The 72,089-nt window shown below is 39.5% G+C and overlaps 3 protein-coding genes and 1 long non-coding RNA gene across 8 annotated transcripts in view; 3 read left to right on the top strand and 1 right to left on the bottom strand.

Moving 5' to 3' along the window:
- LOC119481297 (protein S100-P-like) overlaps nt 1-437 on the top strand; it is a 1,324-nt gene extending 887 nt beyond the window's left edge. The window contains exon 2 of the mRNA XM_037758079.1: nt 209-437. Within this exon, the coding sequence (XP_037614007.1) occupies nt 209-346 (138 nt within the window). The 3' untranslated portion in view covers nt 347-437. The remainder of the gene's footprint in view (nt 1-208) is intronic.
- Nucleotides 1-14,455, bottom strand: part of LOC119481298 — a 27,069-nt gene extending 12,614 nt beyond the window's left edge. Inside the window, exon 1 of one of the 2 annotated variants that reach the window (XR_005205164.1) lies at nt 14,275-14,455. This is a non-coding gene — a long non-coding RNA (uncharacterized LOC119481298). The remainder of the gene's footprint in view (nt 1-14,274) is intronic. The other variant, XR_005205163.1, reaches the window with a different exon arrangement.
- On the top strand, nt 13,938-30,531 carry kiaa0232 (KIAA0232 ortholog). Of its 2 annotated transcripts, XM_037758070.1 has the most exons (8): nt 13,938-14,224; nt 18,797-19,369; nt 20,635-20,775; nt 23,701-23,770; nt 23,897-23,981; nt 24,641-28,022; nt 28,199-28,310; nt 28,970-30,531. In XM_037758070.1, the coding sequence occupies exons 2-8, from the start codon at nt 19,133-19,135 to the stop codon at nt 28,984-28,986; spliced, it is 4,044 nt and encodes a 1,347-aa protein (XP_037613998.1). In that variant the 5' UTR covers nt 13,938-14,224; nt 18,797-19,132; the 3' UTR covers nt 28,987-30,531. The 2 variants fall into 2 exon arrangements, with proteins under 2 accessions (XP_037613998.1, XP_037613999.1); XM_037758071.1 differs by lacking the exons at nt 13,938-14,224; nt 18,797-19,369; nt 20,635-20,775 and adding an exon at nt 22,583-22,789.
- Nucleotides 30,532-33,713: 3,182 nt separating this feature from the next.
- On the top strand, nt 33,714-71,856 carry tbc1d14 (TBC1 domain family, member 14). 3 transcript variants are annotated; one of them, XM_037758729.1, is made up of 15 exons: nt 33,714-33,830; nt 34,084-34,305; nt 38,595-39,321; nt 47,774-47,897; nt 58,468-58,592; nt 60,294-60,376; nt 60,471-60,588; nt 61,565-61,671; nt 63,720-63,800; nt 64,007-64,092; nt 65,707-65,778; nt 67,654-67,782; nt 68,963-69,072; nt 69,179-69,437; nt 70,075-71,856. In XM_037758729.1, the coding sequence occupies exons 2-15, from the start codon at nt 34,239-34,241 to the stop codon at nt 70,129-70,131; spliced, it is 2,145 nt and encodes a 714-aa protein (XP_037614657.1). In that variant the 5' UTR covers nt 33,714-33,830; nt 34,084-34,238; the 3' UTR covers nt 70,132-71,856. The 3 variants fall into 3 exon arrangements, with proteins under 3 accessions (XP_037614657.1, XP_037614658.1, XP_037614659.1); XM_037758730.1 differs by lacking the exons at nt 33,714-33,830; nt 34,084-34,305; nt 38,595-39,321 and adding an exon at nt 42,783-43,008; XM_037758731.1 differs by lacking the exons at nt 33,714-33,830; nt 34,084-34,305; nt 38,595-39,321; nt 47,774-47,897 and adding an exon at nt 52,282-52,543.
- Nucleotides 71,857-72,089: the final 233 nt, after the last annotated feature.

The raw sequence follows: 72,089 nt of genomic DNA, 5'->3' as shown, positions 1-72,089 counted from the left end.
AGTTTTAGTTGTTTTGTTGAGGTGGATTTTACCAATTTAAAGATTCCCTCAATGTTAACTTATTGCCATTTCTGCACCCAAAGACCAACCTTTGAGCTTGAATAACACTCTCTTGGCTGGAAAAAGGAGACTGACATTTTTCCCTCTTGCATAGTATAACGTAGTATTTTAACTACATTCAACGATGTTGTTTTGTTGGTCCGTGCAGGGAGCAAAGAACCAAGGCGAGGTGGACAAGCTGCTGAAAGGTCTGGACTTTAACGGAGACTCTGAGGTCGACTTCAGTGAATTCGTGGTGCTGGTAGCGGCTCTCACCTGCGCTTGTCACAACCGTTGTTCCAAGTGAGCAGGGCGACCGCACCCTCGGGTGGGGCTACATGCAATCCCTGTAATGACTTTATCCTGTAACAACTGAATAAAATGATTATTTACCTGTGCATGGCGTGTTTGCATGTATTGTGTGACCAAAATGAAAATACAAGCAATAAGAAGATACTAGATAGACCAGTATTGTTATTGGAAATGGCAAGAGTAAGAAAACTATGATAACAAAGCAAATTGTGAAATTGAATAAGTAAAGGATAATGTACAGCGAGTACAATTAATTAATTATTTAAAATAATTGTAAAAATGTATAAAGGTTTAGAACATTATGATAGAAGTATATGATGGTCATCCCCATGCTTTATTATGTCTTATAAGTTGTTGCAGCAATTTTTTGGGGTTGATACCATTTGTTACTCAGATTTGATGCTAAATTTAACAATTTTTTATCACTCGAGAATGAATAAAAATGATCAATAATCCCTCCAAAATACCACATTAAGACACCAAGACCTTGAGGAACACCAAAGAAAAAGCCATGCTGTGATTTAGGATCAAAAACTTTTGACATTTTTTAAGATTTCTGCAAGAATTTTTCGGCGATTGGATGGCGAGCACTTCTGTTGTGTAAACTGCTCAGAAACCCCCTTATTGTCAATCTAGCTAGGAAAACCATCCATCCTCTGAATGCTCTAGGTCTCTAGTTTGTGGCTGTAAAGTTTCATGAGGCTGTGATTATCCTAGAGGTCACCACAGGTCATTTTATACAGTGAGGTCAAGTTTTAAAAAAAAATTGGTCTCACTACAATGAAATGTCTACTATTGGGACTAACATCATCACACATGAATACAGTTGGGCTCATTGGATCCAAAAGAGTCTCAGCTTTACAGTGATACCCAATTATGTGATTCAAAGACTGTTTAGGGACCCAAGGATGCAGAAATATTCAGATACACCATTTTAGAATAGGAGAAAATAACACATTTATACTGCATGTGATTATCATAAAGTGGGCATGTCTGTAAAGGGGAGACTCGTGGGTACCCATAGAACCCATTTACATTCACATATCTGGAGGTCAGAGGTCAAGGGACCCCTTTGAAAATGGCCATGTCAGTTTTTCCTCGCCAAAATTTAGCCTAACTTTGGAGCGTTTCGTTTTCTAGTTTCATATGATATCTGTAGCTTCACTCTAGCCCCTAAAACTAGACTGTAATTTACTTTTGCACTCACAGTGGTTATAGAGAAAATGTATATTTGTATGGTGGAAGAAGAACATAATGGTTGGTGACCTTTCATGTGGGAGATGGTGTGCAACAGGAAATGTTTTTTTCAAAGCGTTGCAGCAGGTGGTCAAATAGCCTCAATCATGTTAGAACGATCACCAGACTTCCTGTTTAACTAGAATACACGTACCCAGTGTGAAACAGCCTAGAGGTGAAAATCTCACTTTACCTAAAGGATTAGACAACGCGTGTGTTATTGGTTGTTAAAATACTACCAGCCTCGTTATGATGAAACCATTTCCAGCTTAAAACAGATGAAATAGTGTCAACAGAAGGGTTTCCACACACAGCTAGCTCACTGTAATCATCATCCAGCGATCTCAAGCGAGTGGTCAGATCAGTGGCTTTGTATCTGATGTAAAGTACGCCGTTGCTTCACAAGCAGCGTCTTGTAGACATCATAGCGGTCGCACGCACATGTATTTCTGACTCATAGGGACTAAAAGTTGACACAAAAACAACAACAGGATCTCTATAAAGGCCACAAGTCTAGAGGAGACATTTGGGGATTATGCAACTGTTGCTTTGTGTTTACACATGACTGTAGCCTGAGGCAGTGGTGGGATGTAACTGAGTACATTTACTCAAGTACTGCACCTAAAGGTTCTATATATAGGATTCAGAGCATTAACCCTCTGAGACCCACAATAGACCAGTTTTTGTCTTCTTTAAGGGGGTACAGGGGGTCTTCAGGGGGAGATAGCAGGTCAAAAGTATATGTCACATAGAAGTGATGTACATCATCTGAAAGCTGGGAACCGGGAGATTAATTTGAGATGCAGCTCAACACTGTGTGTCAAACTGTTCTAGTCATAAATCATAAATGAATTTGATTAATTAAAATAAATTATAAAAGTGTATAAGGGTTTAGAACATTATGATAGAAGTATATGATGTCCATCCCCATGCTCTTTTATGTTTCATGAGTTGTTGCAGCAATGTTTGGGTTGATACCATTTGTTACACAGATTTGGTGCTAAATTTAACAATTTTTTCACACAAGTATTGATAAAAAATGATCAATAATCCCTCCAATATACCACATTAAGACACCAAGACCTTGAGGAACACCATGGAAAAAGCCATGCTGTGATTTGGGATCAAAAACCTTTAAGATTTCTGCAAGAACTGCATTTTTTGGCGATTAGATGGCGAGCACTTCTGTTGTGTAAACTGCTCAGAAACCCCATTATTGTCAATCTAGCTAGGAAAGCCATCCATCCTCTGAATGCTCTAGGTCTCTAGTTTGTGGCTGTAAAGTTTCATGAGGCTGTGATTATCTTATTATCCCATTTTCATTCACATATCTTGAGGTCAGAGGTCAAGGGACCCCTTTGAAAATGGTCATGAAAGTTTTTTCTTGCCAAAATTTAGCCTAAATTCAGAGCGTTATTTAACCTCCTTTCAGACAAGCTAGCATGACATGGTTGGTACCAATGGATTCATTAGGTTTTTTCTAGTTTCATATGATATCTGTAGCTTCACTAGCTCTAAAACTGAATCTGCTGCACCCTCTGAAAGACAGTAAAGTTGCATCTCAGAGGGTTAAATGCTTCCTGCAGTAATATATTGGAGACGCAAAATGAGGGGCTTTTTTTTTCCAAATGATCCATTATCCCTCCAAAATACCACATTAAGACACCAAGATCTTTTTGTCCTTTTTAATTATTATAATTATTTTGAGGTTTGTACTATTGGTTTGGACAAAACAAGCATTTCTTAATATTATCTGAATTTTTACAAATTAAGTAATCAATCATTTAAAGGTCCCATATCATGCTCATTTTCAGGTTCATACTTGTATTTTGTGTTTCTACTAGAACATGTTTGCATGCTGTAATGTTAAAAAAAAACTTTATTTTCCTCATACTGTCGGCCTGAATATACCTGTATTTAAACCTCTGTCTGAAACGCTCCGTTTTAGCTCATTTCGACGGAATTGCGACGAAATTGCAACAGAATTGCGTTGCTAGGCAACAGCTTGGGTCCATGTGTACTTCCTGTCAGATGATGACATCACATACACTGCAACCAGGAATAAACTGGGACCCATTTAGAATGTTTACATTTGAATCTGTGTAAAGGGTCTAAATATTGTATATTTGTGACATCACAAATGGACAGAAATCTTGACAGCTTGTTTCTAATGCAGAGTTTCTGAATACGGGCTGTGTGTATTTCCCTGTGGATTGAGTGGTTCGATACTTCACAGTATTTATATTGGACTTAAGCCTGCTTTATAATAAAAAAAAACATGAAAATCTCACTTTTTTATAATATGGGACCTTTAATGGAGAAACTAATCAGCAGATTATCCATAATGAAAATAATCATTATTAGCAGCAACCAACTACAACAATCATGCTTTTACATGAATGCACGAGTAAGAATAATCTAATTACATAACATGTAATAGTATAATACCCTAGTAAAGGATCTGAGTGCTTCCTCCACCCCTGGTCTGATGTAATCCCCTCTCTGTTGTGTCTCTAGGTCAGGTCAACCCTCTATTAGCCCACCAGGGAGCACTGGCCAAGTGACACACTTTCTCTCCAGCTTTGTGTAATTACACAACCTGCCTGTGCTGCCCTCTGGTGGCACAATAATACTCCCCTTCAAGGGCACTTGTACAAGAACAAGTGCAAGAGGTATCTATAGTACCAATCACTATACTGCCATCCTGAAGTCTATATCTGGATTCGCCTGTTCTATAGTTGACTGTGCAGGTCTGTGTGAGCGAGGCCTCCTCACCGGGCTGTTTGTGGAACGTGGCTGATCTGTAATCGGCTTGCAAGGTCATTAAGCTCAGACTCTCCTCTCTCCATTTCCTCTCTCCCTCTCTCTCTTTCTCTCTCTCTCTCTCTGTCCGGGCGCATTATAAAGGCTTATGGGGATTAGGTATCCAGAGTGGAGGAGGATGTAGCTCTGGAGTCAGGAGGTTCAGGTGGGAAGAAGAAGTGTTGGTGGGATATTATATTTGGTGACACTTCGTTTTTACAAATTTCCTGGTAATTAGGTGATAATTTGCAAGTATTTTAAATTTCTTTGGAATTACTGCCAAATTATCCTAATATATTTACCTAAAATAATCATCAAAAATAACTTTATTATAAACATTATTAAATAATTATATTCCGTTATTTCCCAATAGTTGGTAATATATTTAAAGGGGACATATCGTGCTCATCCTCAGGTTCATGTTTGGTTTAGGCAACAAAACTACAACTTCTTTAGGTTTAGGCAACAAAACTACAATTTATTTAGGTTTATTAAAAAAAACTACAACTTCTTTAGGTTTAGGCAACAAAACTACAAATTCTTTAGGTTTAGGAAACAAAACTACAACTTCTTTAGGTTTAGACAACAAAACTACAACTTCTTTAGGTTTAGGCAACAAAACTACGACTTCTTTAGGTTTAGGAACCAAAACTACAACTTCTTTAGGTTTAGGTAATAAAACTACAACTTCTTTAGGTTTAGGCAACAAAAACTACAACTTCTTTATGTTTTGGCAACAAAACTACAAATTCTTTAGGTTTAGGCAACAAAACTACGACTTCTTTAGGTTTATGCAAAAAAACCCAGTTACGTATAGGGGGAAACATTATGTTTTGGGTTAAAATAACTATGAGAGGTCGCTGTCGTATTCTTTTATACCTTCTTTCGGTGATCTACTATGTGAATAGATGATCAAACCTTCTAGTGGGTGTAGTAGGCCCCTATTGACCCACATCTATGAGGCTTATGGCGACTGATAACGCCTATTTAATAGCCTGACAAAAGTTTAATCGGCTGGGAGGACACAGAGGCACATGATTTCTTTTTCAGATTACCGCTCTCATGCACTACTGTCAGGATATAGTGACTGTTTTATAAAAATAACTTTTTGCTCCAATTCTACCCACTAAATCACTAAATAAAAGAGTCTTCCCATTAGCCTTCAATCTCAAACCGTGTGTCAGTGCGTGACATTAGTGGTTAGAGGTTTACACCGCACAAACACTTAGCCACGTGAGGAGGTATGAAGCAGTTATGAATATCTCATTCTGTGTTAAAACCACACATCTCTGGTCATATGAGCTGCCGCGGTGTCTAGCTCATCTCGTGGGTTGACTTTCAGAAACACCATTTAAACACACTGCGGCTCTTTGTCTCTAAACTTTGACTGAGTCCGCGGTTCGTCTTCAACAGGCTACTTGACACATGACTGTCTGACTCATGGGTTGTTTGAATATTGATGATGTCAACTTGTAGTGTTGTGTCATCAATGGACAGGTAGGTGGTGACCAAAACCAGAGCTAAAGTGAAAGTGAATAGTGGACTTACATTCATTTTGTAAGGCTTGTTTCTGCTGCTCCCAAGTGGCTAAAAAAAGCCATTAATACAGGTTTAACTGTACATTCACATATATGTGAAGCCAACCATTAATCTTTGTTGATTTCCTTTGATAAATCAGTTTAATTAAATGTGGATTGTGCAAAAAGAGCTCAATAATACCAAAGGTGGTTGACTTTTTGTAGAATAAAACCACAGACTGTAAATAAGAAGTGGATGTAGTCACCGTGACGTCTCACAGTGGTTTGTGGATTGCTGATTTGAAGCCTCTAGTTTGGCATTTAGGATCATCATCATCTTGGTTTTTGGCCGATTGTGCAGAGATAAATAAGTAAATACATAAATAAATACATACATTTAAAAATAAATATAAAATAAATAAAATATAAATGCAAAAATAAATAAATGCATTAAAAAGTTAATAGAAATAAATACACAAATAAAAAAGAGAAAGAGAATTAGTACAAAGATAAATAAAAGCAAATTAAAACAGAAATATCAATTTATGTCACATTTTATCAATTAATTGCTACATTTATTTTTAATACTATTTTTGCTACATTTAATGACATATTTATTTTTTATTGAGTAATTTATTTATTTTTTATTTTGGCAGGTTCTGTCCTCCATACCAAACTCCATCATCAGTTGGACATTGGTGTAGTTTTATAAAGATGAATAAGCCTGAAATTAAATATAAAAATACATTTAAAAATTTATAAAAAAAATAAATACATAAATAAATAAAAGGGAAAACAGAAGAGTAAATCAATAGAGAATTAATACAAAGATAAGTAAATAAAGAAGCAAATTAAAACCAAAATATCAATTTATGTCACATTTTATCAATTAATTAATGGCTACATTTATTTTGAATATTATTTTTGCATTTAATGAAACATTTATTTTTTTATTTATCGAGTCATTTATTTTTTATTTTGGTAGATTACATCTTCCATACCAAACTCCATCATCGATTGGATGTTGGTGTAGTTTTATAACAGACAAATAGGCCTGTAAATAAATATAAAAATAAATACATAAATAAATAAAAGGGAAAATTAAACAGAAAAGTAAATGAATAGAGAATTATTACAAAAATAAATAAATAAAGAAGCAAATTAAAACAGAAATATCAATTTATGTCAAATTTCCTCCATCCCAAACTACCAAACTCATCAGGTGGGCGTTGGCGTACCTTTAAAACAGACGGGTTGGCCTGAAACTCTGTTGAATGGCCCTTTAAATTACAGCAGTTGAAACCATGTGAGACGTCTCTTAACATCAGAAATAGTTGCTGAGTGAGTCTTTCTATTTATGCGTGACTGGAATGACTTATGTGTTGATTTTGCATTGCAAAGGAGGAGACTATGCGAGGTTCATTTGCCAAACAAAGGCTATGTTAATGAGCACTTCATTTACCATTTTCCTTTAAAACCTGTCTCCCAAGAACGGCCTGTTGTGTGTCTGTGTTGGGTGGAGGTTTGTGTACCAGCTGATAAACAATTGCCAGGGCTTATACAACGCCGCCTCCCATACCACACATTCCTTTCAAATTAGTGTCACAGAGGCCATTTCTGTCTGTCTCTGTCAAACAGGATGCTAGTATCTGTCTGCTTTCAAGTCCCATCTCCCGCTGATGAATTCAGACTTCTGAACACAGCACCACGCAGATAAATGACTTCTAACAACAATATGTGTGACTTCCTGATAAGATTCCTTGTGTTGTCTTTATCAACATGACAAAGAAACAGCCCTCATTCATACCAGACGGTGTCGGCACTGTCACCTTTGACCTACACACATGATAAGCAGGCTTACGGTGCTCCTTGTGCAGCAACTTCTTTGTTGGAATAATAATAATGCATCTTTTTTACTATGTAGCCCAACGTGTGACTGCCTTATTTGTTCCCTAGAGATGTCGAGGAGCCGTTAAAAAAATGAGCAAATTATTGCAGCGTCACAGAAGAGCATGTGACACTGCTGGAGCTGATCCGTTGATTTTCACAGCTGAGCGTTGACTTGAAACCAGAATAGACCCGCAGATTTAATGGTAAATAATTAAGTTTAATGATAAAGTTTAGCTCTTCAGTTTAGTAGTCATAAAGACAGACGGAAGCGTGCATCTCATGTATGAGAGGCTCTGTGGATTATCTTGAGTAATATATATATATATTCAAATCTATTTTTTGGCGCTTTGAGCATCATAAGCCGAGCGCTATCTAGTTCCATTATATTGGAGAGAAGGCAGACAACTCTACGGCCGATATCTCTCCAACACTCGGCACACTCACACCAAAACTATCCAGATTGATAAATAACACTAAGAGGTAAGAGGAAAATATCTAGTGTTGATTTTGGAGTGAACTGTTCCTTTAACTGAGTCCGTGGCTCTCAGCTCCAACCCCATTGGTTCCTGCTGAAGATGTAGCCTTTAAATCTTTAAAAACTGGTCACAAATATGAGGTTTCATTATTAAAAGAGGCTCAGCAATCTCTTAAAACGGCTGGGCATTGTAGTTTATAGCAAACGTTACTCAAATGCATTTACTGGGGACTATTTTCAGCTGTGGATCAATACACATTTGTAGCTCATTGATGTGTTTTTTAATACTTTAGTAGTAGGATACAGCCATTGTTGATTTTGCTGTTGCTGTTTAGCTTTCCTTTAAAGGTCCCATATTGTAAAAAAGGGAGATTTTCATGTCTGTTTTTATTATAAATTATATATTATGTGTTATATAAATACTGTGAAAGTATCGAAACGCTCAACGCACGGAGAAATTCATAAACTGTGCCTTTGAAACAAGGATTTCTGTCATTTTGTGATGTCACAAATCTACAATAAATATATATATATATATATATAGACCACTTCACAGTTTTAAATGTAAAAATTCTAAATGTTTCCCAGTTTATTTCCTGTTCAGCCGACAGGAAGTAAACATGGACCCATGCTGTTGCCTAGCAACGCAATTCTGTTGAGATTCCGTTCAAATGAGCTAAAACGGAGCGTTTCAGACAGGCAAAGGTATAAATATAGGATTATTCAGGCAGACAGTATGTTTTTTTTAACATTACAGCATGTAAACATGTTCTAATAGGAACACAAAATACAAGTATGAACCTGAAAATGAGCACGATATGGGACCTTTAACTTTAGATTAGTTTCAGCTCCTTTAAATCTCCTTTAAACGCTTTGTTTGTATGTTAAGCAGGCTCTGATCAAAAGACATGCAGAGAAAAAGAAACAATCAGTAATCATTCATTGCTGCAGACGTGCCGACAGCAGACAGGTTCACAGTGGGCTGTGAGGCCATGCTATTTGCATTGAGAGCACATTCATGCCTGTGCTGTGCTGATAACAGGCTCTCTGTGGATAGACTGTGACCGCATGACGTAATCCACGTTTTTCCTGCTTTTACAGCCACTCGCCTGTGACGTAAGTAAAACTAGCAATGTTTGTGTACTGTCCTGATGCAAACAGGCTCGCTCTCTGTCTTATCCTCTCTTATTCAATCACTCACACTCACACAGTGAAACACATGACAAGGAGACTTTGTCCTTCTGGTATCGTTAGCAGCCCTAGAAAAGTCCTTCAGCACAGACACATTTACACATTGTCAGACCTATCTCGACCTTACAAAACCCATTTTCATTCACATATCTTGAGATCAGAGGTCAAGGGGGCCCTTTGAAAATGGACATGACAGTTTTTTCCTCGCCAAATGTACCGTAAGTTTGCAGCGTTATGTACAGTAGCCTGTTTCGTGACAAGCTATATGGTTGGTACCAATGGATTCCTTAGTTTCATATACGCTACAACCCCCGAAAGACCAATTGCGTTAAAGAAATCAGTGGCGTTAAAACAAATTAGCGTTAACGCGTTGTTATCGCGTTAACTTTGACAGCCCTAGTGATTACAGGAAGAAACCAACGACCCTATAGCCATCAGACTGATTGATCAGTATCGACTGACCTACTGATCGATCTCTCTGCTGCTGGAGCAATAATTGAGTCACGGGGCAAATCAGCCTCTTTAGATAATGTGCTAATAGAGTTCCTCTGAGCAAAGATATAGAAGATCCACACATGTTTACCAGTGAAGATGACCTTTTACACGAGTGCAGCCGGCGGACAAAGAATGTGTCAAGCTGCAAACAGTCACCTACAGCAGAATGAACTCAGTGACCTACTGTAGAAGTATGTGCTACTGCTGCTGCTGCTTCTGCTGCTGGAACAAACTGTTCTGCTGGTTATTCATGTCACAGAAATATGGGAAATATCTAATTAGCATTGCCAAGAGCACAAAGGGGTGAAAGAGATCCTGCTGATCAGAATTGCAAAGGAATGCATCAAAATCAACTGGATCAACTCTTATATTTAACATTACATAAAATTCACCCCCTACTAAACACATGTTTTAAAGGTCCCATAGTGAGATTTTCATGTCTTTTATATTATAAAGCAGGTTTAAATGCGATATATAAATACTGTTAAACTATCAAAACGCTCAATATACGGAGAAATACACTCAACCCGTATTCAGAAATTGCCACTTGTTGACTAAGTGTGGAGATTAGCAGGTTGCTAATATGTAATATGGTCTAACTGTTGTCTGCTCTGAGGTTGTCAAAATTAGATTTGCACGTGTATAACTAAAACACAAGTTTTAGTTTTTTGTCTCTTGATAAAAGTTTGCAGTCTGGTTTTCTCTACAAGACGCAGCATGACTGCAGTAACAAGTAATTAAAGAGGAGGGGAAGTAGATTGTCAGCATTGCAGATAAAATACATATTTATTATGTTCAGAAGATGTTGATGTACAAGTTTGCTTTCAGTATCTTTGTGAATTGCCTGAGGTGATGGTATACTGGCTGACAGAGTGGCTGGGTGCTAGTGGAAGGGTTGCGCAACGGCAAAGCACAGGAAACAAAACATCACTCAGTCACTGCTACATGCATGTTTGCAATCAGGCTTGCAGACAGAGTCCAGACAGACAGCCGACTGCGGTAAACAGCTTTGGAGACAAGAAAGAGGAACCAGTCATATGGTTTTATTCGGGGCGGAATTTATTTCTCCCTCAAAGATCCCGATTGGTCAATTTAAATAATGCCTTGAGCTGCGATTGGTCTCTTCGTAGGCACGTATTTAAACTCAGTAAAAGGATTAGTGTCGCAAGAAGTGTGTCAACTTAATAGGAATTGCTTAGCTGTCATAATCATAATGAATCCTGACTGTCTAATGATGATGAATAACTTTCATGAGCTCACTCAAAAGATCATCTGTACAACGTGATTAACTTTTATTGTCTGAAACAAACTTAAATGGAGGTGATGAAAAATGCATTTGAATTGAATAAATTATCAACATAGATGCAATTATTTCCAAAATTCACAGCCTATTTTTATAACAAAATATTCTGCTTCAATCCATATTTGTTGGCGTTTAGCCTTTCAAAAACAAAATTTTCTCAGCCTTTCTTAGATACAAGTAAGGGGGCTTCAACATTTTCCAATAACTCCAGTGTTGTAGACTCCAAAAGTCAACATTTATTGAAGAAAGATAGATGTAATCATTTCCAAAATTCACAACATATTTTTTTATAACAAAATATTCTGCTTCAATCGATATTTGTTAGCGTTTAGTCTTTCAAAAACAACATTTTCTCAGCTTTTCTTTGATACAAGTAAGGGGGAGCTTCAAGCAAAATAGGTTGGGAACCACTGCACTATCTGACCTGAGACCCATGTATGCAAACAAAGTAATATCTACACCTACAAAGGATCAGCAGTTAAATTTAATATATATTTGGAAGTTGTGCTACAGCTGACGTTACGTTACCAGCTACATTTTAATGGTGCAACCAGCTTTAGAAAATCATGAAACAAGCTAATAGTTTGAATGAATGAATTTTGCAAGGAATTTAGCCACAGTAGGAACAAATTTACGAATAGCTGGTAAGACACAATCCTGGAACTTTGGATTAAATTGCATTATGTTTTTCTTAGTATTATCTCACGCATTCAGGCTGACGTTAATTGGCCCTTGAGGGCAAAAACAAGGTTATGTCAGGACATGGTGACAATGTAAACAAGTCGGTGTGTGCAGAATACCACATGTCTATTTATCTAGATTGTGAGCTGTGAGTAATAAAAGATTTACCTCAGTTACCCACACTGCGCATGATAACCAGCTTCACCTCACACAGCACTGTGAACTCGTTAAGGTGAAAGCAAAGCTTTGTGGCACGCATTTCTTTCTCAACCTTGCAGGGAAATCACGCAGAGACCTCTCACCCCACCCCCAACCCTTCCCCCGCATCTCGCTAACCCCCTTCCTGGGAGAGGATTACGGGGCATCTTTTAACTGCGCCATCTGCTCCAAATTGACTTTCAGTTAAACGCTGGCAAATGAGAAAGCTGTCAGCGCAAAGAGCGGTGCAGATTTAGATGTCAGTGTGTGTGAATGTTAAGTTGTCGCTGATGTGCTCGTGGTTCATTTGAGATTTTATCAGTGGCGGCGGTGATGATGGTGGAAACCGGCACAACTTCCTCATCGATCAGGCCTCGGTGTTGCAGAGGGTCAATTTGTGTTTGGCCTTTGGCTGCAGAGCTCGGGCTTCCGATAAAGATCAAAAGCCGAACTCAATAATAGTCTGTTGAACGGCCCTGGGGGACCCTGTGAGCTGTAGTAAAATTACAGATACACCGCCACACTTCTACATTCCCTTTGTTTTGTTTTTGCTCTCATGTGCACAGACTCCTGTCATCACCTCTTTTGATCTCTCTCACCCAACATGCACTTAAAGATAAGGTGTGGTAATACAGCAAGGAGGCAATGAAGCATGGAGGTGCATGTGTATATGATGCCAGGAGTGCAAACAGCTGGTCAATAGGCCTCGACTCATCTCGTCCCAGAGGTCATAACCCCGGGGCCAAAGGGCACATGAAGTGTGCCACACAATAGACCCTTGATTGAGGGCAGGTGGTCAGTCTAAAGAATAACCACCACCCCCAACATACATACACACTTTGTTTAGAGCTGTATAAGTTGACGCAATAATAACGCGTTAACGCAAATTTGTTTTAAGGTCCTGTGTGATAGTAAATTAGCTAATAAAGTAATAAGAAGCAATACCTTGGAAGGAGCATTTCCGACAGGGGTTCAGGTGATTGTATTTGATCATCTGTCTGATATATAACAGGAATCTAAACTCAAATTAAATAAATAAATAAATAGATAAATAGATAAATAGTTAAATAAATAAATAAATAAATGAATAAATTTAAAATCAGTGTGGTTGCTTTTTCAAAACTATAACTGAAAAAAGTGGCATTTTCTAAGGACTATAATTACTGGTTCAGTTCCTTCAAGAGGTCGAAAACTCAAAGCTATAGTCATACAAATTGCAAAATTGCACAGAAAAAGTAATCACGAAGTAATAAAATAAAATAAAATAAAATAAATTTAAAACCAGTGTATATAACTATAACTGAAAAAGTGTAATTTTCTACACTTTTTCAGTTATAGTTTTGACAAAGCAACCATACATACAGTGGTTTTAAATTTATTTAATTTAATTTAATTTAATTTAATTTTTAGGGCTTTCTACCTTTCTAAGGTATTTCTGTTGTGGTTTCATTTATACATATTGCTAACTATGTTGATTATGTGTGCATAATTAACATTATATGAAAATACCATCATAAACACATTGTAGAGTAAATAATAATGATTTTGATCAACTGTAATAATTTTGTAATGTGTATATTGTGTCTTTAGACATAGAGTTATATGTGGGTTTTTTTTTACCAAAGAGATGTAATCAAAGTGTAATCCACTCAGTGTTATCCATCATGTGACTTTAGTTTGAGTACAGCTGATAAGAGCACTAGTTTGTGCTTCTGATGCAACACCCCCCCGGCGGAGGAATCAACCCCTACAACGAATAGGACGGGCAGTAGTTCGTCTTGTTGCCTAGATACGAACGCGGAGGGAGCCACAATGAAACTGACTCTCCTGCAGCGGCCATTTTGGCTCCGACTCTTCAGCGTCATCGAGGCGTGACCTTCCTCCGGTCTTGAGCCGGAATGTCGCCGGTTTCCTTGAAGCACTGGACGTGAAAGAAACAGCGCCATTTCTAGTGTCGGCGTCCATGATACGACCGACGCGATGCTACCGCAGCGGATTCCAGAGCAAGAGCTCGGAACGGCCGCGGTAGAGACATAATACCGCCGCTCCGCCTTTAACTGCTCTTTACTTCAGCCCAACGGCAAGGTAGGTACAACAAAACAAGCTTCTTTTGGTGGTGTTTTTAGTGAGCTTACTGTGTTCGCTGTGTGACGATATGGCGTACATTTTGAGAGGGTGAAACGTCTGACAGTTAGCCGCTCCTCCTCCTCCTCCTCCTCGGTCACACCAACAACAAGCCGTACGGGAAGGCTAACGTTGGCTAACGGTCGCTAACGGTCGTTTAAGTAACGTTCGTTTAACCAACGGTCGTTTAAATAACGTTCGTTAAACCAACAGCCGTTTAGACAACGGTCGTTTAACTAACGTTCGCTAACGGTCGTTTTTACCAACGGTCGTTTAGCTAACGGACATCTCTGACCGTTAGCGACCGTTAGCATGGTGGCTCGCTAACTATCTAATGGAGGTCTCTAAATGTCACTGTAGAAGAAGAAGAAGCAACCGTTCACCTGCTCGTTAAACTGTAATCTTAGCGGGGATACATCGTAGTTAACGTTAAATTAACTGTATCTCACGTGAATGATGCATGTTAGGTAACTTTAAACGACAAAATAATAATAATAAACCGCCTGTAACTGTCTCCCTCCTGAGATCAGAAATGCTTCATCCCTGGGTGTTTTCAGTAAAACACCTCAAACAGCACCTGTTCATCAAGGCCTCTGATCTCAGCTGACTCTTCCTACACATCGCTCTTTAATTACTCAGCTGTAGTTTCTCCTCTGTGTTATTTATTAGTATGATTTTGTAAAGTGGTCGGAAGACTAGAAAAGCGCTATATAAATGCAAGTCCATTTACCATTTAAAGCGTCCTTGTGTTTCTGAAAGGCGTTATATAAGTCCAATTTATTATTATTATTATTATTTAATAATTCAAGATTCAAGATGTTTATTGTCACGCCGGTTTTACGGGTACAATCGTGTGAAATGCTTTTTTGCTGGGAAGCTGGGAAGTTATATTACAATTATAAAAGAAAATACTTTGTACAAGTGCATATTAAGAATATAAACAGGCATATTAAGAACATATACAGGCATATTAAGAATATATACAGGCATATTAAGAATATATACAGGCATATTGAGAAAACAGTCATATTAAGAACATATACAGGCATATTGAGAACATATAAAGTCATATTAAGAACATATACAGGCATATTAAGAACATATACAGGCATATTAAGAACATATACAGGCATATTGAGAACATATAGAGTCATATTAAGAACATATACAAACATACAGGCATATTAAGAATATATACAGGCATATACAGGCATATTAAGAATATATACAAACATATACAGGCATATTAAGAACATATACGGGCATATTAAGAATATATACAGGCATATTGAGAACATACAGGCATATTAAGAACATATACAAACATATACAGGCATATTAAGAACATATACAAACATATACAGGCATATTAAGAATATATACAGGCATATTAAGAACATATACAGGCTTATTAAGAACATATACAGGCATATTAAGAACATATACAAACATACAGGCATATTAAGAACATATACAGGCATATTAAGAACATATACAAACATATACAGGCATATTAAGAACATATACATTAAGAACATTTACAGTATATACAGTATAAGATATATTTTTGTGTGAGAAGGTGTCGTATGAATTATCTATTTAAAAGTCTGATGGCCTGGAGGAAAAAACTAATGACACAAGACCAGCAGCTCTTGGTGGCTACTACTAACTGTAGTTAGCTGCTAGCTAACTATCTAATGGAGGACTCTTAATGTCACTGTAGAAGGTAGAAGGACTACCAGTTCCTTCAAGAGGTGGAAAACTCTACTAAAGTAATACAAATAATAAAAATAAAATAAATACATTTAAAATCAGTGCATGTATGGTTGCTTTGTCAAAACTATAGCTGAAAAAAGTGACATTTTCTAAGGACTTTTTTAAGGTATTTCTGTTGTGGTTTAATTTATACATATTGCTGACTGTTGATTATGTGTGTACTCCGTGTAATAAAGCCTAACATATATAACATTATATTCATCAATGATCAACATGCATCATTCACATGCTTTAAAGTTTCAAGTTTAGTTTAGTTTCAAGAGGTGGAAAACTCTACCAAAGTAATAAGAAGAAATAAAATAAAATAAATACATTTAAAAATCGGTGTATGTATGGTTGCTTTGTCAAAACTATAACTGAAAAAGTGGCATTTTCTAAACTCTAAAACATCATCATAAAGTAATGAGAAGAAATAAAATAAAATATATTTAAAACCCGTATATGTATGCAACCATATATACACTGGTTTTAAATGTATTTTATTTAATTTCTTCTCATTATTTTATGATGATTTTTTTTGCGTTAGTATAAAAACAATAATAAATATAACATTATACAGTCGTCAATAAATAAATGTAGTATGTACAATAAATAAATGTAATGTGTACATATGTGCAGTCTATAAAGTGGTATATAGGATGTATAGTGTAAAGTAAGTGTAAAGTGCAAATCTCACGTGAATGATGCATGTTAGGTAACTTTAAACGACAAAATAATAATAATAAACCGCCCTAATAATGACATGAGACCAGCAGCTCTTGCTGGCTACTACTAACTTGGCTAACTTAAGTTAGCTCATCTGAAAACGTCTGACAGTTAGTCTACCTCCTCTTCCCTCGGTCACACAACAACAAGCCGTACGTTAAAGCTAGCTAACGTTAACTAACGGGGCTAGTGTGCATACAAGAAACAGCTGGGGTTGTAGACACTGGTCAGCCATGTTTAGCATTAGCAATTATCGATGCTAACCTTTCAGCTGTTATCCATCTTTATTTAACTGCTCTTCTACGAAAGGATGCTGAAATAGTACGGTTACATACTACAAAACTTCTTATATTGCACCCTTTTTGACGTCTCTATGGGTAACCCCATAATATCCCCACCACTGTTGTGAGTGACGACCAGGCCAGCCAATCAAATCGCCGCAGCCTCCCTTTGCTCTTCACGTCGGTCCCCCTAATCCGCTGCTGCCAATATGAAACACATGCACTTGACAGCAAAGCGTGCAGTTATATACTCAACTACTGGAGTTGTTGCTTGTTTTTGTTGTTTTGTCATGGGTACTAATCCAGGACATATTTGTCTGTATTACTCACTATTAAAACTATGCAGCTGTTTGTTTTGTGGTTGTAATGAAGGGAATAACAACGCAAAGTGGTGTGTCCTGTTTTAGGAGTTTTACCAAGCCTTGCTGTGATCCATCCAGGTGTTTCAAATTGACCACTTCTCCTGTCAGTTAGGCTGTATTCGAAACCTCATACTATACTAGTAGTACGTACTGATTTGGCCAAAATGTAGCATGTAGTATGCAGTGTGCGAACAAGAGCAAAATCTCCAGTATGCATCGGACCAGTCTACCTCGAGTACTGTATCCCACAATGCAAAGCGCTGGAACGGTACAGGCTACGGTTACAACAACAGCAGCCAAAAATGGCTTGTTTTTTACATTTTCATCACGAAATTCACTTCTGAAACATTTTGAGGTGAGAAATCAACTGTGTAGATTTTGAATATTGACAGTTTTACGATATTAGATGGCGAATCGAACATTTGCTCCCAACGTTTTCAGAGTTTAGAAGCTCCACAAACTGCCGTATTACAGCTAGCTAGCGCCTGCCGGGCAGTCACGCTCACAGACCTTTTATTTCCTTGTTGACGGGTAGTTTGTTTAAATACCACAACACAAATGTCCATTATAAATTAACAGGAACCTGTGGTTAGCTGCCTTTTTGGAGTTGAAAAGCTCCGCAATCGCCTGCGGGCGTAGCTTGCTCGCCAGCCGGCCAGTGACGCTCACAAACCGGCTACAGAGCAGCAGGAAGAGGCGAGGGAAAGAGCCGCCTCTAACGGGGCATTTAACATTACTCCAATATCTGTAGGAAGATCAGTCCACTGTTTTGTTAAAAACAAAAAAAAAAGCAGTTTGAGTAAATATTGTCCATCAATGTTTTATATTTCCCGTCTCCCCTCGTTGATGATCCTGTTTATCTCACTTCACTATGAGCTGTTAGAATAAATAGTTTAAACCTGCTGTATCTTATAAAGTAAATAAACATAACATAAACAAAAAAATCACATAAATATATATTTTGAGGAAAATGCACATCACCTTGTTCACCTGTTTATCACTTTAAAGAGGACTTGCCACCATAATAAGTGATCATGAGTGTGACTGTTGTCTGCATTATTTAAAGAGCTCATGCTCTCTCAGGAGCCCATTAGCTTGCTGGTAAGCAGGGCTATGAACAGTCGGACTACATCCTTTGGGAGAAGGAACAAGATTTATATGCTGTGTAGGATCTGTCATAACATTTGTCTCCCTGTTACTCTCCCTTTTTAAAATCAAGGAAAATATAATTTACATTCCTAAAACACTGACCTCGTCCCTCCATGCATTTTTTTTAAATATAAAGAAGCCTTGATTCTTGCTGTTTGGCTCTGTGATGGAGTTGTGAATAAGGTCTTTGACTATATCTTTGTTTTTTCAAATGCTTGCATTGAATGTTGAGAAACTGACGCATGTTTGCTCTGTTTCAGGTTGTGCCGGTGAAGTAAGACGTAGCCCCAACATGGACCCCTCCGACTGAGACGCAAACACGTCCTGTGTTTTGCCCAGCAGCTGAGATCTATCAGCAGCATAAGCCATGCCTGACGAGTAAAAGCCCCATTTTGCTCAAAGCAATAATAAAAAAAAAAATCATCCTACATGCCTCCCCATGTAGAGCCCCTTCAGTGCGTCCTTCTGGAGTGACTGCCCCCCTCTTCCCAAGGTTCTGCCTCGTCCTCTCTCTGTACCCTTCTCCACCGACCACCCTACAGTAACTACCCATCACAATGCTGCTTCACCTGAGAATGGCCAACACCTGAGGTCCCATGCGTCCAGTGAGCACCGATTCAGACGGTCCTGCTCCTCCTGAAAACCTCTCTTGCCCCTTCCCCCTCGTGGGCCCCCTGCCTGCCTCAGAGATGTCCCTGCTCCAGTCGCTGGGTCCAGTACAAAGCTGGCTCGGCCAGGAGCTTGAGAAGTGCGGGATTGATGCCATGATTTACACCCGCTACGTCCTCAGCCTTCTCCTGCATGACAGTTACGACTATGACCTGCAGGACCAGGTGGGCTCCTAAAACCTTAAAGAAATATTCCTAGTCAAGACAAAAAGCTTAGAAAATTATTGTTTATGTTTTTGCATTGTCAAATGAGTGGGCAGTGGGCTTTACTCAGGAAGGGAAGTTAGTGTTTGAATATAATGGCCTCGTTAGAGGAAGACATCAATTTGCCAGGAGAGGTTAACAATGGGGCTTTTATTTCACATCATGGCACTTGTACCACTAACTAAACTGACATAAGGCCCTTTTCACACAGAGATTCCTCCATAAAGAAGTAAAGAAGATCCGCCATTACGCTGGCTTTGCTTTTTTTTTTACACTGAACCAAACAACGGTGGCGTAGTGTGTGTGATTTTTAGGTAGCATACCGGCATTCTCGGACCAAAAGAGACGTGACTTGTAACACAATAATCCCACCGATGTCAGCTTGGCTCGGCAACTATCTCTGCTGCCAGCTTAAGCTGGGCATATACTGTACGATTTTAGCCCATTTCTGGCCTGAATTTTTAACCGCATGACTCATTTTAGAGTCGGACTGAATTTCAGCTTCGTCAGGAGTCGTTTGCCGTGCAGCGTACGGGGGGACCGAGGACCGGTTAACGTCTTCCTAGCCACAGCGAGTCCATATAACGTTACGCTGCTGCCTCTTTTTTAGACATTTCAGCGGACAGCATGGTACAGATGATCAAGACGTTTCTGCCTTGTTAGCATTGTGACCCGTACAGACCTCTGCTAGCAAACAAACTTTACCTGCCTCGGAGCTTTCAAACCAATCTTTATTGACCACTGTCAACAGCCAGAACGGCCCGCAGGAGCCATCCGGTCTTGTTTTTTTTTTCTATTTTATACGTACAGTGTGAGCACTAAGGTCGTGGCTGACGATCGGACTGTATAGTGTGAGCACATAAATTGTGAGCTTTGGCTTCACATCACAATCAATCTACTCGTACAGTATGAGTAGGAATTACACAACAACATTTCTAAACTCGTATAGAGTATGCCCAGCTTTAGCGGCGGAGCAACAAGGCTCCTACATTCTGTGTTCATACCTTTCATGCAGAACGGCGAAGCTGAATAACGACGTAACATTCCCACCACCAACAGGCTGTGTGAAAGGAGCTATATGCAGTTTGTGTGCTAATAGTTATGGTATATAAGCCTGTATAGAAATGTTTATACACATTTATTATATAATTTGTGTAATCTTTCTATGTTTTTTAAAAGGGTTGTTTCACTGTTTAACACTAACCTTTCTCCGTTTGTTGTGAAAGGAAAACGACATCTTCTTGGGCTGGGAGAAGGGAACTGGGAAGAAATGGGGCAAGAGCAAGAAGAAAGGAGGGACCGACCTGAGTCTTGAGGAAATGAAGAAGCAAGCCGCTGTGCAATGCCTCCGCTCTGCATCTGATGAAGTAAGCATCATTATCATTCAGCCTGACTGTTGTAATCTGTTACAACATACTGTTTTTTTCCTGTAGTGTAAAATAATCATTAACTTAAATCACTTAAGCTTTGGAGGAATGCAAAAAAAAACATTACAGGAAGCAGGAACTGTTTCATCTTATATGAAACTTTTGAATGAAAAAGCATTCTGAACACAGGAGGCATGTCAACAATGTGTTACAGTAGTATTCCTTGTTTGTCAAGGTGCAGTCATGCAGATATTAATTGCATAACTCTCGGTGAATAGACACTGAATAAAGCTATGTCAGTGTGGGGGGCTAAAGCATTGAACAAGGGAAGAGCTTCATTGTACATGCATCGTCACCTCATTTGCCTGGGTGGCCACACCTTCAGTTCATTGGAAAGGTTATATTAAGGTCAGCAGTTTAAAGTTTTTCCTTGCATCATATGCATGTAATAGGGGTGTAATGATACATTTTTTGCCAGATAAAATATTTATTTTGAAATAAATAGCTGCACGGTGGTGCAGTGGTTAGCACTGGCGCCTCACAGCTAGAGGGTTGCAGGTTCGAATCCAGCTTGGGACCCTTCTGTGTGGAGTTTGCATGTTCTCCCTGTGTTAGCGTGGGTTTTCTCCGGGTACTCCGGTTTCCTCCCACAGTCCAAAGACATGTAGGTTAGGTTAATTGTGGACTCTAAATTGCCCGTAGGTGTGAATGTGAGCGTGAATGGTTGTCTGTCTATATGTGTTAGCCCTGCGATGGACTGGCGATCTGTCCAGGGTGTACCCTGCCTTCGCCCAATGTCGGCTGGGATCGGCTCCAGCCCCCTCGCGACCCCTAACGGGATAAGCGGTTGCAGATGGATGGATGGATGGATGGATGGAAATAAATATAAAAATAAATTAATTATGCATATAAACAAGTAAACACAACGATTAATGGCAAATGCATACACCTTTTATTTGGAAAATAATAAAAAGTACAACTTAAGGACCCGCTGCTTCAGTTCTCAAGATACAAGGTAGTGCAACAAAAAATTAAATAAACCAACCTCTATTCAAGTTAAATGAACAGCGGTTTAACCTGCTGCTTCTGTTCTCATTTTCAATATAAACAGTAGAGCAATAATATTGGCGTCTCAGTAGGTGCGTAGAAAGATTGGTCGTGTTGCCGTTGCATTTTATCTGGCTGTTGCATATTCTGAAAACAATTAGTGTTTTATCAAGGACTCCCTTTTGTGCAAAAGCCAAAATGTTTCCACACGCTGGAACTCAAACACGGCTTGAAAATCTCTTGCTCGTCTGGCTCTTCCCCGCCATCAGCCATCCTTCGTTTTGTTGTCATCTTTCTGAGATGCGCTGCTGGCGCATGTCGATGGCGTCATACACAGGGAGAGTGAACCGGAGTAACGTTTAACATTTCTTTACTGTTAAAAGTGCTAAAAAATAATACATCCATATAACGTCTGTCATGCTTAAATACAAGGTGCAAATTCTTAGTATCGATACAATCGATTATTCACCTTGCAAATCGATTTTAGACCGATATACGTTCCCCATGAAGGACAACTTGCTGAGTACCTAGTTGGATCGCAGGAATATAAATCAATACATCAATGTAGTGGATGAATCGTTACACCTCTAGCATGTAAGCATATATCCTAGAAGTATACTCATTTTCTTCCATACCCTTTGTGTGATTGAAGAAGCGACTGAGAGACATGCTGACATTTTTCGTCAGTGGCCAGCAGTAGTAAGGGAGGTGTGATTTAGTTGAGAATGACACAACATAAAGCTGGAGGGGGAGGGTAGGGGGGAAGGGTCTGCAAGGCAAGAGGAGGAGTGTTGAGCTCCTCTCCGGGGACTGGATTCTGCAGTCTATTTTTTAACCAGCACACGCTGCACAGGATTGCAGCAGTGAGCAGCGGAGTCGGTCGGCTTGTCAGCTGACCGGCATTAGCACAATGATGCAAGAGGAAATACGGGGCAGGAGAAAACTTTGCTTTTCATGAGGTGGCATGGTAAGGAATATTATTTTCTGGTAGAGTGAACAGGAAACGAGCGAGCCAAAGTGTGTGTGTGGCTGGACTGGTGCTGAGGAGCAGCTATGTTGTGATTTGTTTGTTGCCATTTGACTACTCCGATCTACGCTTGTTTATTTCAAACCCATGTTGTTTGTGTGTTTTTCATGCTCAACGTGAGAAGGTGGCACAGGATAAACAGGATATGTAGTAAATGTTCAGTGTCTCAGAACATAGTGAGGCAATCACTCGCCCTGTTGCTTATCCCTTTTTATTTTATTTTATTTTTTTTTTAAAGCATTTCTGCACCGTAGCTAAATATAGCACAGTCATGGCTGAGCATGCCTAAGCTCTCACAAGTCAGCTGGCTTGACTTGTGTCAACCTCATGCCTTTCATTCTTTCTTTTGGGTCACATTAGGGGTCAATGTAGCTTTTGGGAACTCTTTCTTACCTAAGGCTATTGGATCTCGTCAGTCATGTTTTGCAGTAAGAAAAAGAAATTCTTCTGTGTTTAAGTCATCGCTTGTTTTTTTTGCATCTTTTTTGTCAGATGCTAGTGCTGGTACTCAGTGCCCCCCTTAAAATACCTGGGCAGGATTTTGATAAGTAAACTGATCTCTACAATAAATCACTACCATGTAGTATCAGTAACCATGATATTGACATTTTCATCAGTCATTCCTGTTCTATAGTAAGGTGTGCCATTTCATTAGACAAAGTCTTCAGATGACAACTTTTGCCAAACACGTTAGTATGTTGGAATGTGCTCAGACCAATCCCAACTATTGTTCAAGCTCCTGTTTGTCATGTTCACAGGTATATGAGTACATCATGTGATTGATATCAGCCGTTCGTGATATTTAGTTTGAGTTCTCAAAAATCTGTTTCTTGTCTTTCTCATTTGTGCAGAACTCTGGAATTGAGAGCCTGGTTGAAGAGCTTTGCTCTAAACTAAAGGACATCCAAAACAAACAGAAAGGTTTGGCTAATACCCTTTTTATTATCATATTTAGAACTTTTTGATTAAGAAATAGGAAGAAGTTGAACAATAATATCTTATCTTATCTTTGATAAGGTGTCTTAATGTTTCTTTTCTTTTTTACAGAGGAAAAACAGATTCAAAAGAAATCTGATGGCTCTCAGTCTCCAGAGCGAGCTGAGTCCCCCTCTTCAAAGGACCAGGTGGAAATGTAAGCTACAGTGGATCTGTGAATATGTGTATTTACCAGGGTTGTCAATCGATTAAAATATTTAATTGCGCTTAATCGCATTATTGTCCATAGTTAATTGCGATTAATCACCCATTTTTTTATCTGTTCAAAATGTACCTTAAAGAGAGATTTGCTACATATTTAATACTCTTATCAACATGGACAAATATGCTTTATGCAAATGTATGTATATATTTATTATTGGAAATCAATTAACAACACAATATAATGTCAAATATTGTCCAGAAACCTTCACAGGTACTGCATTTAGCATAAAGAAATATGCTCAAATCATCACATGGCAAACTGCAGCCCAACAGGCAACAACAGCTGTCAGTGTGCTGACTTGACTATGACTTGCCCCAAAACGGAATGTGATTATCATAAAGTGGGCATGTCTGTAAAGGGGCTTTAAAACCTTGCCCGCTACAACCTAAAAATCTCAAGTTGCGTTAATGTGTTAAAGAATTAGTGGCGTTAAAACAAATTTGCGTTAATGCGTTATTATTATCACGTTAACTTTGACAGCCCTAGTATTTCCAAAAAGTGTCTGCAGAACACACCCACATTCACACATTAAACTCTATGGCCATGAGTGCATTTAAATCAAGTTTTCTCTCTGTCTGTTGTGACTGCAGGTATTATGAAGCCTTTCCTCCTTTGTCAGAGAAACCTGTTTGTCTCCAAGAGATCATGACAGTGTGGAACAAGGCTAAAGCCCTCGCATACTCAAGCTCATCATCCTCTGCAGCCCCACAGACCAGCACAGATACCTCTTCCCCAAAAGATTGCAACAGTGAAGGTGAGGCTGCAAAGGAGCGAAACCTCGAAGCATGTGGTACCATCACTACTGTGACCAACGAGAGAGGCCAGCAACGACGAAGCAAGAAAGAGAAAGAAAATCGATACCATAGTGGCGCAGCAGCGGAGGAGAAATCTACCGTCCACTCGAAGAGACAGACGAGACACAGATCTGAGGGCAAATACAGACCCAGGTCCTGGTCTTCTGGCTCTAGTGAGGCGGGCTCAAGCTCAAGTGGGAACCAGGGTGACGTGAAGTCATCCAGAAGCAAGGCAGTTAGAATAAGGCACAAATCCAGAGAGGCTGCAAAGAATAAGAGAACACGCAACAGCGGGCAGGTGAAGCTGCAGGTGAAGGTAATCGACAAGGAGGAGCGAAGAAACACAGGAGGGAGCAGTAGCAGCGCCACTGGAGGCGCTGCCAAACAACCACAGCTTTACAAAAAGGGGAAGAGACCTCTGAAGGAGATTCGTAAAGATCCAGGCTGGAAGGAGGCAAAAGAGTCCGGAGCTGAGGCCAGAGATAAAAAGGAATACATGGAGGAGCCACTTTGGTACACTGAGCCCATCACAGAGTATTTTGTACCTTTCAGCAGCAGACAAAGCAAGCTGGAAACAAAATATCGAAACAAGGTGGACTCTCCCGATGGCTTTGCTTTGTCAACCGACATGGAGAGGCTGCCGGAGAGGATCCAGGGAATCTGCATTGCCAACGAGAGCTACCAGAGAGCATACCTAGCGGCAGGCTCGTTTGTGGATGGGCACTTTGTGGAAGGGCCTGACGACGCAGAAGATGAAACTGTTGAACTCACTGGGACCTCAAGCTGCCCTCAGCCAGAGGATGGTAGAGATTTAGATGACAAGCATCTGTCTGAATTCACTCACTTCTATGAAGTTGACATTTATCAATCCATATTGGATACTAGTGCCTCAGACTCTATACATGAGAGTCGGATCTTAAGCATGATTCGACAAAAAAGCAAAGAGCAAAGAGACGTTGAGGCAGAATGTTGTTTAGTGTTAGATGGCCTTGAGCAGCAAGGGAAAAGTGCAATACGGGCAGACTCGCAGGAAGCTTCGGGATCTGTTGGATTCTTAATGGAGGATCTTGAAAACATGGCTCAAGTGTGGGGATGTTATTCACCATCTACTTCAGAAGATATAGACGGAGAAAGCTTCATCGGAGACTCTCCGATCCGACTCTCCCCCCTCCTCGATAGTGTTTCGTTCACCCTGAGCAAACTATCTGGAAATCTGGAGGAGCCACCTGTCCCTGAAGCCACCAGTGAACCATCCGCTTTGAACTCATCCTGCTTCTCTCTTTTCGAGCTGCAGTATGACAGCCCCACTTTTCCTTTTCCCCGCGACTCACTCACTGTTGGTCACGAAAACAACACCGATTCTAGTAGCTGTCTCGACCCACATTCTAATAAACAGTCTCGTTTGCTAATATGGACCAAAAATAGTGCCTTTGACGAAACTGAACACTGTTCTAACCTTTCAACACGAACTTGCAGTCCGTGGTCACATTCGGAGGAGACTCGTTCAGACAACGAGCAAGGAAACGTCCCGACAGAGGATGCTGCTCAAATTGGCAACGAAGAGATTGATTGTATAATCCCTCCTCTCTCTGGTACATATCTGGAGGATGAGATCTTGGATTTTTTGCAAGCAGACTCCGGCCGTAAGTGTGAGGAGGTCAGCGTTAGTACAGCGTCCAATCAGACCTTCACCAAAAAATCTAAATTGGAGTCCATTTGTGGCATAGCATTGGAAAAGGATGAGAGTAAACAGTACAGCACTGGCATGTTTTCGGACAACACAAACCAACACAGTGATGACTACAGCTCAGGGATAATAAAGGACATTTGGACTGCAATAGGAGAAGACAAATCTGTAATGTCAAAGCAAGGAGCAGAGAAACCAAGCGAGGGGCTATTCACCGATGAGTCAGGCGGTTACTGCTGCAGCTGTCTGGAGGTGCAGGCAAAAGGAGTTCCACTTCAGGGACCTGAGAAAAAAGCAGTGCAGCGGTCAGAGTATCACCTTTGGGAAGGCAAGAAAGAAAACCAGGACTTAGCCAAAAACAAACTCTCCAAGGTAGATGGTGCTGGGGATTACATGACTCCGTCCAAGCCCTGGGACTTGAACTCTGACAAGGAGAACACTTCATTCATCCTCGGAGGGGTGTATGGAGAGTTGAAGACACTAAGTGGCGATAAGAATTGGGCTGTCGTGCCGCCAAGTGACACCCAAGACAGCCTGCTACAGTGTGCCGCTGCAGCCGCATCTGCTTCCAGCTCCGACATGCTCACCATCACTGGCACAGATGTGTTCATGAACACTGGCAGCTGCTTTGCCCCCGGACACAGGCCCCTGTGGAGGCCTCTGGTGTCCTTTGGGCAGAGTGACCAGGCCATTAAAGGAGGTGGAGATGGATTGAATAAGGGATTTTCTTTCATCTTCCATGAAGATTTGCTTGGATCGTACGGTGGCTTGCACAGCGAGGAGCAAGGTTTAGAATACCCGTTCGCATCCTTCAACCTGAACAATCCCTTCTCTCAAGTCCTCCATGTTGAGTGTTCCTTTGAGCCTGAGGACATGGCTTCGTTCAGTCCGGGGTTCAAGCCCAAATCTATCCTGTGCTCGGACTCCGAGAACGAAGCCTTCCACCCACGAATATATGGCATCAACCGGACGCAGTACAGGGCCATTCGCATTTCCCCCAGGACTCATTTCCGACCAATATCGGCCTCCGAGTTATCTCCCGGTGGAGTGAGTGACTCAGAGGCCGAGACTGACAAAGAGGAGATGAGTTTTCCCGTCCCGGCGCCGGTGGACGTCTTTGAGGATCCTCAGGCAGATCTCAAACCTCTGGAGGAGGATGCAGAATGCGAGGGCCCTTATTACGGGAAGTCAGAACTGGAATCTGGTAAATTCTTACCCAGATTAAAGAAGTCTGGCATGGAGAAGAGTGCCCAGACCTCTCTGGATTCACAGGAGGGTTCCAGTACCCTCCTGCCAATTGCTGAGCAAGAGATTTGCTTAGACTGCAAAACGGCAGAAGCTGCATCGACTGCAGGTGGACAGACTGACGTCTCTGTCGGCAAGATTCAAAAGGAGGAATCTTCAGGAGAAACGCAGTCCTGTTTATCTCCACCAGCAGGTCAGATCCCCAAGTATGGGATTGCTTATGACTTTGTTGGAGATGTGCCAGAGGTGAGTGTTTTTTTTGTTTTTTTTAAATCATCTCCTATCAATATTTTGTGATCAGTGAGCTAGAGAATTTGAACTAAAGTGTCGGCCTAACCACACAGCGTTTCATAATCTTGTCATCAGCTGCAAAATGTGTTCCACCTGCAACTCACTAACCACTTCTCGTTTGTCTTGTTTAGTTCCCTCTGTTAAATATAAGTGGACAGGGAGGAGGAACTGGCAACCAGCAAGACGAGTGCTGGTGGCAGAACACACTCTGTTCCCCCCTTTTCCCTGGATCTCAGTGTACAGGTAAACATATTTTAAATTTTACCATTTTTATTGACAGTAGTATCTTGCAGCAACCAGCGGCACAGTTAATGTTTTTCATGTGACCGTTCAGATTCTTTGTCCCAAATAGGAATTTCAGCTTGATTGCCACTGGAGATGTTTTCCTAAACTCCCCCAGTAGCCATTACCAAAAAAATAGGGATACTATTTAAATAGCTCACATATTTTGATGGCTGTGATAGTAGATGCTGTGTACAGATCTGTCTCCAGGATCTTAAAGGGATGGTTTGGATTTTTTTAAGTAGGGTTTGTGTGACGCACTTATCCATAGTCAGTGTATTACCAAGAGTAGATGGAGTTTGGAGAAACGTAGCTGCTAAGTTAACGCTCCCGGACGGGTGAACTAGGGACTCCTGTCAACGAATATCTGTTGTGCTCCTGCAGCTGGTACATCGCTGCATGCGAGGCCCTAATCTTATCAGTTAACGGTTAATAATCGGTTGACGAGGGTCAGTTATCGGTTAAGAACATTTTTCAAAATGAGCATCCCTGAGTGATATACATTTTGGTCATATCACCCGCCCCTAGCATGAGTTAAAGGAAGCAACAGTACAGTGAACAGTCTGGTGCAGCGTGGATAGTTTAACTAACCATTTTTCCTGACTTCTTTCTCCCTCCAGGGAGCAGCAACATTTGACTACTCCAGTTTTGCGGAGGACACCTGTCAGAGAGAAGGAAACCCTCCTCTCCTTTTTGTGACTGGACCTCTACCAGCAATGATTCAGGGTCATCTCAGAGCTGGAAAACCTAATGTAGGCTAATTTTCTGACACACCCCTCCAAAAAAAAAAAAAAAAAAACCCACACATAACCCTGCTGGTTTTCATTTACTAACTTAAAAAAAAACCTTGTGTAATCAACAATCAGATCAACAAAAAGTGAGAGAAAATAGGAAAACTCAAAAAATATGTTCTGTCTTTGAGTGATGCGATGTGCAGACATGCATTTTAGGCATTTTTAGAATTTGTTTCATTTGATTCTTCTGTACACTGGTCCTCATTCAAAGTCTCACAGTTTAGGTAGTAGGGACAATCTTTTGTTCTATCCTCGTCAGTTTTGTTCCCACCTGTTTTGCTTTTGAGCTAGGATACTGGTAGTCGGTGGTATCTGAATGGTTGTGCATGTACGTTCGTCCAGCCAGTCTCACTCCTCTTTTTTCTAGTTGTGTGAAAACGACTGCTCTCGCGTCCTCTACTTTCCATCTTGTGTTCAGAAAGATAATATAAAGGATGTTGAGATTTTTTTTTGGAGTTGTGTAAGAATTTGAGAGTTTAATTTAAATAGTTTGTTTGGATGACTTTCTGAATGTGAAGTAGAGAATGTGTGCAGCTTTTTCTTCTCAAAATATCCCGAAATTCCCCCCATGTGTGAAAAGTTATCATAAAATGAGTCTGATTTTTTTGAATGGTGATAGTCTTACAAAAGCTAGTAGTAGACATAGTATGGTTTGTGAGGCTAAAATACTAAAAAAAAATAAAAAACAGGAAATCAAAAAGGAGTTTTGTTGGAAAAAAATACTAATAATCTACTTGAAATGCAATGCTGTAAAAGAATTTGAGAAAAAAGAAAAAAAAAAAGTTTGTGTTTTGGGGTAAAAAGACCCATCATGAAAAAGACTACAGCCATTTCTGCAGACACCTGTGTGTGTTGCAACCGAATTGTTTTAATTTTTTTTTGTAATTTCTATGGTACAGACTATTTGGTGCTATAAATATGTTCAAAACTATTTTGAAGTTGCAGTTCCATAATAATGGCTGTGTCAAGTAGACGGCATAGTTTTGTTTGTAGTCCAGACAGTCAGACTCCATGAATATCTTTTTGCGGAAAAATTGTGAAAAGAAGAAAAAAAAGAAAAAAAAGTTTCGCCTGATCGCGGCTCTTGCTTAATGTGGCTTGGTTTTCATTTTAAGGTAACCTCTTAGTTGTCAGGCCTGTAACAGAAATACTTGCAGGTATTAAAAACACACATCTATTCAGTTACTTGTCCCCAAGCAGGAAGGACAAAATCAGCATCGACTGATTGTCCGTGCTGCAACTAAACAAAAATATAACAAGTGGCGGGGGTGGTCAAACCAAAAACATGGCATCATTACACTAAGGTACAAATGATTTTTTTTTTTTTTTTTTTTCCATATGAGGTGTGTTTTTATTTTGTTTTTGGTTTACAATATATCTTGTTGAAATATTGAGTAATGTCTCACTCTGTGTGTGTGTGTGTAAGTGTAAGTGTGTGTTGGCAGCAGAACTTGTGAAGGTTCAGAATGAGTGTACTAGACCTTTATCTCAGAGAAACGTGAATGTAAGCAGAGACAAACGTTCACAAAAAAATGCAAACGCGTTAGCGAACACGTATATTTAAAACACACACTCCCGAACGAATTAGCTATAAAAACGAGGGAGGTGTGGTTGGACTGGCCCTTCTTTACGACGGAGTATTAGGGCCACATTGAGGGAAAATGTAAATCTGAGATCTCGAGAATAAAGTCATAATATAACGAGAATTAAGACGAGGTTTACGAGAAAAAAAAGTCGTAATATTACGAGAATAAAGTCCTAATATTATAAAGTAGTAATTTTACGTGTTATTTTAGAGAGGAAATAGAGCAGCATGTGTGAAAATGAGGAACGTGGAGCATCTTGTGACGTTAAACTTTAGTTTAGGTTTCACAAATAACGAAATGCGTCATCCTTTGGCTCATCAGCACCACATTATCATCAGTTTCAGGACCTTGAAAAGATTGTGTAAGAAACTGTTTATTCTGAAGAAAGAATGACACGGACCTGATGGGGAAACTGACTCTTTTGTGGAGGAGGAAACAACTTTTTTTTCTCGTAAACTTATGACTTCATTCTCGTAATATTATGACTTATAGTATGACTTTATTCTCATTAAATTACAACCTATTTTCTTATAATATTATGACTTTATTCTCTGAATCTCAGATATTTGTCCCCCCTCAATGTGGCCCTAATACTCCGTCGTACTTAACACCTGTGCTGCTGTTTTTTTGTGTTTTTTTTCCTTTTGATTTAAATTTTTCAAACCGGTTATGAGGACACACACACACCGTGAAACCGAAGCACAGATAACTAAAATCCTCCCTCTGTTAACGGAGCGTGAGCAGACTCTCTGTAATGCACTGTCGCAGGTGACGGCGTCTCTATTGCGGGCATGGCTTTGCGAATGGCTTCCTCGTTTAAAAAAAAAAAAAAAAAAGCAACGATTGTATGCACGGGCCCCACGGTTTGTTCAATCCAACGCCACTTCAAATTTATAAAAAAAAAAGGACCCCCAAGTAGCTGAATGAAAGGTACTCCAACTTCAGGGTCTTGTCACCTTTCTTTGACAGTCATCAGACACTCAGGAATTTTTTAATATAAGCATCATAATCTACACTCAGACCTGTGACAGTGCATCGATGCATTAAATGTAATCTTGGATTGTAGAGCAGAATTTATTGACAGGAGTTCTTTCCGAGCAAAACCACACTGTCATTAACTTAAAGCGATAGTTTTAGGAAAAAAAAAAAAAAGAAGTAAGCCATTGTAGATTGCATAAGCAATGCGGAGGGGACTTCAAGAGCCCTGAGTCCTATGCAATACCTTGGCGTATGTAAACATTCAAGAATATATGGAGACAAGTCATTCAGTTAATTTTGCATGTTACTTTTGAGTGAGGGACACCTGAGAAAAACAAAACAAAAGTCTCTAAAAATGCAGCATGCAAACATCACACTTTATGTTGGATTTAACAAAATATTTTTGGTTTAAAAACAAGAAAAAAAATAGGAGGTTAAATCAGTGAAAGAATGTTAACGTGTGAATCGGTGAGTGAATGCGTGCAAGAGTAAGCACTCAGATGGGAGTTGAAAGGAATGCATCACACCTTTCTCCATTTAATTCTTCCATTTTGATAGGCTGTGTTTAAAAAAACAACAACTACAAAACAATGTATGACGAGAAAATGCATTCAGTGAGGGTATATGCATTTGGAAGGACACCGACAAGGGGGTCGCTGAGTTTCCATTGCGCTGTGGTCTTGAAGAACATATCCTGCACTGAAAACTTTGAGTTTTCCTCGTCTTTTCATTCCCACCTAGACGCTCCTTCACCCTTTCCCCCTCTTCCTCCTCCGTGTTCCTAGATCCCATCTGTCCCGAGTAGCTGTGTTGTTCTAATTTCATGTACACCCTGAGTAAATTATTTTGTTTCATTGTGGATTTTCTTAACATCTAATAAAGGAATAAACCAAACCTCAGCCTATGAAGTTCCCTGTGTGTGTTTTTTTATTTATATTTAGTGTATTTCCTGAAGTGGTGAGACAGGAAGCAAAATCCGCAACCTCATGGTGACACTAGAGGGCAGGGTGACACAGCCAACTCAACTCATTAGTCATATCCGGCTCTAGTCATTATTTTCTTTATTTTTATATATATATATGTATATATGGTATATATATCAAAATAAAAAGATCAAATTAAAATAACAGAAAATAGAAAAAAGAAAATAGAAAACATATTATATATAAACAAATATAACATAAAATAAACAACAAAAAAATTTAAAATAATATATATATGGTATATATATATATATATATATATATAAATAAAATAGAAAACATAAACAAATATAAAAGAAAATAAACAGAAAAAAGAAAATAGAAAAAGAAAAAAATAGAAAATATTATATTCTATATATATATACTGCATATATATATATATATATATATATATAAATAAAAATAACAGAAAAAAATAAAATATAAAATTAAAAATTTGAATATATATATAAAAAATAAAAAGATAAAAATTAAATGAAAATAACAGAAAAAAAAAATATAAAAAGAAAAAAATATTTTTTATTCCCTTTTTATTTTTTATGCTTAATATTTAAGTGAAAGCTTCTAACATTTTAAGATATATATCCATTGAAAATCATATTTTAATTAACACGTTGAAAATGTAAAATATAACAACTGTAGTTCTGGAAAATTCCCTTTTTTTCTCTTCATAATACGAGTCTGGTGTTGTACTCCGATTCCGAGATCGATTATTAATTCCTTCCATATAAATATATATACGGTATATATATCAAAATAAAAAGATAAAATAAAAATAACAGAAAAAAGAAAATAGAAAACTTCATATTATATATACATAAACAAATATAAAAGAAAATAAACATAACAGACAAAAAGAAAATAGAAAAAGAAAAAAATTGAAAATATTATATTATATATATAAATAAAAAATTAAAATTAAATTAAAATTAAATTAAAATATAACAATTGTAGTTCTGTGGAATTCACTTTTTGTTTTCCTCATAAGAGTCTGGTGTGTACTCCGAGATCGATTAGTGATGCCTTCCATTCCAGACAGGTGAATCCATCGACGGTGAGCACATTCTTCACTCGATTACATCACACTCACTCACAGTACAAGTTTGTTTTAAAATGGCGGCGGAAGCGTCAACTAACCAGGTAGGAAACGTCACCGACACCGGATGAACTTATAAAAACGTGTTAGCCGAACACCGCCGAATTCTTTTCATCTCCTATAGTGATGCTGTTACAGCAAAAAATATGTCTTAAATTACATTTTAATGCACTTAAAGGAAAAAGTGTTAAAAAACACATTGAGTTTGGCGAGCAGGATGTGAGGTTTACCTCCTTTTTTAACCCTAGTTTATGTGATAATAATGAGCTCAAACTGGGGCTGTTTGTTACGTCTAAGCTGCGCTGAGGAGGCGGTGAGTTGAGGGTGATGGAGCAGCAGCAGTAGTCTCAGCATCCTCCAGCATGGACCGCTCCAGCAGCTCCAGCAGCTCCAGCAGCAGCCGGCGGCAACCTGCCACACACCTGTAGCATCATCATCATCCACCTGCAGACATGGCGAACACCAGCCACGGTACCCAGAACCAGGACCAGGACCAGGACCGGAGAGACAGCCGCTGTGGTGGGTTACTACTACTATGATGATTTATCACTGTTTACATCCCACATGCCTTAATACTGTGTGCGTGCTTCCACCTGGGGGCATTACAGGTCACACCAAACTCCTGTTTAAAATTATATGATTTAAATACAACCTCGAATATTGTACATGTACACAGTCGATAAATAATAATATTTAGCATTTTGTGAATTATTTAAAGCCAGTCTTTAATTCGGCATACATTTAAAATAAAAAAATACCCTTTCTTTTTAACACAGTTAGTCTTCCTGGGGGCATTACAGGTCACACCAAACTCCTGTTTAAAATTATATGATTTAAATACAACCTTGATTATTGTACATTTACACAGTCGATAAACAATAACATTTAGCATTTTGTGATTTATGTAAAGCCAGTCTTTAATTCGGCATACATTTAATCTGCCAAATACTACTTTCTGAGATAAAATGTTTAACTTTAGTCTCCTTGGGGGCATTACAGGTCAAACCAAACTCCAGTTTAAAATGATATGATTTAAATACAACCTAGAATATTGTATGTTAAAACAGTGGATAAACAATAACATTTAGCACTTTTTTAATTATTTAAAGCCAGTCTTTAATTCGGCATACATTTAATCTGCCAAATACTACTTTCTGAGATAAAATGTTTAACTTTTAACCCAGGGGTCAGCAACCTTTACTATCAAAAGAGCCATTTTAGACAAAAACAACAACAACAAAATCTGTCTGGAGCCACAAAAACATTTGATTATTGCGATGAAGGTAACACAGTTTATAGTCTAAGTATATAGTATATAAGTCTAATGCAGTGAGGGCCAAAGAGAGAAATGTACTATGGAGTATTAGGGCCACATTGAAGGGAAAAAAAATAATATTACAAGAAAAAAGTCATATTACGAGAATAAAGTCATAACTTCACGAGAAAAAAAGAAAATAACACGCTGTTTGAAGCCTGTCATTAATTCGTCCAGAAGACAGTTTTCACTTCGGTGTATATTTAAAGTATGTAGTGGCACTTGCCGAGATAAAATTAAACGTTTAACCCCACAGTTGGTAAGCCATGACTATTAACATTTTGTGAATTGTTAAAGGCAGTCTTCAATTTGGCTTGTAAATTTACCAGTTGAACTTATATCTACTAGGATTTGTTCATGGTTCACCATCGTCCTGCAGGATGTATTTGTAAGGCTGTAGTAAGGAAGAGGTTGTAAAGATTTAAAATGCCACAAAATTAAATTTTTAATATGTTAATTTTAACACAATTAAAATAAGTCCCATCGGTTTTCCAGCCTCCATGCCTCCTTTTCAATTCAGCCATATTATAGGTATATAGGCTGGAGAAACCACGGACGTGTCATGTGCTTTGTATTATATGCATCACACCATGCATTCCAGTCTCTGGCTGAGTAGTGCCACTTAGAAATTTGTATTAAGTCTTAACCCAAACATAGAACCACTTTCTTAAAAAAAGCATTTGCCCACATTTCATGATTTGTGATGTTAAGCTGAAAAGTGATACTAGAGTTGATGATAAAAAAAACACCTGACAAAAACAACATTGAGTCTAGAGTGCCACTTATCACATAATACTACAACAGCTAGAGTTCTCACAGAACAAGATTAGTGTGTGTTTGTGTGTGTGTAATTATATGGGTGTTTCAGTAAAGTAGACAACACCTTTGTTTTGATAACGACTCGTAAAAACAATGTCTGTGTTGGTGTGGCCTCGCAGTTCAGCTGCTATTAAATTTTATTGCTTCATGAGAAACATTGCATTTAAATTAAGGCTGCCAAGTTAGCACGATAATAACTGTTGTTTTAACGCCACTAATCTAGAAAACCTAACCTTGTCATACACTAAATTTTGGCGAGGAAAAACTGGCATGTCCATTTTCAAAGGGGTCCCTTGACCTCTGACCCCCAGATATGTGGATGTAAATGGGTTCTATGGGTACCCACGAGTCTCCCCTTTACAGACATGCCCACTTTATGATAATCACATGCAGTTTTGGAGCAAGTCATAGTCAAGTCAGCACACTGACACACTGACATCTGTTGTTGCTTGTTTGGCTGCAGTTTGTTATGATTTGAGCATATTGTTTTATGCTAAATGCAGTACCTGTGAGGGTTTCTGGACAGTATTTATCATTGTTTTGTGTTGTTAATTGTTTTCCAATAATAAATATATACATACATTTGCATAAAGCAGCATATTTGCCCACTCCCATGTTGATAAGAGTATTAAATACTTGACAAATCTCCCTTTAAGGTTCATTTTGAACAGATAAAAAATTTACGATTGGTCACTATTAAATATTTTATGTATGTATATTTAAATAGACATTTCAAGCCAGTTATTCAGCATGATAATAGTAATGAGTTTGTACAGATTGTGACCTTTTTGGTGACTCTGGTTGTAGATTATTTCCACGGTGGCACAGGACCAACCTGTTGCTCTGTTTTGGGACAAAGTCTACCCGACTCACCTGCAGGTCAGCGTTTAGAGCTCGGGCTTCATGTGTCAACCATTTGAAAAAACACGAGGCCCTGTTGACTTTAAAAGTGTACATTCTCTATTTTCCCTACCTATTTATTTTACCTTATCTTTATAAAAGGTGTGTGTGTGTGCTTTCAAGGCCCACTGACAGTATTTCCTGTTGAAAAACAAACACAACAACTGCACTCTGATGCTCGTGTGCTGTCACATGTAACTGAAGCAACGGTGGATTCATGAAATTCTAAGTGTGAAACAGGAGGGGTACGCTCACTGACACGCTAGCTATAGCTTTAGCTTCACAGCTGGTGTTAAAGTGATGATGTAGCCCTCGCTGGGGCCCCTGTTCACATTACAGCACCGACTCCAGTTACAGCCCGGTTACTGCGGGGTTAGTTTTCACCTCTCAAGGCTTCCACGCCCGTTCATTCTCTGGTGCCCTGGTCAATCAGGAGAAACTAGTTGCCACACCATTAGCCTTGATCACAATTCCCCAGAAGTGACGTCTTCAAATAACTTGCAATTGAGGAAGCAGCATACTGTATATCCTCACATTGGATAAGATGGAACCATGTTTGACATTTCTGGTTGATAAATGACAATCAATCAATTGCTCGTCGGGAAAGAGGTTAAATAACGCTCCAAAAGTTAGGCTAAATTTTAGCAAGGAAAAACTGGCATGGTCATTTTCAAAGGGGTCCCTCGACCTCTGACCTCCAGATATGTGAATGTAAATGGGTTCTATGGGTACCCACGAGTCTCCCCTTTACAGACATGCCAACTTTATGATAATCACATGCAGTATAAATGTGTTATTTTCTCCTATTCTAAAATGGTGTATCTGAATATTTCTGCATACTGGGGTCCCTAAACAGTCTTAGAATTACATAAATTGTGTATCACTGTAAAGCTGAGACTCTTGTGGATCCAATGAGCCCAACTGTATTCATGTGTGATGATGTTAGTCCCCATAGGAGACATTTCATTGTAGTGAGACCAATTTTTTGTAATTTGACGTCACTGTATAAAATGACCTGTGGTGACCTCTAGGATAATCACAGCCTCATGAAACTTTACAGCCACAAACTAGAGACCTAGAGCATTCAGAGGATGGATGGCTTTCCTAGCTAGATTGACAATAAGGGGGTTTCTGAGCAGTTTACACAACAGAAGTGCTCACGATCCAAAAATGCAGTTCTTGCAGAAATCTTAAAAAAATATCAAAAGTTTTTGATCCCAAATCACAGCATGGCTTTTTCTATGTTGTTCCTCAAGGTCTTGGTGTCTTAATGTGGTATTTTGGAGGGATTATTGATCATTTTTTATCAATTCTCGAGTGGTAAAAATGGTTAAATTTAGCACCAAATCTGTGCAACAAATGGTATCAACCCAAAAAATGCTGCACCAACTTATGAGACATAATAGAGCATGGGGATGACATCAACTTGACACACAGTGCTGAGCTGCATCTCAAATTAATCTTCAGGTTCTCAGCTTTCAGATGATGTTCACCACTTCTATGTGACATCTACTGTTGACCTGCTATCTCCCCCTAAAGACCCCCATAAAAAAGACAAAAACGGGTCTATGTGGGTCTCAGAGGGTTAAATAAAAGAGCTCTGGCATCAGAAAATAAGTACAGAAACATAAAGTCGCATTAAAACATAATAGCTAACTTTCACAATCAAAGAATATTGACTTATTTGAGTTAATGAAATATTGGTCAGTAGAAAACTGGTGTATAAAAATTGTCTAAAAATCAAACTAATTGATTCTGGTATTGTTTTTTGAAGGTGTGTCTGGAGTAGCCGTAGTGGAGAACGGCTGCGTAGCGACCGACCCGACTGCCTCTGACCTCCACGATCACACCAACCACCACAACCATGAGTCCAGCACCACCCCGTCCTGCTCCTCCACCCCCATCTACTACTGCAGCCCCCAGAAAAGCTACTCGGACCTGAACCAGGACAGCCACAGCCTGACTTCCCAGGACTCGGGTATCCCGACCCTGGAGATCAACCCTCCTGAGCCCATCCTCCACAGCCACCAGCGCCCAGGTGACGGAGGCTTTCTCTCGGACTCTTTATCTCCCGCCACTTTAACGTTAGATGATGACCCCTCTGACGGCAGCATCCGCAAATCCTCCACCTTCCCCTGCAGCGGTTACGACTCCATCCGCCTCTTTAGCCCCACCCTCAGATTATCCGCCACCACGGGGACGGGTCTCGGGGGCGGATCTTTAAACCGCAGCGACGACATCTCCGTGTGCAGCGTGTCCAGCATGAGCACCGAGCTGTCGGTCTCCAACGAGGACATCCTGGATTTCACTGCGACTTCTGACTCCAGCGCCATTGTTACCTTAGCGACGGATGAAAGCGGTGGCGATCATTTCTCAGACGCGAAGTTGACGTCGTCACCGGGAAGCCCCAGAGACTTATGGAGTCCTGTACGACTGCAGCCGGGATCCGAGGAGGATGGCCGACAAAAGAAACTGGGACCTCTGGCGAGCTTATTCAACAGGTACGTTCAGATACGGCTCTAAATGATAACTCTTTATTTCCTACGGGGCGTAGGTGGCTCGCGGCCGCAGCTTTACAGCGCTCCCCGCCCGGACCTCGCCGCACCGTGATGGGGCTCCCTGCTTCCGGTGCGACTGTCGACCGGGGCAGACTGTCCTCAGTGCGCCCCAACCGCGTCGTGCCGTGGCCCACGTAAAAGGCGCCAGGGGTCTGCGGCGATGTCTGCAACCCACCCGACCCGTCTTGAAACACGGACCAAGGAGTCTAACGCACGTGCAAGAGGGTGCAAGCAAACCCTTCGGCGCAATAAAAATGAGGGCTGTCGCGCCGGCTGAGGAGGGATCCCGCCCCAGCCGGGTCGGAACCCAACCGGCCCGTCTCGCCTGCACCGTCGGGGAGGTGGAGCAAAAGTAAAGTGGTATCGGTGCCGTTGTATCGGAGCCGTTTTGCGAGTACGAGTACATGAGCACAGTATCGGACACAATACCCGATACTGGTACCGGTATTGGTGCATCCCTACTTTAAACATTTGTTAGAATGTCTCTTCATCTATCTGCATATCACATCAGGTTACAACAAGAGAGAACATATGGATTATCCTTCATGTTTTGATGCCATTAGTGGCCCAAAAATAGAAAAAAGCTGCATTGAAGGCAGCCTCAGTGAGATAAAGATCCGTTCTGAACTTCCTCTCATAACGGTTTCTTTATCGAAGGCCTTAGAGAAGTAGGCATTGCTCAAAGTGGCTTTACAACCCTTGCTTTAGCCAACACATCCCTCACCCCTCCCACCACTCTTGCATATTACAGCTCACCTAGAATGTAACCCAACCCAAGTTTAGCTTTGGAGTTTCTGATTGGCCCATAGAGAGGCTGCATCATTCAAGGGTTCACACTGCTGCTGCTGTTGGTAAAGAGGATCCTGTCATGCTGTTACATCTTAAGTGTTATTTCCCCATTCTGTGTGTGTATGATTGGGAGTGTGGTGTTCCTTCCTCTTTAGATAGGTACATGTATATTGCAGTATTATTTTACCTCTCAGATATTGATGCTGCCGCACTTCATCCTGTCTGTCATTACGGCCAGTGTTTTTTTTAAATATATCTACCAGTAGGGCCGGCGCATTATGCACAACACCACGCTTTAATTTATTTATCTTTCTGTGATTTTCAGTGGATTCTTTAAAGTATTTTGTAGAGCTGAAACGAAAATGAATGCAAGCATTTTATTAATTTATTAAAGGGGACCTATTATGCTTTTGTGCTTTCCTTTAATGTGTCGTGTTTTGTGCATGTAAAAGGTCTGCAAAGTTAGTTGTTCCACTGCTCCTGAATTGCCTGAAACACCTCGCTTGAAATCCCGCCTTTTCTTCTGTAAGGTGGTGATGTCAGCAAGTAGGGATGCACCGATACCGATACCAGTAGTGGGTCCGATACTGTGCTCATACTCGTACTCATACTCGCAAAACGGCTCCAATACAATGGTACCGATACCACTTTACGGCAGCGGGATGTTAATCTTGGAAATTCTGAGTTCATTCTCTGACCTTAACCCCCCTCCCCCCACCTCCATATATATATATATATATATATATATATATATATACTAAAAAGTGTATATATTTTGGGGAAAAAAAAGTATATATATTTTGGAAAAAAAAAAAAAAAAAGTATATATATTTTGGAAAAAAAAAAAAGTATATATATTTTGGAAAAAAAAAAAAGTATATATATTTTGGAAAAAAAAAAAAGTATATATATTTTGAAAAAAAAAAAAGTATATATATATTTTTGAAAAAAAAAAAAGTATATATATTTTGGAAAAAAAAAAGTATATATATATTTTGGGAAAAAAAAAAAGTATATATATTTTGGAAAAAAAAAAAGTATATATATATTGGGGGGGAAAAAAAGTATATATATTTTGGAAAAAAAAAAGGATATATATTTTGGAAAAAAAAAAAGTATATATATTTTTGAAAAAAAAAAAAGATATATATTTTGGAAAAAAAAAAAAGTATATATATTTTGGGGGGGAAAAAAAGTATATATATTTTGGGGGGGAAAAAAAGTATATATATTTTGGAAAAAAAAAAAGGATATATATTTTGGAAAAAAAAAAAAGTATATATATTTTTGAAAAAAAAAAAAGGATATATATTTTTGAAAAATAAAAAGGATATATATTTTGGAAAAAAAAAGTATATATATATTTTGGAAAAAAAAAAAAGTATATATATTTTGGAAAAAAAAAAAAGTATATATATTTTGGGGGGGAAAAAAAGTATATATATTTTGGAAAAAAAAAAGGATATATATTTTTGGAAAAAAAAAGGATATATGTTTTGGAAAAAAAAAAAAGTATATATATTTTTGAAAAAAAAAAAAAGGATATATATTTTGGAAAAAAAAAAGGATATATATTGTTCACCTCGCTTGAAGTCCCGCCTTTTCTTCTGTAAGGTGGTGATGTCAGCAAGTAGGGATACACCGATACCGATACCAGTAGTGGGTCCGATACTGTGCTCATACTCGTACTCGTACTCGTACTCGCAAAACGGCTCCAATACAATGGCACCGATACCACTTTACGGCAGCGTGATGTTAATCTTGGAAATTCTGAGTTCATTCTCTGACCTTAACCCCCCTCCCCCCACCTCCATATATATATATATATATATATATATACTAAAAAGTATATATATTTTGGGAAAAAAAAGTATATATATATATATATATATTTTGGAAAAAAAAAAAGATATATATTTTGGAAAAAAAAAAAAGTATATATATTTTGGAAAAAAAAAGTATATATATTTTGGAATTTTTTTTTTTTTTAAAGAAACCGTACTAAGTGCAGCCTCTTCCTGCACTGTATATCATTCATTTATTTATTTATTTTTTGTTATGTTGTATAGTCTTAAATTGTTCAAAACAAATAAACAAACAAAAAGCCAAACCAGGAATCAGCCAGGAGAGCAGAGCAGCGAGCTACTGGGTCATAAATCAACCTATTGAAAGTGATCAAACAAACCCAGAATGACTTGTGAGTCGCCACCAGATCCTTCATTACCAGTTTCTATTTACCCAGTTTCTACTTCTCTTCTTGTGTTAATTTACATACAGCAGTTCTGAGCTTTGCTCCGGCTCTGATGATGATGGTGAAAGTTGGTTTCACACTCCCATTACTCAGTGTGTGGTCGTCACATTCCACTTTCTATTGAGCTTTTCTTGAATGAACGGTGGAGGAGGATTTTACAACACCAAGCCACACTTTGGAACCAGACTGCTGACCCAAGTATCTTGTGTACCTAGTGAATAAATGAACGTGATCCATCATGTGTTAGACGTCAGTTATCTCTCTCTGTTGTCCCTCCTTCCTTCCTTCCTTCCTTCCTTCCTCACATTGAGAAGTTACTCATTCCCTCAGTGCCCTTCAGACTCCTTCTCCTCCCCTCCCATTTGTTAAGTCAGTCCTCTTCGCTCCACAATCTCACTCTGCCTCGACCATCGTGGTTGTGTGGGACTTTTTCTCTTCCTCTGAAACTTAAAATATGGAGGGCGTGGGCCTCCTTTATTTACTTCTTTGAGCACTCGACCTCCAGGTGCCTGTTTCTCTCTGTTTATTTTGGGGTATTGAGGCTGACAAAGCAGGATGGCGACCCCATCTCTTCTTCTGTACATTGACAGGTAGGATACCAGCAGTTTGTTAACCACTGTGGCCTGTGGTTGTTCATGTGTTTTTGTGTATGCAAGCAAGATCAGAAGTTAGTTGTGGTTTTCTGCTGGACTAAATACACACTTCTGTTCTGTTTCGAATGTTATAAAACAAAACTGGGAGCAGCTCCACCTCATGCAAAAAAAAACTCAGTGTACTTTCCCTTCTTCTTCTTCTTGTACTAGCTTGTTTGGTATTTCCATGCCTGCCTGCCTGCCTGCACGGTCTGTTCATTGTTAGTTGAAGCGTAAGAACCACCGGGGGACACCTTATCACCTTGCACACACACTCAACACTGAAATCCTAACGTTCTTGGGAGACTTGACCACCCACAAACCAGAACGGTGCAAAGCCTCAGCTCGGATTCAACATACAGACGAGAGCACCCTCCTACCCGTTTTCTAGCCGTTCCACTTGAGCGCTGGACCGTAGCCGCGGAACATGCAGTGTTCACGTGGAGTGCATACTTGGCCTGGCCTGAATGCAAATCATGTTCCTGCTTGGTGCTAAACACGAAAGCTGGAAACATGATGTTCTTATGAACTGTAAATACAAATCTGATGTTGAGACTTGGCACCTAGCAGCATTGTTTTATGGTGGTACACGAGGTTACTCAAGTTCACGACTACCAAAGGTCAAAGCCTGGTTACAGGTTAATTTGTCCACCTTAGCTAAGTTCTGCTTTGTTGATATTTTTGGATGATATGAAGTTTTATTAAAAGTAGGGCATTTTGTATCTGTTCAAAATGTACCTTAAAGGGAGATTTTTCAAGTATTTAATACTCTTATCAACATGGGAGTGGGCAAATATGCTGCTTTATGCAAAAGTATGTATATATTTATTATCGGAAATCAATTAACAACATAAAACAATGACAGATATAGTCCAGAAACCCTCACAGGTACTGCATTTAGCATAAGAAATATGCTCAAATCATAACATGGCAAACTGCAGCCCAACAGACAACAACAGCTGTCAGTGTGTCAGTGTGCTGTCTTGACTATGACTTGCCCCAAACTGCATGTGATTATCATAAAGTGGGCATGTCTGTAAAGGGGAGACTCGTGAGTACCCATAGAACACATTTACATTCACATATCTGGAGGTCAGAGGTCAAGGGACCCCTTTGAAAATGGACATATCCGTTTTTCCTTGCCAAAATTAGCGTAACTTTGGAGCGTTATTAAGCCCTCTTTCGCGACATGCTACCATGACATGGTTGGTACCGATGGATTCATTGGGTTTTCTAGTTTCATATGATACCAGTGTCTTCACTCTAGAAACTTTTAAACTGAGCCCGCTACAACCTAAAAATCGCAAATTGCTTTAAAGAAATTTGCGTTATTATCGTGTTACCTTTGATGGCCCTAAAAATTACAAAAAAAAAAATCTGGTTGGTCTTGAAAGTTCGTTATCGGCCTTGGAAATAGTGCTTTGACAAAAAAAAAAAAGGCTTGACACAAAGTTCAAGCTTATTCCAGAGCTTTCAACTGTGTTTAATGGTCTTTTTTCAATAGATGGAGTTTGCTCAGTTGCTCTGTTGTCATCACAAGTATCAAACTTCAATCACATTACAACAGGTGATAACAGGAGCATGGGGTCATGAATGTATCTAAACTGATGAAGGCTGTGAGAAGTGGAGTTGAACGCTCCAATAAAAGCTAGTAAGCGGACCTTGAATTCACATTTTGTTGACGCTTCACTAGTTATTGATTCTTTCTGTTATCATCCTCTTTAGATCAGATTTCCAGAGCTTCTTTGTGAACTAAAAGCTGATGCTTCCTTCCTTTTTATTGTCTCCAGGAGGAGTTGTGTGACTGTGATTACAGCTGATATTCAGATGACAGCTTCCCTTAGCAGCGCTATGTACGAGTGTAAAATGTTGCTCTACAAGTGTCTGATGTCTTCTAGCACTTGTCTGTTATCTCTCTAAGAAAAGATGAATTGTTACAACGCTGGTGGCTGCTTGTTTTCCGTTCTGTGTTTCCAATGTGCGGAGTAAGAAGAACATAATTCAATGTGCTTGGCCTTTAAATATCCTTCATTAAAGCCTTGAATGCACCCTCATAATGAGCAAATACTTTCCACTGCTTGCGTTATCTAATGTTCACTACAGTATCGGTACGCATAGTGGAAGAAATGCAAGACTGATGCGAAACGTGAAGAGGGAGGTGTTACCGCTGGAATGTAAATAAAGTTAAATGTGCCGTGCTGCCTCCCATTGATTGTGAACATGCATACCTAGATTTGGTCATGGTTAAGCATGACTTGTCACTAGTTATTGAATGGTTGGGTTGACAGAGAAGACCATGGACACAATCACTATAATGGTTATCATTTTGGAAGCGGATGGATTGATCATAGGAAAGTAGTTTTTCGAGTGAGCACAACAGAAGGCCACATGTGTTGATGAGCCGCAGCAGACACGGTCAGCTTTCGTTGAATGAAACCTCCAGCCTGTAGCTGTGTCTGCTTAGTGTTTGTTTCCTGTCCTTACTACCCAGTCAGCAGTTAAAAGGTCAGATTGATCCAACTGAGATAACTTGTGACGTCAGACCTCCTTTCCACCTCTCCATGGTCCACTGGGTTAGGGCAGAGTAGTGTCAAAGCAACTTGTTCAAAATGTACCTTAAAGGGAGATTAGTCAAGTATTTAATACTCTTATCAACATGGGAGTGGGCAAATATGCTGCTTTATGCAAATATATGTATATATGTATTATTGGAAATTAATTTAACAACACAAAACAATGACAGATATTGATCCAGAAACCCTCACAGGTACTGCATTTATCATAAAACAATATACTCAAATCATAACATGGCAAACTGCAACCCAACTGGCAACAACAGCTGTCGGTGTGTCAGTGTGCTGACTGGACTATGACTTACCCCAAACTGCATGTGATTATCATAAAGTGGGCATGTCTGTAAAGGGGAGACTCGTGGGTACCCATAGAACCCATTTACATTCACATATCTTGAGGTCAGAGGTCAAGGGACCGCTTTGAAAATGGACATGCCAGTTGTTCCTCGCCAAAATTTAGCTCATGTTAGGGGCTTTATTTAACCTCCTTCATGACATGCTAGTATGACATGGCTGGTACCGATGGATTCATTAGGTTTTTTAGTTTCATATGATGCCAGTTTCCTCACTCTAGCTTTAAAACTGAGCCCGCTACAACCTAAAAGGCGTTAATGCGTTAAAGAAATTAGTGGTGTTAAAACAAATTTGCATTATCGCGTTAACTTTGACAGCCTTATCATTAGATAAGGCCGTCGCCTCTTGATGAGATGCAGCCTAGACAGACATATGGACTCTGTGATGTTACAGCCCTGTACTCTGCCTGTTGTGTCACGTGGTCCGTTCAAAAGAGGCTTTTTATTTCACCACTTTTATTCATGTCTTTTCACAGCTAGGCTCCATTCAGGCTTTTAATTAAAGCCCCCGCTAACAGCTCTGTGACACCGCACTGACGGAGAAATGAAAGGAATAGCTGGCTAAATGATACAGGGGAAAAAGAGGAAGGCTTTTCAGCCGCTTTGCATGTGGTGTTTAAACAGCAGGTGGATGGAAGATAAACACGGTGATGTGCAGACTGCCCTCTCTTCCATTCAAGCATTCGGGGGATTTTTAATTTTGATTATAGAGCAGACAGTCAAGTGGTTATTTCACATTCTTCCATGAAAGCAGGAAAGATGCCTTTTTTAATCACATTTTTAGCAGCTATATAGGGGTGGGAATCACCAGAGGACCCATGATACAATATTATCATGATACGATATTATTTTAATTTAAACATTTTGTGATATGCTGAGTATTTTGATAAGATATATTGCGATTTATTACCTTTTTTCTACAGCAAATTATGCAGTTTGTCAACCTCTATTTTATCTAATAAGACAAAGTTTTCACTTTGTGAATCTCAGAGTTTTCATTCACATATCTGGAGGTCCGAGGTCAAAGGACCCCTTTGAAAATGGCCATGCCAGTTTTTCCTCACCAAAATTTAGCGTAAGTTTGAAGCGTTATTTGGCGTTCTCCCCGATAAGCGAACATGACATGGTTCCAATGGATTCATTAGGTTTTCTAGTTTCATATGATACCAGTAGCTTCACTCTAGCTTTAAGACTGAGCTTGCTACAACCTCCGAAAGACAGAATAGCGGCCAGGCCCGTCGGATTGTTAAGAGGTTGATAGTTTATATAATAAAAGATCGATACCTGACGTCTGTGTATCGATAGAATATTGCCACGCAAAATATTGCTGCTTGGTTAAATAACGGAGCTACTAACGTTAACGGAGGTGCCATTGAGTTATTATTATGAGGCGTTCAAGCTCTGTTCAGTAAAAGGTCAAAGGTAAATTACAACATTACTATGATGTGTTTAAATGTAATCTTGTAAAATTCACATGCTGGTGTCTCCAAATGCTGCTCTGTCACGGATTCAAGTCTAGTTTTATTAGTCCTATGGCCGTGACCGGCCTGCCAACTCACATGATGTCACATAGCTTGTTAAAATGCTCTCTGGGTGGCCTGTACGCTTTTGATCTTAAATCCACAGATTCCTTTTGTGAGCTTATCTCAGCAGCAGCGAGGACACACACAGATACACACTTACTGCAGCTATGGGGGGCCCACACAGTGACCCAGTGAAGACCGCAATCATAGCTCTGGGTTTCACTCTTGTGTCATAATGACCTAATTTGTTTCTCTCATCTGATTCGTCTCTCAGGAGCCTGTTTGCCAGGTTGGCGAAGGACAGTCGGCCAGTGGAGCAGAGGGATCCAGGGTGGAAGCTGTTTGGGAAAGTCCCGCCACGAGAAGGCCCCTTTAAGGACCCGAAGAGAATACAGAAGGTAGACTCTTCATTTTTGGGATCACAGCATTGTTACATGATAAATGAATACCACGAGACACCAGAATACCGTTAGAAATCACAGGTTTACACACGCTTCAATGAGCTGATTACTCTGAAACCAGAGTTTTCTACTTTCTTGTTTCGTCTTGCTGCGGTTTGTTTTGGTTGACGGATACGGAATGGATATGACGTCACGTTACTCAGACTACAACAATAAAAGCGGTAACTTCCTTCTACTTCCGCATAGACTTAAATGAAGCAAATATATCAATTCTGGCATTAAAAAATCTGTGTTCTCTTCTTTTCCACACTTTTTAAGATATCAATATATCCACTGACAACTTTAAAATCAGCCTGACGTCGCTCCCTTAAGCGTACTGTGTCTTGTTGTTTACGTAGCAACATCTGAAGCTCCGCTCGCGGCGTTTTGTGTCCTGTCCTCGAGTAGATATTAGTCACATGAACCAACGAGAGGTTTGTTTGTTTCACAGACCATTTGTTTGGTTTACTGTGTATTTAGTTTTCATCACAGAGAACATGGAGTTTTCTCCTCCAGGCTGCTGATCTCTGATCTGTGGTACAAAAGAAAACTATTACTAGAGAATCAAACAGTATTTTTTTTTTTCACTTTTATTAGCTTCCTCATATAAAAAAAAGCCCTTTTTAAAATGCTACTCAATTACCTTTTTAAAAGTCAATAAACAAGCCTTCCACCTGCATCATATGAGTGTGGTTTAACTGACCTTGTCAGCTGTGGTTTATGGTGCTGCGGTGCAAAATGTACAGCTGCCTGACACACATTTAAACCACCGGCACTATGCTGAGAAACTGACGGCTACACTAGTTCTGTAAAGTAGGCTGCGAGTTAAATGAATGGCAAATTTTGCGGTTCTGGTTTTTTACAATTTCACCATGTTCATTACCTATTTCTAAATGGATGTTTAAGGCTCAGTTTTATTTTTTATTAGGGCCCGAGCACCGACAACGTCGGGCAGCAAAAGCCCTATTGAAACTGTAGGAATTATTCTTTTTCTAAAAATGAATCTCATTTTCGAGGGCCTTAAGGTGCTCAAAAAGTTGTTAAACTTGGCAGACTTATCAGACGAGGTGTAAAATTTGTTATTTTACGGGTCTCGGGCTTTGGTGTGGCTAAATGGCTCGCTAGCGCCCCCTACGAAGATGGAAAAATGTAGCCCCTCGTTCCGGTTTCACCTACATGTATGACATTTGGCAGACAGATGTAACATTTGGGGATGCACAAAAAAGCCTCTTGGAGGTATACCCAAAACCCAACAGGAAGTCAGACATTTTTAATTCAATGTGCCATTTTCGCCCATTTTTAGCATACTTTAACGAACTCCTCCTACAGATTTAATCAGATTGACTTGAAATTTCGTCAGGACTATCTAAAGACCTTGGCAATGAATAGTTATTAAAACCCTGAGTTTCATGGAAGGACCTTGCCGTGACGTGGCGGCAAATTTGTGGCATTCGCCATGAAAGTTGTTGTAACTTCATCGTACTTTGTCAAATCTACTCCAAATTTCTCAGCCATGATGATGCGCGGGAAGTTGCGAGGGCCCGTTCCATCTCTGCTTGCAGCTTTAATTTCATTTTGGATTGTAACTGGTATTCATTTCAGTGCTTGATAGTATCAAACTGAATATCTGAAGTGTTCAATTTCCTTCCTGAAACCCCAGATATTGAATATATTAGATGGATATTATTGTATTAATTTAAAGTCAACATTGTTAGTACTGCATTGAAACAGCGCTGCAGCAGCTTTTGCTGTAGAACAGCTGCTGTTCAAAGGTCAAATGGATGAGCAACTGGCTTTTGATGCAATAATGCCTTTTAGCAGAGCTTATCACTGTATCATGGGACAATACAGACCGACGAGTACTCAATACCAACATTATGACTCATGATAACCTACCAACTGATGGCTAAGACTCTGTTATGTAATGCCCAGGGCTTTGAAGAGGTCTAAAATATCAGGAACAATCTATATCTGAGTACAATCTCTGTAGTGTTCTTGAATACCAGGAGCACAATGCCCTGAGCAACAACATTCCCCATCTCTGACATTTAGGTTCAACGGCTATTTTTAGAGCACCGCATGCTGAAAAGCAAACAACCGCTCTCAGTTCTTAGCAAATGTTATTCAATTCTAAATATTCTATTGTATCGCTGGATGGAAGAATAACTTGAAATTGATAAGAATCCTGCTGTTTCTCTGTGCCAGACTGTGTGGCAGTAACATGCCTCGTGCATGTAGTGTTTGTGTTGCTCAGCTCGCTGCAATTTAAAATGTCAAGGTCTTTGAGAGCACTTTGTTAGATATAGCCAGCTGGTGACTGAACACTCATAATTTCGCACTGCCATTCAAAAAAGCAGACAGGGGAGGTGTCTCAGAGCCAATTAAAGAGCACAACATCGCTCTAATGGTGAAATAAACCAAAGAACACGATGGCAGCTTGTAATTAGAGCCTGTAGAAGCCTGTTATTGTGCTACCATATACTCAGTGTGACACCAGGGGAGTCTCCTCTGTGCTCTTTGTGCTGGTTAAAAGGCCTGTTAATATGCAGTTTACAGAACAGCCCTATAAATACCTTGTTAATGTTGACTATCTTCTTGTATTGGCTAGAAATTAAACCCCCTATCTGACTCATGCGCACCACCCACATGTGCTTCATATCTGAGTCTCATCTGTGGTTGTAACCTTATATTGAACCTCAGGAATCGGTTAACAAGGCTCCGTTTTCAAGCTTTTGTCCCGCCTGTGACGCTGCTGTTCAAAGGCGGGGTCAGTAAACTGTGTGTGTGTGTAATGCTTTATTTGCCAAGGTCATTGTTCACCTGCCTACGAGACACACTGTGTGCTATTTCCACCAGCAACGTTTCCCCCTTTGAGAACAAGACTGTGAATCAAGTTTTACGTTCTAATTTACACCACTTCAGTCTTCGATATATCTTGAGGAGGCCTCAGTACAACGTCTGGTCTGGTCGCAGTGAATCGCTGCCTGCTGAAGAAAGTAATTGTTTTGTTACCTGCTGAGCCTGTAAATCACATCGTGTGGCAGCCCGGGCGTGTCTGAGTTACTGAGATGTGGGGAGTGGGGCTGAATTGAAATTGGACTCAGCATGAGTTTTAATTTTAATGTAAAGTCATTTAAACCCCTCCTATGCAGAGGTAGAAGGAAGTTACCGCTTTTATTGTTGTAGTCTGAGTAACGTGACGTCATATCCGTTCTGTATCCGTCAACCAAAACAAACCGCAGCGAGCCAAAACTAGAAAGCAGGAAATGACGAAGGGTCTGCATGGATACGACCTGCACCCTCACATGTTAAATCCAACGTGGTAAACACTAGACATCCAGTAAAGGATGGAAACACTTTGGGTTTCACACATTGCCAGGATAAGCAGAGCTAGACATCACGGCTAAAGCTGCATGCTAACTCTGTCACGGACAGGAAACGTTATCATATCACGGTAACGTGCGGTCAAGCCGGCCGTCGCTTTCATCTCCATGGTCAAATGTGCCGACGCTACGACTGTAGAGCACCCATATTCTGACATTTATGTTAAATGCATTCAAACGGCCCCGATGGAGCTGACCATGGATGTATAAAGAGAACGGAGCTGACGGGAGAGCTAGAGACGGACTTGGAGAAGTTAGAGGAAGTGTGACTACGTCTGGTTTTTCAAAATAAGGTGTTAACAAAAGGAACTGTATATACAAAATACATATATGGAAATAAGATTGATTGGATTATACTCACCAGAAGTATAAAACATTACATGTCCCTTATAAATTAAAAAGAAAATACCACTAATTTGTGAGGGAAATGTCGTTGCTGAAATTTTTTTTATAAATAATTCCTGACAATGACTGATATATTTGACTTCAGGACATCTCTGATGCTGAAAATCAAAAAATGTTACTGTATTAATTTAGATATTTTCAAAATAAAAGTCCCTAGAAGTCTGTAATTCAACTTTTTCTCATGGTCTAGAGTTAAAAAAGAGGTGTATCGTCTCAGCCCTAGTTGTTAGTCAACCATTGCATCTGTGTGTACAGTGAGAATCATCCAGTAAGCAGGAAACTAGAAGAAAGGATGTGTAACTTGTATCAGCACTTCTCTGAGCTGCTTGTTCAGTCCTGACCGGATCAAGAGAGCAGAAAGGGCTGAGTGGCTGAAACCCGATCATACGTTACTCTGGGATTGATTAGAACGGGCTGCCGGGGCACAGCAGACAGAGCGCAGAGCTCCTTTCAGCGCAGCGATGGTGACTAACAACACACGGCGGTGCTGATTTGCTGACACGAACAGCAGCAGCAGCAATAGACCTGATGCAGAGCTGCTGAGCGTAACGTCACAGAGAGAGAGAGAGGGATAGAGAGGAGGGTATCATGCTGCTGCTGCATCACTTCCAATGCGGGGTGTGTCCCTCCGTTGGCAGCTTGACTGTCCCTCTGCCCTCCTTTCTGATCTCCTCCTCGTCTCCTCGCTCCTGGGTGTCTCGTTGCCAGGAGTGAGCTGCCTCCCCCCCTCCCAGGAGCAGTGATGACGCTATACTAAGGTTTTTAGTAAACGAAACCCCCCCACCGGAGGACTGTAAGGAACAAGCAGCGTTCATGGTGAGTGAGCATTTGCACTGCGAGGACAAGCGGGTGAGCTCGGTGACCCTGCCGTCTCTCTCTCTCCCTCTCCTTGGAGGCAGAATCAGAGGGCATTGGTAGTCAGAGCGTGAAAGAGACGGAGGAAGAGGATGGCTCGGGTTTCCCATAATAGCCTCTTTCAGCTTTGTCATAGGTCTGGTGCTCCGTGGGTTGATGATGGTCAGGATGTCTCTAGAAAGATGACCATCTTCAACGTATAGCCTTCGACTTTAGTACAACAAAAGCACGTGCAGCAGTGGCGTCTTTTTCTATTTTGAAAGCATGTCAAGGGGATTTCATTGAGACTCATTTGAATCAGTGGGACTTGCTTGGATTGTATCTGAGCGTTTGGTGCCAGTGCTCTCGGCTCCCATCTGTTTGTCTGGATATTCATGTTCTTGATTTTTGTCTCAACAAAAAAAAAGCTGCCAGATCATTGCAGCCTTTCTAACAGACTCCTCGGCTCCCCCGTGGTAACTGTAATTCAGCTGTTCGTGTGTCAGCTGCTGCTGTGTTGCCAAGAAATACTATGAAATCATTCATTCAGATATATTTGATTACCTCAGCTGTTTTCTGTTTACTATAAATAACCAGATAATATGATAAAAGCCTTTGAACAGTCTACGTTGAATGGATTTCACAAGCCAGCCAGTGAGAATGCATGAATCTGAGAGTTATTGTAAAGGAACTACGACTGTTGACCGTCACAGACCGATGAGTAAGCATGTCTCGCAGATAGAAAAGTGCCTTTGAGACCCACAATAGACCCGTTTTTGTCTTTTTTAGGGGGGTTCAGGGTGTCTTTAGGGGGAGATAGCAGGTCAACAGTAGATGTCACATAGAAGTGGTGTACATCATCTGAAAGCTGAGAACCTGGAGATTAATTTGAGATGCAGCTCAGCACTGTGTCAAGTTGTTCTAGTCATAATTGTAAAAGTGTATAAGGGTTTAGAACATTATGATAGAAGTATATGATGGTCATCCCCATGCTCTATTATGTCTCATAAGTTGGTGCAGCATTTTTTTGTGTTACACAGATTTGGTGCTAAACCATTTTTTACCACTCAAGAATTGATAAAAATTATCAATAATTTCTCCAAAATACCACATTACGACACCAAGACCTTGAGGAACACCATAGAAAAAGCCATGCTGTGATTTGGGATCAAAAACTTCTGACATTTTTTTAAGATTTCTGCAAGAATTGCATTTTTCAGTGATTGGATGGCGAGCACTTCTGTTGTGTAAACTGCTCAGAAACCCCCTTAGGGGTCTCACTACAATGAAATGTCTCCTATGGGGACTAACATCATCACACATGAATACAGTTGGGCTCATTGGATCCACAAGAGTCTCAGCTTTACAGTGATACCCAATTTATGTAATTCAAGACTGTTTAGGGACCCCAGTATGCAGAAATATTCAATTTTAGAATAGGCGAAAATAACACAATAGTCAAGGGACCCCTTTGAACATGGCCATGGCAGTTTTTCCTCACCAAAATTTTGCCTAAGCCTTATTTAGCCTCCTTCCCTGACAAGCTAGCATGACATGAACTGAACCTGCTCCAGCTTCTGAAAGACAGTCGAGTCGGTCGGATTTGCCCGCAATACTTTTTAACTTTTAACTCTAACTTTTTTTTAATGTATTCATCTGTAAAACAGAATCAGTGGAATCGATGTGTTGAATTTGAGCAACAGCTCTGATTAGTGAACTTGTGAACTGTCCTGCAGTATCTGGCAAACAAACACACAGACGCCGTCTGACGCATTCACACACGTCGTCCTCTGCTTGATGGGCTTTGGAAACTGCTCGAGGCAGTCCCAGTTATAGCGGTGTGTTTGGCATGCAGTGAAACCAGGTCAAGCACCCTGCTGTGGCCTTTCATCTCTCTCACTGAGAGAGCCAGTGGTGTTTTCATGAGGGTCTAATGCATAGGTACCAATCCAAGGACAGCGTTACCAACCTTTGTAACAGCGGTGTCTTTTCAAGCCCACTTTGCTCCTTTTTTTGCGCATAGAAGGAACTTGCATAACATAACATGCACTTACCCAAGTAGTACTTGAGTATACTACTTGACGTCATCTTTAGAGTGCTGCTTCCTAGTGTCTATAATGTTATAGCGTAAAGGCCATTAGCAGCCATCCAGGCACCCGGAGAGAGCTCTTACTCCACTACCAGGAAACTGGAGAACAACAGAAAGCCGGTTGCCCTGGCGGCAGGTTATCACGGGATACGGACGCTATTCCAGCAGCTAAAAGCTACGACACAGAGAGTAAAGATCCACCCTAGAAGTGAGGGGAGATGAAATGAAGACCGTAGCTTTGGTCTCCAGGCCGGAGTCTCTGCTGTACTCTGCTCCTCTGCCTGCCTTCACTCACACACCGCACTCGTTCTCGCTCTTTCGCTCCACTCTCACGTGCATGTGCGCTCACTCCACACTGCAGAAGAGTTAGTTTAGCTCTGAGAATATCTAGTGAATGAACAGTGGACGTTTGTGCAGAAATAACTGCTGCAGCTCCTCCAGACCAACAGAGGTTTCCCGTGTCTTGTGAAGTGGCTCCACAGAGAGAAACATTATCGTCTCCGACCAAAACTCCGGCGTCTCCCCTGTTCCCTCCGGCCGCGGTCGGGAGGCTGAGGCAGGAAAAGCCAACACTAGTATCAGCATTGATTCATGGAGAGACCTTCGTCTGGTCAGCTAACATTACTGCCGAGCAGCTGAAATATAGAGTGATATTGTGATTTTAGCTGACGTGTGTCGCCTCACTGTTTTTAGCGATGCTCGTTCATGTCTATGTAGAGCGAGCACAAGCGCGAGCAACAGGACGTTTGAAGTTATGTAGCCCGCTGGCGAGGATTACTCTGCTGAATGCATTCATTCTGTTCGGCTTATCTGTCCGCTGCTAATATAAAGGGGGGAAATCCACATTACACATTAAAATGTGTTTACATTTCTTGGAGTACTAATACATCTATAAATCCGTTTGTGTTTGTGGCTACAGAGGCAGCTGTGTGTAACTTTTCTAGCTTTAGGTAACTGGATTCTGCTCCGGTGTCTCGCTGTGGCGCCATCAGTCCATCATTGTTGTGTTCCTCACCCTTACATACTTGTAATACTTTGACGCCACTCGCTTCACATGCACACGTACCTTTCCGTCCATAAACACCTCTCTTTACGGCTTTACACACATCCTGTCTAGTGGTTCACCTTGTCGGTAGCACCTGCATTGCTGCTGGACAGATGCGACATTGCCGCTTCCCTCCTCCCCTCAATCTCCCTCCCTCTCTCTCTCTGCAGTATCCATCTATTCTCAGGCTCTGGCTAACCTTTTTTTATCGACCAGCAGCCGTTCCCTTGGGTACACACTGTCTTTAATAAAGCAAGCAGCAGGACACGCATGTTACCTGTTCATTAGAGCACGAAGAAAATCAATACTGACTAAAAGGCAAAACTGGTCAGCCGTTCACAAGAGGGAAGTAATGTTTTGGGACAATGAGCTTTGAGTCCAAAAAACTGAGGATGCTATCCTGGGCGGCTGTGGCTCAGAGGTAGAGCAGGTCGTCCACCAATCAGAGAGTCGGTAGAGCAGGTCGTCCACCAATCAGAGAGTCGGTGGTTCGATCCCCGGCTCCCCCGGTCCACATGTCAAAGTGTCCTTGAGCAAGACTTAAGCTTCCACACACGAATCTCTCTGCTCTCAGAAGGAGGCGGGGTCATGCGTCATCATTTACACTGCGCATGTGTTATACCCTGAAGTTTTAATGCTCAGGTTGATCAGAATTCTTAAAAACAATCCTGAATCTGGATCATGATCCGGATCACCACCAAAACTTCATTCAAATCCATCGCAAACTTTTGTAGTAATCCTGCTAGCAGACCAACAAACCAACGCACTAACGCACCAACGCCTGGTGAAAACATAACGTCCTTCCTAAGCAATTATTTAAACCTCCTCTCTCGAATAAACTGTGCAAGCTTAGCGTCCCGTTAGCGATCAAGATCGAAGAAACTAAATCAAGAACTAAAATGCTAACTCATTTCCGGGTTTTAGGACTCATTCCTGTTGATTAATATAGTAAATAACACCGCTTTCTGATAGGTGCTCTAGAAGTAAAGGTTATTATGAGTAATTCATGGTGGCTTTATATCTATTATGTGTCTGTCCTCTTACTTTTGGTCCCGTGATGCGCTGCCCCTCCTGAATCTAATTAAATGTATCTGTCCCCCCAGGCTCCGTTACAACACAAAGACAGATTGATAACATCACAAACAGTCCTACATGCACGCTCACACGCGCTCCTATTGTAGGAATAGATTTTCCTGTCTATTGTGTCCTTGCGCTGATCAATGTGAACGTCCCTGCGGCAGCGCTGTTGTTAAGCTGATTGCTTGCAGTCCTTAGCCTGCATTATTAACCAGCGCAACGCACACTGGAGGACATTTTGGACACACAGCGGGGTGTGTGTGTGTGTGCTCGTATTGCACTTGCCCTATTTACAGTAGCTTCCTAATTAACTAGAAAGACAATATCTTCCAACAGTTTCCTCCGATGGTGTTCCCGGAACTATTTCAGCTGTAACAGACTGAGAGTCACGTGACCTCCTCTTTCTATAGGCCCGTATCATACTCCCGGTGGTGGAGCAGAAAACGCACACTCATTAGACACCAGCTGACAAATACTTAGAGGTCAAAAGAGCGTCGTCACAACGCTGTTAAGACATTTCTCAGTGTTTCTGTGTAACTTAATGTACACATATGAGTCCTGTCTCTTCTCCTTTCTTTCCCTCTCCGAATCCCATTACATCATAGCAGTCTGTGTCTGTCCACAACATTAGTTTCAAAGGTCAGCAAGACCCTTGTGGCAGTTTTTCTGTGGCTTTGGAGCCACATGCATGTCCTATTAACCACTAAAACACCACTAAAAACACTCAAGGACAATCTAGTAGCTTTTCTGGAGCTTCTATTGAGGTTTTCAAATGAAGCTCAGAATGTTTGTGACGTCATTATCACCCTAAAGAATAGATTTTTAGTTAATTCATGGTGTTGTTAGATTGCTGCTAGACCTCCTTTTGTGTGTAGCAATCAGGAGGACAAACAGTTGTTTGACTGCAGTGAAAATGTTGGATAAAAACATGTTGTGAATTTTGGAAATGATTATGATCAATCTATTTTCAATAAATGTTTACTTTTGGACTTTACGACACCCTTGAGTTATTGGAAAATGTTTGGCTCACACAAGCCGGAAACGATAAAACAATACTTACACAATAATAACGCAAATTCGTTTTAACTCACGCCGCTAATTTCTTTAACGCAAACAAATTTCAGAGTCATACTAGCATTGCGAAGGAGGTTAAATAACGCTCCAAACTTGCGCTAAATTTTGAGGAAAACTGGCATGGCCATTTTCAAAGGGGTCCCTCGACCTCTGACCTGAAGATATGTGAATGTAAATGGGTTCTATGGGTACCCACGAGTCTCCCCTTTACAGACATGCCCACTTTATGATAATCACATGCAGTTTTGGGGCAAGTCATAGTCAAGTCAGCACACTGACACACTGACAGCTGTTGTTGCCTGTTGGGCTGCAGTTTGCCATGTTATGATTTGAGCATATTGTTTTAAGCTAAATGCAGTACCTGTGAGGGTTTCTGAACAATATCTGTCATTGTTTTGTGTTGTTAATTGATTTCCAATAATAAATATATACATACATTTGCATAAAGCAGCATATTTACCCACTCCCATGTTGATAAGAGTATTAAATACTTGACAAATCTCCCTTAAGGTACATTTTGAACAGATGAAAAGCTAGTTGGTTTCCCTGTAACGCTGTTCTTATAAAATCTCCATTTGTAGTTTTTAGTATTTGTGTCTAAATGTGTGTTTTTCTTGTCAGGAATATGAAACAAAGAGTGGCAGAGCTGGACCTGGCAACTCGACGTCTCCCAGGCAGGGTGTGAGGAAAAACCTGGACTTTGAGCCGCTCTCCACCACCGCACTTATACTGGAGGACAGACCCGCGTATGTAAACACACACACTGTCTTCAGTCTTCAGACTATCCCACTCGCTGCCGGTGGAGTTTTCTTATCAGACAATGAAGCCTCGTCTGTTGTCTTTTCTATCTTTGTCTTCCCCCTCATTCCTTCTTTATCAGTCCTCCTTCCTCTTGTCATTAGACTCCATTCAGTATTGTTCCAGTTCCCTGTTCTGTGTCCCTGTTTTGTATCACAGACGGTAAAAGAGAGCTGCTGCTGAAAGTTTAATGACCCTCCCTCAGCCTGGCTCCATTACCTTTAGCATTTTACATTTAGTAAACATACATATACAGGCACACAGTTAGACAGACGGATGTATGCTGGGCTTCATGTTTCGTTCAGATGGTGCTGCTCAGCCACAGGATTAACACTTCTGCTCGGGGAACACGGTGAATACAAACAATGGTATAATTTAGCCCGATTTCCTGTGTGAACACAAGGAAGTTTATTCTAACGCACCATGACTGGCAAAACTGTGAGTTCAGCTGCTGCACGCTGCTTCACCTCCCACCTCTTTTCCTTCTTTACTGTCACCCCCTGCTGGTAAAACACATCTAGAGAAGTGCACATAATGTATAGTGCAGAGTTTCACCATCAGTCTATACTTGGAGAAGAGTGGTTTATTTTCACATCATTCATACAAGACACAAGTATTTCACACTGAGGTTTAACATGCTGAAGCAGAAAAGAACCTAAAATCACATGACAAGACCCAATAAAACAATCCCTTCCTATAAGAAGTGCAGGTAGATCATATTTGCTGTAAGAAAACAACAACTAAAATACATTGCCATGTCCATTTACTCACCTTTTCTGGAGCTTTCAACCACATCTTGGTGTTCATCAGCAGATGGAGTTTGCAATGTGATTGAAAGCTCCAGAAAAATCTAGCAAAAGCACCTTGAGTTCTCTTAATTGCTGTATGACAAAGGTCATTTTAGTAGCTGTTCTGGACCCTTCATTCATATGACATGATCTTCAGTTGTCTTAGAATGTAGGTTTTTAATTTCCATTTGTCCTGAACACATGTACCGTATAGTTTGAAGCTTTCATAACGTTGACATTTGAATTCTAAATCAGCATTTTTTGTTTCTTTATTCGTTATATTTAAACCGGGTATTTCCGCACAGTCACAGATAAAGATCAGGCTACGCTAATATTGTTAATATTATACTATTTGTAGAATTGGATTCCAGGATTGTCTCAAACTCCAAACACACATCGAAAAGATGTGATGATTTCCAAAACTCACAACGTGATTTTAACTGATGAAATATTCTGCTTCAATCCATATGTGTTGGTGTTTAGCCTTTCAAAAACAGCATTTTTACAGCAGTCAAACAACTGTTTGCTCTCGTGCTTGCTGCACTTGACCGCATCTGTATTAACAGGGCGGTCTAGGAGCAATCTAACAACACCATGAATTAACAAAACGTTTATTTTTTAGGGCGATAATGACGTCACAAACGTTCAGAGCTTCATTCGAAAACCTCAATACAAGCTTCGGATATAATGAAATGACAATCGCCTATAGATGCAATGTAAATGAAAGCTCCAGAAAAGCTACTAAATGGACCTTGAGTGTTGTGCCACACAAGCTTGCTCAACATGAATAATGCAAGTTGAGCTCAGAGAGCACATAGTCGCTAATCCATTTTCCTTTGCGTTGATGTACGTGTGTTGCAGTAATCTGCCTGCAAAGCCAGCCGAGGAGGCCCAGAAACACAGACAGCAGTATGAAGAGATGGTGGCCCAGGCCAAGAAGAGAGGTGAGCAATCAAGGTTCCCTTTGCTATCTTGTTCCAGAGCCTCTGAGCCTCTGTTTTGTTTCTAACCACCTTTCTCCACGCTGGTGTCGTGTAGAGTTGAAGGAGGCTCAGAAGAGAAAGAAGCAGCTGGAGGATCGGTGTAAGCTCGAGGAGAGCATCGGCACAGCCGCCCAGACCTGGAACCAGGAGATCTTGCCCAACTGGAGTACAATGTGAGTACAAACAACGACTGAAACGACTGAGTATTTTTCTTTGTACCGAGAAGTCATTGAAGTTCTTGTAGTCATAAATCAGAAATAAACATGAATTGTAAAAGTGTATAAGAGTTCAGAACATTATAATAGAAGTATATGATGTTCATCCCCACGCTCTATTATGTCTCATAAGTTGTTGCAGCCATTTTTAGGTTGTTACCATTTGTTACACAGATTTTGGTGCTAAATTTACCCATTTTTTACCACTCGAGAATTAATAAAAATGATCAATAATCCCTCCAAAATACCACATTAATACACCAAGATCTTGAGGAACACCATAGAAAAAGCCATGCTGTGATTTGAGATAAAAAACTTTTGATATTTTTTAAGATTTCTGCAAGAATTACATTTTTTGTCGATTGGATAGCGAGCACTTCTGTTGTGTAAACTGCTCAGAAACCCCCTTATTGTCAATCTAGCTAGGAAAGCCATCCATCCTCTGAATGCTCTAGGTCTCTAGTTTGTGGCTGTAAAGTTTCATGAGGCTGTGATTATCCTAGAGGTCACCACAGGTCATTTTATACAGTGAGGTCAATGAAATGTCTCCTATGGGGACTAACATCATCACACATGAATACAGTTGGGCTCATTGGATCCACAAGAGTCTCAGCTTTACAGTGATACCAAATTAATGTAAACTATATGTAAAACTGCATGTGATTATCATAAAGTAGGCATGTCTGTAAAGGGGAGACTCGTGGGTACCCAGAGAACCCATTTTCATTCACATATCTTGAGGTCAGAGGTCAAGGGACCCCTTTGAAAATGGCCATGCCAATTTTTCCTCACCAAAATTTAGCACAAGTTTGGAGCGTTATTTAGCCTCCTTCATGACATGGTAGCATGACATGGTTGGTACCGATGGATTCCTCAGGTTTTGTTGTGCTAAACGTTCCTCCAATATTGAACCCACATTCAACCTTTCTTCCAGGTGCACATCTCGACGAGTGAGAGACCTCTGGTGGCAGGGCATCCCCCCCAGCGTCAGAGGCAAAGTGTGGAGCCTGGCTGTGGGCAACGACCTCAACATCACACACGGTACGTGGGAGCGTGTGTGTGTCTGAGAGTGTGTGTGTTATTTATAGCACATATCTGCCATAACTCTGCTTCACCTGTGACTGTCATGGCCTGATCTGCACTCTTTGTTCTTCACACCAACACAACACACCTGTATGTACTCAAACACACATACCGTACACACAGATGGGTGTAGCTCTTTGTCTCAGTGGTAATTGAATAAGTGGCAGTGAGATGAATAGAAGAGGAAGGAGGAGTGTGTTCATTAAGAAGGAACACGGTTCAGTGATTCCCTCAGTACAAGAGGGAACAAGGAGCATCTCAATGAGTTCTCAACACACACACATCCCCGTACTTCTATCTTTGTGAGGACACTCATTGACGTAATGCATTCCTTAGCTCCTTACCCAGCACCACTATATGCCTAACACTACACACAAGTTTGGAGCGTTATTTAGCCTCCTTCCAAACAAGCTAGTATAACTTGGTACCAATGGATTCCCTAGGTTTTCTAGTTTCATACGATACCAGTATCTTTACTCTAGCTTTAAAACTGAGCCCGCTACAACCTAGAAATCGCAAGTTGCATTAATGCATTAAAGAAATGTATTTTTTTACAGCCCTGTTATCCCCCAAGTAGAAGTAAGATAAAGAATAATAATAATAGGAGTGACAACGACCAGTTCAGTTAATATAACAAAAATATAACATACAAAATGTTAAGATATCTATGTGAACTGTTCAGCATGGCCTGTAGTCACCATGTTCTGCTGTTAATATGAAATTACTGCCAAATTACCCCAATATTTACCTCAAAAATTACTTTATTATAAACATGATTTAATAATTATATGGCTGGTAATTTAAATACATTTCCAGGAAAAGAATACAAAGTTAATTGACATGTTTTATTTCCATGTCTGCTGATAAAAAGATAATAATTAGCATTTTTTAAATTTCTTTAAAAACTCCCTGAATCATTACATCAGCTACCAGGTTACATTTGTGTAGACAATAAGTCGCACAATGGTGAGATTTGTGCCTGATCAGAAGTGTCTTCTATTAGTTTTCCACCTCTGATGAAGAGCAGCCGCTTCTCAAGCCTAAGGGCCCTATTTTAACCATCATATGCTATTTTAGCACATCATTATTAGGGATGTCATGAGAACCGATACTTCGGTACCAAGTCGATGCCAAAATTTAAAAAACGTGACGGTACTCGTTTTCTACAGTACCGACGGTGCCGTACGATGCCTGCAGAAGAACTAACGTTATGTTACTGAGCACCAGTCGGATCCAGTTACTCTGCTGTTAAAATGACGTTACATTTGATGAAGAGCGCATATGGCCTGTTTAGGACTCGAGACCTGAGTTGGGACTTGAGTGCACAGACTTGAGGCTTACTTGTGACATGCAAAACAATGACTTGGTCCCACCTCTGGTAGCCTATCCAGTGAAATGTCATCATGTCAGTGAATTTAAACTACTGCAATCTGAGTATATATATATAGACACATTTTTTACTGTGGTATCGAATTTGGTAACAACAATCATGGAAATTCACTGGTATTGGTATCGACTACAGGATTTCTGGTACCATGACATCTCTAATTATTATTAAATAATGTTTATAATAAAATAATTTTTGATCAATTTTGAGGTAAATATTGGTATAATTTCAAAGAAATTTCAAATAGGTTACTTGCTGATTATCACATAATTACCTTGAAGTTTGCGGACCTGCAAAATGAAGTGTTACCGGATGTGCTGGTGTTGAGTACCGTCAGCTCAGAGCTCAGGAACACCAGTGCAGAGCTCTGTGTCATGTCTCATCACTAGAGGGCAGCGGCCACCTGCTGGGATAGTCGATGCACTGCAACAAAATCACTGTCTTCTTTCCCCTTAATCACCTTTTAGTGTTACTGCTGCAGAGTAATGTGAAGAGCTGAATCCTTTTATCACCTCAAGTGATAGTTTCTGTCCAGTCATCAGTGTCTTTGGCTTCTGTCGTCCTCCCTTTCTTTCTCTCTTATTGATAGTACTGTGGTTGCTGTTATGTGTCCCTGCAGAGCTGTACAGCATCTGTTTGGCCCGGGCAAAAGAGAAGTGGAGGACCACGCCAGCACCTTCCTTAGAGATTGAACCTGAAGGTAGAGACACAATAGAAAATCTCCTATCAGGGCTGGGACGATACACCCATCTCCCGACAAATCAATTTATTTTCCTATCATGTTGGTCCATATTAACTCACAAATCAATGTGACTAAACTCAAGTTACTGTAATGTCAGATTAGAGGTTATACTATACATGTTTATGATTTTTCCTTTGTGTTTTTATTAATGTTTTGTCTTCCAGATTCTGGTTCAGATCGGGAGTCGAGTCTGGAGCTGATCAAGCTGGACATCTCAAGGACCTTCCCCCAGCTGTGTATCTTCCAGCAGGTCAGTGAGAGAAGCTCAGCCACCCTTTATATACACTAATACTTCTGTTTAAACTTGTTAAATATGTTAAATAATAAACATTATTAAGATAAATGTCTCATTGAGCCTTTATTCAATATATTGTTACCGTGGTAACCTTGGCAGGAAACAAGCAAAGCTCAGTGACATTACGCTGATATTATTCTATCAAAGTAAATCTGACACTGGGCTTTCTGGGAAAGGGTGTGTGTCTGCTTAATTTTAGCACTTCATTTATTGGTATCTTTCACAAATTTTACTTATATTTTTCGCATATTTCACAAACATTTTTCAGGGGTTTTTTTCACAAATATTTTTCAGGTATTTTTAGAAAAAATATTTTTCGGATATTTTTAGAAAAAATATTTTTCGGATATTTTTCAAAAAAAAAATTCAAAAATATTTTTCGGATATTTTTTCACAAATATTTTTCAAAAATATTTTTCGGATATTTTTCAAAAAAAAAATTCAAAAATATTTTTCGGATATTTTTCCACAAATATTTTTCAAAAATAATTTTCGGATATTTTTTCAAAAAAAAATTTCGGATATTTTTTCAAAAAAAAATTTCGGATATTTTTTCAAAAATATTTTTCGGATATTTTCAAAAATATTTTTCGGATATTTTTCAAAAAAATATTTTTCGGATATTTTTCAAAAAAATATTTTTCGGATATTTTTCAAAAAAATATTTTTCGGATATTTTTCAAAAAAAAATTCAAAAATATTTTTCGGATATTTTTTCAAAAATATTTTTCACAAATATTTTTCAAAAATATTTTTTCACAAATATTTTTCAAAAATATTTTTTCACAAATATTTTTCAAAAATATTTTTCGGATATTTTTTCAAAAAAAAAATTTCGGATATTTTTTCTAAAATATTTTTCGGATATTTTTCAAAAAAAAATTCAAAAATATTTTTCGGATATTTTTTCACAAATATTTTTCACAAATATTTTTCACAAATATTTTTCAAAAATATTTTTCAAAAAAATTTTTCGGATATTTTTTCAAAAAAAAATTTCGGATATTTTTTCTAAAATATTTTTCGGATATTTTCAAAAATATTTTTCGGATATTTTTCAAAAAAAAATTCAAAAATATTTTTCGGATATTTTTTCACAAATATTTTTCAAAAATATTTTTCGGATATTTTTTCAAAAAAAATTTCGGATATTTTTTCTAAAATATTTTTCGGATATTTTTTAAAAAAAAAATTTCGGATATTTTTTCTAAAATATTTTTCAGATATTTTCAAAAATATTTTTCGGATATTTTCAAAAATATTTTTCGGATATTTTTCAAACATATTTTGGATGTTAACCAGATTTTTTAAAATATATTATATGATATTTTGTAAATAACAGTTTTGTCTGTCATTATTGAGAAAATGTCTCATTGAGCCTTTTATTCAATATAATGTTACCGTGGTAACCTTGGCAAGAAACAAGCGAAGCTCAGTGACATTACGCTGATATTATTCTATCAAAGTAAATCTGACACTGGGCTTTCTGGGAAAGGGTGTGTGTGTGTATGAGTGTACCTTTTGGCCTGTTTGTTCCATTGTCTTCATTATTTCTTTGTTAATCATCAGGGCGGGCCATATCATGATGTGCTGCACAGCATTCTGGGAGCATACACTTGTTACCGGCCAGACGTTGGCTACGTAAGTCACACACACGAAACATAGCATTACATCCTTCTGTGATACATAAGCATATTTTATACTTATTCTCTTTGTCTACTGCACCTTTAAGAAAACAGTTGTGTAGCCTCACAAGTGGGCTTGTGTGATGACTGTGTTTCTCTTATATGTGGTATCTTTTTGAGGTATTGTACTGTAGTACTACTCGTATATTATGAAAATTAAAAATAACACAGCACGGACTTCTCACCTACATAACACCTATGTAGTCTATTATTATCTGAAATAACCAGTTTGGTTGTGATCTGTATGACTGGCAGCTTCCGGTATTTTATTTCCACTGAGTGTGAGGTGTAATTTAAGGATTATATTCAACTCTTAATGTACATTTATTGCATACAACCAAGACTTAAAGTCAGACCTTGTTAAAGTGTGTAATTGTGCGTACAGGACAACGTCACTGATAGCTGTAGAAATGAGACACTAACCCCTCTGCAGCAGCTTCTCACTGAGCTCACATAGATGGTTAGTTTGTCATGTATTTGGAGTTACAAATGATAGTCATTTAATGATATACTGTGTATTTTCACGTATTGTACTCATATTTATTTGATCTTTTTCTAAATATTTTTCACATATTTTACTAATATTTTTTAGGTCTTTTCACAAATATTTTTGGGATATTTTAATTATATTTTTCCAATGTTTTTTTTCTTTTTCCCCTAGCTATTTTTCACATATTTTCCGACCTTTTCTGTCTTTTCACAAATATTTTTTGGATATTTTTCTCTAGTTTTTTCCACATATTTCACTTATAATTTTCAGATAATTTTCGGACATTTTCCACTAATATTTCCACATATATTTCGGACATTTTCACTTACATTTTTTCACATATTTAATAATATTTTTGGATCTTTTTACAAATATTTTTCATATATTTTACTCATATTTTTTTGGTTCTTTTCACAAATATTTTTTTCGATATTTACTAATATTTTTGGATATTTTTCTAACATTTTTTGGATATTTACCTGATTTTTTCTCCTCGGATATTTTTCACATATTTTTCAGACATTTTTTGTATTTTTCACATTGTTCACATATTGTACTAATAATTTTTGTGGATATTTTCCAGATGTTTTATCGGATGTCTTACTAATATATTTCGAATATCTTTATCAATATTCTTTGGATATTTTCACTAATATTTTTAAAAAAAAATGTTAACAACAACTTGCTTTTGTTTACGGCATTTTTAGTGTATTTTATGTCAGTTTATTTCTGAGTTAGATGAAGCCTTAAACACCTCATCACAGTGTCCAGCGTGAATCTCTAATTAGCCAGTGGCTTTAACAAAGTGATGGATGTCCTTTTGATGCTGAGCTCTTATATTGAACTCATGTTTGCACATCTGTAATTCTTCAAAGCCACATTGTGCATGTAGACGCTGCGGTTTGCCTCGCTGCTCTACGCGATGTGTACTTGGGTAGAAATGACTGTGTGACTTCCTGCACTGACCCCAACCCATCTATGCATTCACCTCTGTGCAGCTTTTTTCTGTTTTGTTCTTTGCATCTTTGTTTGTGTCAGCATTTCATCTCTCTCCATCTTAATATCCAGACTGAAGCGCAACTATTTCTGATGGTAGATTACAGTTTTAAATCAGATTAAATAGAGCGTCTTAAATTAGCAACATAGTCGATTACGGCCGAGTGCAAAACTCCCCTCTAGCAGGTGTGAACTGTGTCTATTCTCTGCCCTCGCTTTTTAGAGATGGAAGTCAAAGCACACGTCTCATGATAACACCTTTTCATACGAGCCCACAGTAAGACCACAGCTATTTTCTGTTTTGTGTGTGTGTGTGTGTGTGTGTGTGTGTGTGTGTGTGTTTAGGTGCAGGGAATGTCGTTCATTGCAGCAGTGCTGATCCTGAACCTGGACACGGCCGATGCCTTCATAGCTTTTGCCAACCTGCTCAACAAACCCTGTCAGATGGCCTTCTTCAGAGTCGACCACAGCCTTGTCAGTACACACACACTTTAACAGATTTCCACCATCAAAACTCAACATACATTGCATGTAAACACACATCACACACTCGGAAGCTTCAAGCAGAAAGATAGTTGTGTACACACCCCGTCATTTATTTAGGTATTTAGGTCGTTAAAAGAGAAAATTTGCCACCTTTTGGTGCGTATGATCACACCGGCGTGTTCATTCAAGCAAACTAATCTGAACACTGAAGTGGCGTACTGTCATATTGAAGTCAGATTGCGCTTTGGAAATGTATTCTTATTAAGTTTGACTAATTATTCACACAATACATTTTTTTTTTTTCCAAAATACAGTTATGTAGATGGTAGTTTTTAATTATCATTGATTTTATTTTTTATTTAATATTTATTCATTTTGTTTTATTTATTATTGACTGACAATTTTTTTCCCCAGATATTTTTTGGATATTTTTCACTAGTTGTTTTCCACTTATTTCACTTATAATTTTCAGATATTTTGTGGACATTTCCACTCAAATATTTTGGACATTTTCATTTATATTTTTCACATATTTTACTAATATTTTTCGGTCATTTTCATTTATATATTTCACATATTTTACTTATATTTTTTTCAAAAAAAGATTCGGATGTCTATCAGATTTTTTCCCCCAGATATTTTTCATATTTTTCACTAGTTGTTATACACATATTTCACTTATAATTTTCAGAAATTTTTCAGACATTTTTCACTTATAATTTTCAGATATTTTACTAATATTTTTCGGGTCTTTTCACAAATATTTTTGGGATATTTACTAATATTTTTTACATATTTTCTAATTTTTTTTGGATGTTTACCTGATTTTTTTTTTTTTTTAATTTTAGATTGTGTTTTATAAATTGCCTATGACATTCCCTGGAAGTTAACTTTTATTTTAAAGTCACTTCTTGGTTGCTTTTATTTTGAAGTCAGTTCTTACAAGCTCTTACCATAATGCCTAGTATATACACGTACCGCAGAATAACGTGCAGGTTAGTTTGTCTGTCTTTTTTGAAGTGGAGGCTGGCATCCTCCATCACCTTTTCCGACCTCAACACATATAAACTCTGGCGCTTCACTTCTTCCACTTCCTCAGACTGCTTATTGAACACAACGATGTGGTTTTTGAGTCACTCTGTAAGCCCACCTTCTCCTCTCTCTACAGATGTTGACTTACTTTGCGGCATTTGAAGTGTTCTTTGAAGAAAACCTACCAAAGCTCTTTGCACATTTCCAGAAAAACAGCTTGACCCCCGATATTTATTTAATCGACTGGTGAGTTTCTACCTTTTATTTTTACGTTCTGTGTTGTTTCCTCCTCTCTGCCTCATTTCTCCGGCTGAACTGTGTTATATTAACTTATCCTCTCTGTCCCTCCAAGGATCTTCACCCTGTATAGCAAGTCTCTGCCGCTGGACCTGGCGTGTCGGGTGTGGGACGTGTTCTGCAGGGACAACGAGGAGTTCCTGTTCCGCACGGCGCTGGGCCTGCTGCGTCTCTACCAGGACGTCCTGACCACCATGGACTTCATCCACATGGCCCAGTTCCTCACCCGCCTGCCCGACCTCATCCCCGCCGACCAGCTCTTCCAGCAAATCGCCGCCATTCACATGAACAGCCGCAACAGGAAGTGGGCGCAGGTAGGATGTTACGGCTTTTACATTTTAAGGGTTTTTAGGCTGGTAGTAGGTCTGTCAATCGATTAAAATAGTTAATCACACATTTTTTTTATGTTTAAAATGTACCTTAAAGGGAGATTTGTCAAGTATTTAATCCTCTTATCAACATGGGAGTGGACAAATATGCTGCTTTATGTAAATATATGTATATATTTATTATTGGAGATCAATTAACAACACAAAACAATGACAAATATTGTCCAGAAACCCTCACAGGTACTGCATTTAACATAAAACGATATGCTCAAATCATAACATGGCAAACTGCAGCCCAACAGACAACAACAGCTGTCAGTGTGTCAGTGTGCTGACTTGACTATGACTTGCCCCAAACTGCATGTGATTATCATAAAGTGGGCTTGTCTGTAAAGGGGAGACTCGTGGGTACCCATAGAACCCATTTACATTCACATATCTGGAGGTCGGAGATCAGTGCTAGTGTGACATAGTTGGTATTAATGGATTCATTAGATTTTTCTAGTTTCATATGATACCAGTATCTCCACAATGCGTCAAAGAAATTAGCGGCGTTAAAACAAATTTGCATTAACGCACCGAGTCTTGCTTTTTGTAACTGTACCTCCCTGCATCTCCTCAGGTTCTGCAGACGTTACAGAAAGATCCGGATCGAGGCAGCCCGGTGCTGAAGCGCTGAGCTGAGGACCATCACACATTACCGGACTCAACCAGTTCCCCTCCAGCCCTCCTGGGGGGGGGGAACTGGACTCTCAGCAGGCCGGATGGACCTGAGAAAGACCTTTTAACCTCAGCGGGACGTATCTGGTTGTATCCGCTGTGATGAACCTCTACCCGAGAGCTCACTGCGTCACCGCTCTAAAACTGGAACCAGGAACCCTGGAGGGGGTGAAAAGGAACACGAGGCCTTATTTCTCCCCAGCAGCGGACTGGAAAGTGTAGCTGGCCCGAGGCTGAAGAATGTATCACACACTCCCCACATGCAGCAGGCTGATCCAGAGAGGAACCACAGAGATACTACTCAGATCCTCCACGTAGATTTGAATGATCTGCCGTCAACACTCTTTGTAGCTGCAGTTCCACTTGTCTGTTCTTTAAATGTGGCTGTTTTTATGACAAAAACAAAACAATCTTTAAAAGATTCAGTCAGGGAAAGAAATAGTCGCATCTCCAGAGTCCGATATGTGATTGACGGTGTTGAAGTGGAACCTCAGCTTGTGTTTCTGCACCTTTTAATTCCCCCTTAAAACTTCAGTCATTCCTTCGAGTTTGATTTTGTGCTTTTGCATTTGTGTGTTTTATCCTGAAACCATTCCATGAAGTCAAATCCCCACGAAATGCACATAACCGTCACGCTGAAGACATATTTGGTGTCTCTGAGAGCGCCACGTTGTTACATTTGTTTTTTGAAGGTCATACGCTGCCTGTAAAACTGAGTTTTACGGTATATTTATGTCGGTGAAACTGGAGTAAATGACGCTGCTGTTAGACGACACACACAACATACGTCCCCCTGGCCTTAATGTTGGAGGTACATTTCAGCTTGTTAGTGATTCCTGATGTCTTGGTGTGAGTGTGGTGTCTGTAAATGTATTTATTTAATATTTATCATAAACTTGTTCCAGTCAAATGAAGGGTTGTCGCTGAGCGTCTCCCCCACCCGAGCAACATACTTGGTTTAAACAACACAACATGTGCACGCAAGCAAAGTGAAAGCAAGTATATGCTGCACAGCAACTTGACAATCAGCCGCACGCGGCGGCTTCTGTTGAGTATCTGTGGCGTCAGTCCTTCAACAGAATCCGTCCGACTGGTTGTTCAGCCTTGCAAATCAGTGATTTCACCCATTTCATACGGTTTCTCATCGCGTTTTCTCGAGCATAAGATGCCACAGCTTCATCGTGGCATGTTTTGTTTGTTTGCAGATTCTTATTTCCTGTCAGATGTCAGCGGTAACTGTAACTGTCATCAGTCGAGCTTCGTGGCCGCAACGCTGTGTTCACAAACTGTGGTTGAATGTGTCACTTCACCTGACCAGCAGTGGGTGGGGCCAGTATTTACTTCACTGGTGGTTGAGGTTTTATTACCAGCATTTTATTTTAGATTTTAGTAGTTAGTACGTGGCATTTCTTGGTAATCAGCTAAAAAAAAGAAGTGAAGTTCCATTTTACTGTTGATTATAACGACATATTAGGGCCATTGTAGTAAAAAATAAATTACAAAAATATGGAGCCGGGGGAACGGGGGAAAGAAACTCACAAATTTACGAGAAAGAAATTGGATATTCTCTGAGATTAAAGTGGTAAATTTACGAGAAAAATAATCAAATTAACGAGAAAAAACAATAAAATTACGAGAAAAAAACGTTGATATTCCCTGAGTTTAAAGTGGAAAAATTTACAAGAAAAAAAAAACAAATTTATGAGAAAAAAATTGATATTCTCTGAGATTAAAGTGGTAAATTTACAAGGAAAACAAATCTAATTTATGAGAATAAAATCTTTGATATTCTCTGAGATTAAAGTGGTAAATTTACGAGAAAAAAATCATATTTCCGAGAAAAAAAAATCTAATTTCCGAGAAAAAAACTTGGATATTCTCTTTGTTTAAAGTGATTAATTTACGAGAAAAAAAACA

Source organism: Sebastes umbrosus, chromosome 22, assembly GCF_015220745.1.
Source record: "Sebastes umbrosus isolate fSebUmb1 chromosome 22, fSebUmb1.pri, whole genome shotgun sequence".
In the NCBI taxonomy this organism is placed as follows: domain Eukaryota; kingdom Metazoa; phylum Chordata; class Actinopteri; order Perciformes; family Sebastidae; genus Sebastes; species Sebastes umbrosus.
The sequence above is the reverse complement of the archived record's forward strand: the minus strand, read 5'-3'. Positions and strand labels throughout refer to the sequence as shown.

Bases quoted from the DNA above. Each gene is read 5' to 3' on its own strand.
- kiaa0232 (XM_037758070.1), top strand. From the start codon at position 19,133: ATGCGTCCAGTGAGCACCGATTCAGACGGTCCTGCTCCTCCTGAAAAC. The intron at 23,771-23,896 runs GTTTGGCTAATA...TCTTTTTTACAG, and splicing joins CATCCAAAACAAACAGAAAG to AGGAAAAACAGATTCAAAAG. The intron at 23,982-24,640 runs GTAAGCTACAGT...TTGTGACTGCAG, and splicing joins TCAAAGGACCAGGTGGAAAT to GTATTATGAAGCCTTTCCTC.
- tbc1d14 (XM_037758729.1), top strand. From the start codon at position 34,239: ATGGCGAACACCAGCCACGGTACCCAGAACCAGGACCAGGACCAGGAC. The intron at 65,779-67,653 runs GTAAGTCACACA...GTGTGTGTTTAG, and splicing joins ACCGGCCAGACGTTGGCTAC to GTGCAGGGAATGTCGTTCAT. The intron at 67,783-68,962 runs GTCAGTACACAC...CTCTCTCTACAG, and splicing joins TCAGAGTCGACCACAGCCTT to ATGTTGACTTACTTTGCGGC.